Here is a 72089-nt window from a genome sequence, read left to right on the forward strand (position 1 = left end):
TCCCACTACTGCAGTGTTCATTTGGGAGGGTGATCACACATTTCTAGAAACCTAGCAAAGAGGTTTATCAATTGGGGAAAACATATTCTCAGGATAACACACAATTCTGTTGTCCTTTCAGGAACAATCTGCATCACATGAAGCTATTTCTCCACTAGTTATTTTCTTTCTGATACTCTCACTTATCCTATTGGGCAAACCCAGTTCTCAAGCTGAGGAAGCAATGACAAGCTTTATTAATTTACAATTACCCTTAACAGAATGCTTAAAAAAGTTTATCGTGGCAAGCAATTCTCAAGTTAGATGCTGCAAAGCCCCTGGACAATGCAGAAAAGCCTAATTATCTCTTCACTCAACAGGATTCTGCTTTGTCTGATCATTTCTCCACCTTTTCCTAAACAAAACAAAAAACATTTTATTCTTTAAAAATTTGTTTTATTTTTCAATTGATAAAATTTATTTTTCTCCTTCCCACCGCCATATATTTAAAAGAAAACAAAAAGAATAATTCTGTAACAAATATGCATAGTCAAGCAAAACAAAATCCCACATTATACATGTCCAAAAATGTCTGTCTCATTCTGCATCTTGAATTCATCATCAATCAGTGATGAGGTGGGTAGCATTACTGAAAAATCCTCTGGATTCTCAGTCTCTTCTTACTGCAAAGCATGACTCACAGCAAAATTCCTCAGGTTGGCTCTCTGAGCAGTAGAGACAAGCCAGCCAAATCTTCACTCAACAGATTTCTGTGTTATCCACCAGTTTCAAGCCTTTTCTTGTGACAAAACAGATGCAAAGGCTCTCTTTCCCTATTTATTTCTCCCTTTCAAAGCAGAAAGGGCAGTAGAAAGTAAGGAGACACCTCTATAACATTATTTGGAGCTATTTGGAGGGATCATGGGGAGAGATCAGGAAAGTCACTGTCTTTCCTCTGCCATCTAGGGACACCTCCTCTAAAAGGTTTCCCCTCTTTCAAGTTGGAGATGGCACTGAAGTACAACAGCCTCAAATGGCCAGAGGAATTAGATCTCTTCCAATGAGCTTCCCAGCAACTGTTGGAGCTTTTTATTCAGTTAGTAATGCTTCTCTTCAAATCACCAAGCTCCAGAACAACACCTGAAGACTTCCTGCTCAGCTTACTCTACCAATGCCTCCCTTTATACTCAGCTTCTTTAAAGTTGGATTTTTCACTGCTCTGAATACCTCGATCAGAACCTCCTGGTGATTAGAGATTTTTCTCTTGTGAGGGAAAACTTATGAAATCCCTCTTTTCAAGAGGTGCAAAACCAAAAACACTCACCCATTATATAGTTTCAAAGCTGTTATTTAATTTATAATAGTGTCATTTATAACCTTTAGAACTCTAAAAAACAGCTACGTGCAAATAAGCTGAGAGGCCAAAATGCCCTGAATCCTAAATAATTTCTCTACTTTAAAACAAATTTTCTTAGTACATTAAGCTGTGGTGCAGCTCTCTATCTGGCCTTCCCAACAATCTATTACAATTTTATCTTAGACACTGTTTTCACATGGACTTCATCAGTTCTTTCACACATAAAGTTTTTTCTCTGCCATTTTCAGCAACCAAATTAGTCACGTACAAAAGGATCAGTACTTTATATCATTACAAGTTGATTTCATACTTGTTCTTTATACAAAATTATATTTCTGCCTCTTCAAGCGACTAATTTCGTATCTTAAATGGACAGCATCTTACAGAGTACATACTTGTATATGTACTTGGTATTCCTACCCCTCTCATTAAAAAGTAATAAATTGAAATATGGATTGTCTTATTTTTTTATATCTGAATTTTCAGCATCCTTAAAATACTCTCATTTGACCCTATCATCCTGTGAAGGTCTCTCTCCTCTTCATAGTCAAACTCCTAGAAAAAGCTTTCTACTTTTGTTACCTCAACTTTCTCTCATCTTACTCACTTCTCAGTCTCTTGTAAATGGCTTCTGACTTTATCACTCAATTAGAGCAGCTCTTTCTAAAGTTACTAATGTTGTGATGGAAATGAAGGTAGACTGAGGCACGATCCATTTATTAGCTAGGCAAGCAGTAGCCAATAAATGGGGTCAATGATTCCTCAGTAGTCAAAGACTACCTTAGTAAGGGAGGGCAGGGTCTTATATTGAGCAACTATGTTGCTCAAGAGGTTTTGCTCTATCATTTTGTTAATTAAAGTAAATTCCAATGAACAGAACCACAGAGCAAAATCTCTTGAGCAACATAAGTGACTATTTTTATTGGCCAGAAAATTTTTTTAAATCCTCTGACATCAGTTTGGTATTATGGTTGTTTGGACCTCCTCTTATGAAATCCCCTTGACGACAAACAAATTATGTGATTCAGGTCACAAGACAAAAGTCAAACCATTCTGATTGGTAGAAAGCTCAATGAGAAGGTGGGATAAGTGTCATTCCAGCTCCTCTCCACTACATCACTGGGAGATCAGATCAGTTCTCAGGTGATGGGATTAGTCTGCAGGTGATTAGAGTTGCTACTAGATTGATGAGACTAACCTTTAGGAAAGTTTATCCAGAATGGGGATGGTGGGTGAAGTTCCAAAGATGGAGATAGAAGTTTTAATACAAGGGCGAAGGTACTAGTTACAAGGTAAGAATTGTGAGACAGGTGACCTGAAGTTACCTGAGTAAAACTTACAGTGAAGGGGAATATTAAATCTTGGTTTCACTTCCATTCAGTGCTGACTGTGCCAAACATAGTCTAAGACAGTTAGGTGGCACAGTGGATAGAGCACTGGCCCTGGAGTCAGGAGGACCTGAGTTCAAATATGGCCTTAGACATTTATTAACTGTGCAACCTTGGACAGATCATTTAAACCCTGTTTGCCTCAGTTTCCTTGACTGTAAAATGAACTGGAGAAGGAAATGACAAACCACTCTAGTATCTGCCAAGAAATAAGTTCACAAAGAGTTGGAGATGACTAAATGACCCCCCCCAAAAAAATTCTAGACATTAGTTAAAAAATTAAAAACAGTTCTTTCCTCAAAGAACTTACATTCTATCTGGGGAGACACAATATAAATAAGCAATTAGATATATAAATATATACATTGTACATGAAGGCATTCTGTAAGGATAGGTATTAGCAACTGTGAAAGGCCTCATGAAAGTTAGGATTTGAGATGAGTCTCAAAGGAATTCAGGGAAACTAAAAGGTAAGAATGAGGAGACTTTCTAGCCATGCAAAGGCATGGAGATGGGAGATAAAGTGCTGTTTCTACAAGTAGGCCATTGTCACTGGATCATAGAATGCATGGAGTGCTATGAGGTATAAGAAAACTTGAAAGGTAGGAAGGGGGCAGGTGATGAAAGGACTGAAATGCCAAACAGAGGAATTAATATTTGATTTTGGAGTTCATAGGAAGCCCTTGGGGCTCCTTGAACAGGGGTTGTGGTAGAGTGGTGAATGTGATATGGTCAAACCTACACTTTAGAAAAATTACCTTAAAAACTAAAGTGTAAGATGGATTTGGAGTTGGGAGGAATTTCATGCAGAGAGACAAGTTCAAAAAGGCTATTTCAGTAGTTTAGTCAAGAGGGCCAGAACTAGGGTTGTGGCTGTATGAAAGAAGTGGATGCATATTGTATATGAGAGATTATCATGAAAGTAGAAATGACAAGATTTGGTATCATATAAATATGTTGGATGAGAATGAATAAGCTGGGTTACTGGAAAGATGATGGTGTCCTCATTAATAATAAGGAAGTTCAGAAGGAAGGAAAATTTGGGAGGAAAGATGAGTTTTGCCTCAGTTTCCCATCTGTAAAATGGGGACATTTAGGAGGAGGAAATGGCAAAGCACTTCAGTATCTTTGCCAAGAAAACTCCATAGACTTTATCCACAGGCTCACAAAGAGTCAGACATAACTGAATGACCGATGTCAGGAAAATTTCTAAGTCTGAAAGAGGAATAGAAACAACAAAGTCTCCAGGCTGAAGCAAATAGGTTTATTGAGAGAAGTCCACCTCATCTCACAATAAAGCCGGTCATCCAGGGGTTGGACCTGAAAGACCCAGAGTTACAAAATCCATGGGTTTATATACCCTTCCGAAAGTTACACTTATATAAAATAATATTAATCTTAATTAGTAATTTCTAAAATTAGAGCATATTCTTAGGAAATATGGGAAACTGAACAGCAACAATGATGGGGCATGGAGATCAAAATCTCCAAGACATAGTTAACAATGCCTGGTTGTTACTCAAGCAAAGATGCTAAGACTAGATATGGAGATAGAGATCTGGGAATCATCTAAGTAGGGGTGATAATTGCACTCATGGGAGCTAATGAGATCACCAAGTGAGTTAGCACAGAGGGAAAAGAGAAGAGACTCCAGGATGGAGACTTGGACAATACCCATAGTTAGTAGGAATAAAATGAATGAAGACTGTGCAAAGGAGACTTTCATGACTTTCTTTTTTCTTTTTCCTTTTTTTTTTTTTGGTGGGGCAATGAGGGTTAAGTGACTTGCCCAGGGTTACATAGCTATTAAGTGTCAAGTGTCTGAGGTCGGATTTGAACTCAGGTCCTCCTGAATCCAGAGCTGGTGCTCTATACACAGTGCCACCTAGTTGCCCCCATGACTTTCTTTTTCAAAAATAGTTACTAGATATAGCCAACATTGAATACTACCATAAAAATGAACCAAAAAGAAAATGACTAGTTGCTAAAGTGGGAGTTGTCAAATCAGCAGACTACATATAACCTAACCATAATTTTTTTTAGAATAAAATAAAAAGCAATAAAAAATAAAAATAAAAAAGGAGGCAGCTAGGTAGTGCAGTGGATAAAGCACCAGCCCTAGATTCAGGAGGACCTGAGTTCAAATCTGACCTCAGACACTTGACACTGACCAACTGTGTGACCCTGGGCAAGTCACTTAACCCCAATTGCTTCACCAAAAATAAATAAATAAAAATTTAAATATAATAAAAATAAAAATAAATATCATATTAGAAGAAAGAATAAAAATGAAATGAAAATATAATATAGACCAGAAAACAACTATAGCTTGATACATTGAATAAGTTATTAAACTCTTAAGGCTGAAAGATGACAGTGGTTAAAAGAAGATATAGTAACATAGATTATGTCCTTTTCCTAAGCAATTTTGATACTTATAAATCAATTGCTACAACAAGAAAACCAAAAGAACTTAGAAACTGCTTTATTCAGAAAACATTTGATATGTATGCCAAACAGAAAGTTATGTCATTTAGAGAGTACTGATTTACTAAGCATTTTAAGAAAATATGGAGGATGATAGATGGTTCTGAGCAGCAGTATCATCATAGAAAACAGTGACATGTAAGTAGTATAAGAAAAAAATAAGTTTATAGAAAGCTTGGCAAAAACTTTCAAGAGCCTTTAGGGATAACATTAGAAGAAAGAAAGGAGACATAAATGGGTGGGGAGAAAACTGTCAAGATTACAATAATAAACTATTTTCTCCATCAGTGATTGAATTCACCATATTTGAACTTAGTATCACATTTCCCAATGTGCTTTCTAAAGTATGGAAGTTTACTTGGTCCTTCTTGATATTAAGTTGGAGTAAATTTCTTCCAAATCCCACTAAATCCTGAGCAGCTAGTACTAGAGCCATGCAAATTACCCTGTAGCTTCTAAAAGTTACAAGGAGACACTTAGTAACACTAAAGGAGGAATGGCAGGGGACAAACTGGTGGCTTCTATATTCCTATATATTCCTGTAGCTACATGCTGTACAATGTGCTTTCCTGTAAACAACAGATTGCTGAATTATTAATTCAATTTTAATCTAAGATCAATGTTGGATTTTTTTTTTTTGGTGAGGCAATTGGGGTTAAGTGACTTGCCCAGGGTCACACAGCTAGTACATTGAGGTCGGATTTGAACTCAGGTCCTCCTGACTCCAGGGCCAGTGATCTATCCACTGCGCCACCTAGCTGCCCCACAATGTTGGATTTTTAATCCATTCTCTAATCTTCTTTTTTTGGGTGAGTTCCTCCCATTTGCATTCAGTTGAGATTATTGATTGTGTACTTCCTTCCATTCTATCCTATTATACTTCTTTCTTTCTTTGCCCCATCCCTCACTTTACAAAGGAAGTGTTAAAAAGAGGCGTGAGCTCAATGCTAGTGATCTGTGCTTATCACAATTTATTTCTATTTCCCTTCTTCTCTTCCTTTCCCCTTACTCAGACCCCAAACACAAATCCTTATCCTTTTTTTCTTTTCAACCCTTTTTCATGATACACTAGCCAAAGTAAGATTTTTTTTTATGATTAATCAGGTCTTTTTGAATCTATCCTCCCTATTTACCCCATCTCCTAGTTTGCTTCTATTTCTCTGTTGAGTTGAATCTTATTCAACAACAGATGTTATGTATACATGTGTATGTATGTGTGTATGTTCTACTCTTTTTGACCAGTTTGGATGAAAGTGAAGTTTAAGTGCTGTTCTCCTCCCTCAATGTCTTCCTTTTTTTTTTTTTTTGGTTACAAGCTTCTTCTACACACCAAATATGTGAGAATGAGTCCTCTCCCTCATTTCTCCCCTTTTCTGCTATAGTGTTCTTTTTTCTTTCTCCTTTCTTATTTTTAGATCATCACAGCATAACAAAACCATTGGTCTCTCTGTTTTAACTAACTCCCTCTATAATCCTTAATGATATTAGGGTTTGGGGGACACTTATTTCTCTGATCCCATTAGAAGTTAAACACTTCATTCTTCTACAATCCGTTCAAGTTTCTTGTATAAATTTACCTTTTTATGTTTTTGTGGGGGGGGGGGTTGTGAGTATTGCATTTGCATTTCAAAGTTTCTACTCAGCTGATGGTAAAGTCTGAAAACATGAAATGTGCATGATTGTTGGTCCTTCCACCTCCACAGAGGGGTGAATTAAGGATGTTTTCTCATATCTCTTCATACCAGTCTTGCTTGATCTTTATAATTTTGTTACAGTCACTTTAGATTTTTTGTATGTCATTATTCTTTCCATTTACATTGTTGAAGTTACTGGGTATATTTTCTTGCTCTTCTTATAATAGTACCATTAATATAGTACATATAGATATTTCCATGCTTTGCTGCAGTTGTCACATATTTGATTTCTTATAACACAGTAATATTCCATCACATTCTTGTACCACAATTTGTTTAGCCACTCCTCATTTAATGGACATCTAGTTTGTTTCTAATACTTAGCCATCACAAAAAGTGCTGCTATAAATATTTTGGAGTATACAGGGATTTTCTTTTTTTTTGTTGTTAATTAATGGTTCCCTTGGGGGTTTAAGCCTAGGAATGGAATCTCTGGTTCAAAGGGTATGGATATTTTAGTAACTTTACTTGCATAATTCCAAATTGCTCCCCAAAATGGTTATACTGTTTCACAGCTTCACCAATAATATATGAGTGCCTATCATTCCACAACCCCTCTAACACTGATGATTGACATTTTTTTTTATTTTCACAAGTTTTCAGAGTGTTGTAAGGAATTAATGGTGATTTGGGGTTTTCATAACCCCATCTTTGCTTCATCATGGTCAGACTGAAAAGATGCAAGTTTTAAAAGCCTAAGAGAATATGGGTGTGTACTTTAAGAGAGTATAGAACAAACAACACAAAGAATATTTATTGAGTCAAAGTATCAAACTAAGTACCTAAGTAACTAAGTTCCCCCATGCCCACATGTGGCTGGCCAAATTATAATGGGGACAGCCCAGGGGGTATGTTGAACCAATTGGTGACCCAGCATGGCTATAGAACCACCCTTCCTGTGAGAGAGGCAGGAAGGGGGAGATAGTACTCAGAGAGGGATGGGGAAGGAAGGTAGAAAGAGAGAGAGGAGCTGGGTGTGTTTGATCTTCGGACCTAACCAGGAGAGACTGCAAAGCTGATTCTCCTTAGAACTATAGATTCCAGGTGGTGGTGAGTTTGTGTTGTTGAAGCAAGGCTGGTTCATTAAGCCAGCTGAGCTGGAAACAAGTTTAGGGTTTGAATTAGTTTTTGTCAGACCCAAGCTGTTCTGAGTAGCTGAAGAAGTAGAGCTTATTCGAGGTACCTGGGGACCTTTTTACCCCAGAGATTTAGATTCTAACCATCTGGGAAGTGGGTCATATTCTTCCCTTTCTCTATGCCCTTTCTCATTGTCCCTACATCTATTAACTTCACTTGTGTTGTAACTTTTGTTCTCATTAATAAAACCTGATTTGTTTGTGGAAAAGAGACTGTTAATCTCCTTTCTTATTAGCCTGAGAGAAATAACTAAAAAAGAGAGGTAGTTTGGAGAAGGGGAAACTCTGGACCTAGAGGTCCCCCATTATTTTCTGAACCCCAGTATTATGGCGAGCCACCCAATTAACTCTCCCCATACTGAATTTGGCCCGAACAGTGTGAGGTGAAAGTTCAGGACTATTTTGATTTGCATTTATTATTTTGTAATTAGTTTGGAGCATTCTTTCATGGTGGTTGCTTTCCTTATTTCATATGGTTTCGCAATTCTTTTGAGATCTGTTTGTTTATATCCTTTGATTATTTATCTACTATGGAAATAGATATTAATCATATATGTTTATGTGGATATTAGTCCACAGACTAATATCCATTAATTTAAATTACTTTTCCAAGATCCTATAGCTAGAGAGTCAGAGGCAGAATTAGAACTTAATGGTCTGTCTTCAAGTTCAGTATTTCCTCCTCTGTGGCCTCATTGCTTTCAGTCTGCTATGTTTCCTTTGAACTTTTGTCTCCTAGTTTATGTCTCTTAAACATAGGGATGCAACTCATAAAAGTCATGAAGAACTAAAGACAAGGAGAACAAAGAGTAGGAACCAAGTGAAATAGGAGTTGGGGAGATGGGAGCTGTGTAAAAGGAGAGAGAAAAAGGAAATAGGGAAAAGAGTATTTTCATGAAAAGAATACAACTTTTTGGAGTCAGAGAAACTAGGATAATTATCTAACTCTGTAAGTTACTACCTGTATGACCATAGGCCTCAGTTTCTTTACCTCTTTTTTGGGGGGGGAGGGGCAGTGAGGGTTAAGTGACTTGTCCAGGGTAACACAGCTAGTAAGGGTCAAGTGTCTGAGGCTGGATTTGAACTCAGGTCCTCCTGAATCCAGGGCCGGTGCTTTATCCGCTGCATTACCTAGCTGCCCCCAGTTTCTTCACCTCTAAAATGAAATTGTTGGACCAAAATACTTCTAAGTTCTCTTCAAAATTTTGTGATCTTAAGAGGCTAAAAAAAGTGGATGCCTACAATACCAGAACATGGAGGAAGATGGAGATCTCAGATTAAACTCAACAATGTGTCACCTGGAGTTATAATCAACTCACACATTGAGTTTTCAAAAGAAGGCTACTTTAGTTCAAGGCACTATAACCACCAATGTGTTTTTCTTAATTAATTAATTAATCAGAAGGCTAAATTAGTTCAAAGCAAAGGCACTTATAGAAATAGCATGAGATGTAAAGAAGCAATAGAATATTTTCTTTATAAACTAGGGGCACGCTTTCTTATGAGCATGCACAGTAAGAAGAATGAACACTTAGAAAGAATGCTTTGGGGAGAAGGCAGGGAGGGGTCAATGCCCCAGTGTTACCAAAGCCATGAATGTTGTCTGGTAATGTCATGGTGCTGATCCCACAAATCTGCTTCCAGCTCCTCTCTGTCAGATATCTAGTTGTCTGTCAGATAAACTGTTTTTGCCAGATGTGGAGTTACTACAGGATGTATAGTCTCTGCTAGACTTGTGGTCTCTGCCAAATTATTGCAGTAGACAGTATTGCTATTAGATTTTGACCTGCTAGATACATTATCTCTGACAATTCCTTCTGGGCATGGATCCGCTGGACATGGACTGTGGACCTTCTTTCTACTTCTTCATTCTGACTTCAGTTAAAGCCCCTAGCTATGGTTCTGTCTCTTCCTCATAAGAAGAGTAGATTCTGCCTTTTTCTTTTAATTTAAAGTAACATAACTTTCTACAGCTCTCTCAGAAAACCAGCAGACCTTATACTTAAATAGCTGACAAGCCATAGGGGGCAGGGACCTTACTAGTTTTTCTTTTTTTTTTAAACTCCAGAATTACCTCATCAAGTCCTTCTAGAGATTTGGCTAGAATAAATTTCTCATCCCCAGACAGAGATTCGTTGTCCCAGGTCCCAAGCGATTTAGATCATATAGCACTCACTCCAAATAAGATAGTTATTGCCCTGAAGCTTAATTTATTTTATATTTTAAACTTGACTTCATGGTCATTGGAGTTCAGGGTATCTACTAGAAACTGCATTAGCTAGGTGGAATGGTGGATAAAGCACTGGCCCTGGAGTCAGGAGGATCTGAGTTCAAATCTCACCTCTGACACTTACTAGCTGTGTGACCCTGGGCAAGTCACTTAACCCCAATTGCCTTAAACATCTGGGGCCATCTCCAGTCATCCTGATGTATATCATGCCTCTGGACCCAGATGGCTCTGGAGGAGGGAGTGAGGTTGGTGAATTTGCACAGCCCTCCCTTGCTTAAATCCAATTCAGTGCAAGTCATGACATGATGTCATGGTCCTCTTCAAGAACAAAGGACAAATAACAAGTTGTTTCAGTCATGTCCTATTCTTCATGCTCCTATTTGGAGTTTTATTGGAAAAAATACTGGAGTGGTTCGCCATTTCCTTCTCCAGCCCATTTTACAGATGACGAAAGTGAGGCAAACAGGGTTAAGTGATTTGCCCAGGGTCACACGGCTAGTAAGTGTCTGAGGCCAGATTTGAACTCAGGTCTTCCTGACTTCAAGCCCAGCATTCTATATACTGTGCCACCTAGTGCAAACATTCCTTATGATTCCCTGTTAAATCCCAATTAGGGATCTAATGCCTCCAAATAGATTTCAGGGGAACTCTGTGACAGAACTCACATAGAGTTGTATGGGTTTGATTACTTGCAAACTCTTTCAGGAGATCCAACAGGCTTTTCATTTGCTATATAAATGAGTCAAAACCAGAGCAGAAGCTAAGCTAGGAAGGGAGGTCTCTTCCTTCAGAGGTCCTTTGTAGTTGATTTGAATATTTATAATACTTAGAATAACTTAGTCATTCACAATTACTCTTTGAACAATGTTGCTTTTACTGCGTACGACGTTCCCTTGGTTCTGCTCATTTCACTATTCATTATTTCTGTTTTCCTAAAGTCACTCACTCAGTATTTCTTACAGTACAGAAGTATTCCATCACAATCATATACCACAACTTGTTTAGCCATACCCCAATTGATGAGCATTCCTCCAGTTTTTAATTCTTTGCCACCACAAAGAGAACTGCTATAAATATTTTAGAACATGTGGATTCTTTCCTTTTTTTTCATGATCACCTTGGGAAACAGACCTATTAGTGGTATTGCTGGGTCTGGCTTCTAACTATATCATCCAACTGAAACTTTTCTCTCCAGGGTTAACAATAATTTCTTTTCTGAAAATTCAATTTATTTTATTTTCAATTCCAAATTGAGGAGGCAAGAAAAACAAGGCCAATTGCAAACATTTAGTCATGAAAGCCAAATCCCTTTATTAGTCATGCTCGAAAACACAAAAGCAAACAAATAGAAAGAAGAAAGAGAAAAAATAAGAGAAAAGAACAGAAAATGTGCTTCAATTTATGCTTTGCATTCATCAACTCTATAGAGGTGGATAGCACTTTTCCTCCTCCTACATCCTATTTATGAGATAATTTTCTGAATTCTTTCTCTCCTTTTCTCTCACAGTGAACTTCTCTTTCCAGCCTTTCCATTCTTTCTTTCTTTTTTTTTTTTCGAGATTATCCAAACAATATAATCACACCCAGACCTTCTGTTGAATTAGGCTCCCTATAAGCCTCCTGGTCATGATAAAGTTCTGAGGAGTTTCATGTCTCATCTCTCAAACAGGAATTTAAACAATTCAACCTTGTTTAGTTATTTAAGATTTCCTGTTCATTTACTTTTTATGCCTCCCTTGATTCTTGGGTTTGTATGCCAATTTATCTACTCATGGCTGGTCTTTTGATCAGGAATACTTTGAAATCATCTATTTCACTAAAAGTATATTTTTTCCCCTTTGAGAATTTCTGTAGATTGCTGTTGGACTCAGTCACTGTTAGCCTACTGGGAGGCTCTAAAAGTTTGGAGTGACTGAACTGCTAGTTCACTTTGGTCTAGGAATCCTGATGTGATTATTCAACAGCAGGTTTAGACTAAAGATTAGAAATGAGTTACCACTCTGTTCCTGACATAAGAGTCACACAGCTGCTGTTTCCTTCCCTAACTTGTTCCTTACTCAGTTTACAGCTTGCGCCCATGTTCATAATTGCTCTTTTCCACTACAGATAAGTGATTTGGAACTGGGTCATTTGCAAAAGAGCTGTGAGATGGCATCTGAACCTGCAGCCAGTGCTAGCTCAGGGATCCCCTGAGATATCTTCCTTCCTGTTTTCATTCCTTCCTCCACCCCTCCCTCCCTCTTTCCATTTTCTTTTTCTTTTCCTTCCTTCTTTGGTTCCTTCCTTCCTCTTCCAGAGCCCCCTCACCTCCTAGACCTCATACCTCAAGTCCTAGACCCATCCTCTTCTCATTTTCCTCAGTTTCTGGGGAAGAGATGGCTCTTTTCCTTTCCAAGGTCAACCCGTTACTTGTGCCCTCCATCTTATCCCCTCTCATCTCTCCAGCAGCTGGCCCTGGAGACCATGCTCTGACCCTCTCCCTCCAAATCATCAGTCTTTTCTTATCCATTAGCTGTTTTCTGTTGCCAACAAACACCCAGATCTTGTCCATCCTTAGAAATCCCTCTCTTGATCACCATTCTATATATATATTTCCCTTTTACTGAAAACAATTGTCTGTGCTTGTATGGCAGCAGGAATTTTCCAGATAGAATTCAGAGATGAAGTTGGATACTGTCCTTGAACCCATCCCCTTCCATTACCTTACTGGTCTTCTCTTCTCTATTTTTTTTCCTTTTTCAATCAACAAGCATTTCTTTCCTTTTCCTCCCACTCCCCTCCCCTTGGAAAAGAAAAAGAAAGCCCCTGTAACAAATAGCATTTTCTGGTTTGATAAAACAAATGCCCATTAGCCATGTGCAAACATGTATGTTTCATTTTTTTTTCTTTTCTCTTGTTGCAGATGTTGATGAATGTGCACCGCCTTTGAACGTTGATTGTGGTCCCAATGCAGCCTGTATTAATACATATGGAAGTTACCATTGTATTTGTATCCAGGGATATGAACTTCCTTCTGGGAAGAAGATATTCCCAAATCCCTCTTGGAATGAGTGTAAACCTAAAAAACCCTCTGGAACTCCCTTGGAACCAAGTATGAGCTATTTCAGCTGAGGCTGAGAGCAGAGAAGTCCCTCCCTGCATGGGCCCCCTCTGCCCAGTGTCCTTTACCTCCTCATATGGGCACTTCCGACCTTCCCCATGCCCCTCCCTGACTCTGGCTCTCTCTGTTCTGTGCCCTTGAGCTGCTCACTACATAGGCCATCTCTAAACCCTAGGAACTCTGCCCTTTCCCTATTCTGTCCCTCCTAGCTCAGGCTCCGTCAGGAAACTTCATCCAAGGGCTTTGGCCAGACCTTGGCTCAAGCCTGGGAGTTTCAAGTCTCTTTCCAAGCTCTTACCCAGAAGAAGGAAGTGAGGTCACAGGGGTCTGACCTGCCTGGCAATGCTGCTTCATGGGACCCAATATTTAAGAGACAGAGGGAGGAAGAGGGATATTCTGGAGGAGCCTAGACAGTGATTTCTCTCTACCCATGCCCTGCTCTCTGTACTCTTAGAGACAGGGGCCTGAGGGACTGAGAGGCTGGGAGTCTTGGAGACTCATTAAGTCAGTGTGAGTCTGAGGGGAAACTTGAACCCAGATCTTCTTAACTCTGAGCCTGACCCTCTCTCAACTCCGCCATATTCCCTCTCTTACTCAATTGCCTTTATCTTCCCACCCTGCTCCCTATTACATTCTCTATTCCCTTAATTTTTTTCTGTGTCCTTCTCTCCCCCACTCCATCTGCCCCATCCTGGAGAGGGACACCCTCTTGGCTCAGCCTGGCAGAGACCAACAGGGCTGCTCCAGCCTGATGGAGGAAGGGATTACCAGAATTAAGAGCTCTATTTCCCATAGCATGTCACATATACAAAGCCCTCCCTTTCCCCTCTGATTTTACCCTGCATTTTCACTGCATGTATCATGTCTGTACACAGGTTGTTGGCATGCTGTCTCCCCCATTAGACTGTGAGCATGTCTTCAAGTACAGAGATAGAGTTTTTGCCTTCTTTGTACCACCACCAGTGTGCCTAGCACAGGTCTGATAAGTAGGAAGTGCTGGAAAAATACTTGTGGACTGACTGACCTGAGGGAGATACTGTAGGGATTTTTGGTCCTCTGATGAAGAAAGTGAGTTCCAGGAGGTCCAGAGGCCTGCCCTTCTTGGCCCTCTCCCTCCCTATGTGCAGGTCCCCACCCACACTGAAACCTTCATTCTCCAGCAGCTGCTGAGCAGACCAGCCCCTCTCTCTCTGGTTTCCATCTGCCATTATTCTTCTTTCTAACAATATAGACATTTAGGGGTAGGAGATGAACTTAGTCCATTTCTTGGAGGAAGTGTACTGGAAACTTAACCTCTGGAAAGGAGCAGTGATGGTTTTATGTAGGACTTTCCCCTGACAACAACCTTTGTAGGAGACACCAAAGAAATTAGAAATTCAAGGTCTGACAAAAGCCCAGGCCTTGGCCATCATCATCGAATCCAATTCCTGTCCTTGTATGGATCAGGAAAGTGATGGCCTGCTATTATTAACAGATGCTTTGGGAGACCAACCTAAGGACCAGGTGGCTTATTGGGGGCCTGCAGGAATCTCTAGGCCACATTTTGATGCAGCATCACAGGGAGATGGATGCTTACAGGAGCCACTCCCCCAGGGAGGGTTGGGAGCTGAGAAGATCCATGAAGGGCCCTGTCCTTCCTGCTCCCAGCATGCCACTCCCTGCCCCTCACACCAAGCCAGTAGCTGCCTTCTCTGAAAGGCAGACCTTCCTTCTCTCTCCTAGGCCTGGAAGCTCTGGGATCTCCTAGTTTGTTTGGATAATTAGAATCTGTCCAAGGCAAAGGGCATGGTCTCAACCTGTGGGGCAGAGACTGGGGGGAATGGCCAGATACAAGATGGGGCTTCCCCCTCCCCAGATGGATGAGCACATTTAAGACCACACAGAGCCGTGCCTCACCACATCAAGAGGGCAGAACATCTGGGTCACTAGGGAGAAGGCTATGGGACTCCTCAGCCAATGGGAAAGAGAAGGCATTTATGAAGCAGTTACTATGCACTCAGAAATTCACTATATGTTGGAGATATGAATTTAAAAAAGGATAGAGATAGTCCCCTGGCCTCAAGAAACTTCTGTTTTAAACATGAGAGGGAATAGAAGTCTGCTCTTTTAGGTGGTGGTGGTGTGTTGTTATGGTACCTATCACAGTCCACTTTGTTGTATTCTACTTATTTGCCTCACAGTCTTTCTACTCAACTGTAGGGGCAGCCAGGTGGCACAGTGGATAGAGCACAGGCCTTAAAGTCAGCAGTCTATGAGTTCAAATCTCACCTCAGACACTTACCACCTGTGTGACCCTTGGCAAGTCACTTAACCCCAATTGCCTCAAACATCTGATGTCTATCTTGCCACTGGTCCCAGAAGGTTTGGGAGGAGAGAGTGAGGTTGGTGACCTTGCACAGCCCTCCCTCACTTAAATCCAATTCACTGCAAGTCATGGCATCACCCCAGTGTCATGGTCCTCTTCTAGAATGAAGGACAAACAACAGTTAAGTGTAAGCTTCTTGATGGAAGGGTCTGTAGTATTCTTCCTTTTGAATCTCCCCAATGTATAATCATACAAAAGAATATGGCCTGACCATCTACATAGGGAACACCAAGTGGATGAAGAGTATCTGTTGCTCAGATTATGACCTGCAGTTGGATGGAAAACCCAAAGAGGAACCTGGGTCTTTTGACTCCAAGGCCAGACCTCTCTGTGCTAAAATACCCTTGTCTCTCTAAGAGTACTAGCACAACACTTAAAATCCAAAGAAAGTGAAGCTCAAAGAGCTTATGATTTGAGGTAGCTGGTGGGGCCCAGTGGATAGAGTACTGGACCTGGAGTCAGAAAGACCCGAGTTCCAGTCCAACCTCATGCTGTGTGACTCTGGGCAATCAATTGACTCTGCCTGCCTCAATTTCACAAGCTGTAAAATGGGGAAATAACATCACCAACCTCCCAGGTTATTTTGAGGATCAACTAAAATGATACTTGAAACATGCTTTGTAAACCCTACAGCACAATTGTACTTATTGTCCACAGGCAGGTTGTAAGTTGCTGCTGAAGAAGGTCATATTATCACTGGGAGGTCTGGTGCTACAATGGAAAGAGCATTAGTTCAGGAGTCAGAGGAGGGAGAATCAAATCCCATCTTTGATACTTACTGGCTGTGTGACCCTAGACAAGTCACTTCCCCACTTAGGAATTCCCATTCTTTATCTGTAAAAGGGACAGGTCAAGATGTTCCCTCTATATCTAAACAGGTGATTCCACATCCAGGATCTGCCCCAAATTCCTGTTTTCTGATTTTAATGAGGCCTCCCCTGCTAGACTAAAAGCCTCTTATTCTTTTCATTTCATTTGATTTCATTTCTTTCTTTCTTTCCTTCCTTCCTTCTTTTTTCTTTCTTCCTATTTTTAATTTTTAAAAAAATTTTTGCATGGGGCAATGAGAGTTGTGATTTGCCCAGGGTCACACAGCTTGTAAGTGTCAAGTGTCTGAGCTTGGATTTGAACTCAGGTCCTCCTGAATCCAGGGTTGGTGTTTTATCCATTGTGCCACCTAGCCACCACTTTCTTTCCTATTTTCATTCCTTCTTTCCTCCCTCCATCTTTTCCTTTCCTCTTTCTTTTCCTTCCTTCTTTCTTTCCTTGCTTCCTTTGTTCCTTCCTTATTTTTCTTCCTTCCTTCCTATTTTCATTCCTTCATTTTTTCCTCCATCCCTTTTATTTCTTTTTCTCCTGCCTGCCTGCCTGACTGCCTTCCTCAATCTCCTAATCTTACCAGGCTAGAAGTACAGCAGCCACACACGCATGGTCCCAATCCCACTGTTGATTTATTGCCAGGGGAGTTTTGTCCTGGTTCATTTCCAGCCTGGCCCAGTTTCCCTATCCTGAGGCAGCCTGCTCACCCTCTGCTCCCAGGAACTCCCTATGTTGGGATCAGACTTGATGTAAACACTTCACTGACTTTAACCCTCCTGCAGCTCAGATCTCCAGAGCTCAAGAGATCCCCCTCAGCCTTCCTCTCACAAAGCAGGCATTACAGGGCATCCTCCCTGCCTGATCCTTTCCTTTTCCCATAATTTAATCTCTGTAACACTACTAAGGCTTCTAACCCTCTAATGTGGCCATTCAAAACCTTGCCCTGTCCCCTTAACACCCTCCTGGCCATGACCCTGGATCCTTTGGCTCTCATCAGAGAATCTGGTCTCCTACTCTACTGACAAGATCAAGGCTGTCCTTCCAGAGTCCCCTCATCTCCTAGACCTCATACCTCAGCAACCAGACCCATCCTTTTCTCCTTTTCCTCAGTTTCTGGGGAAGAGATGGCTCTTTTCCTTTCCAAGGCCAGCCCCTTTACTTGTGCCCTCCATCCTTTGCCCTCTCATCTGTCCAGGAGCTGTCCCTGGAGGCCATGCACTGACCCTCCCTCTCCAAATCACCACCCTCTCCTTAGCCATTAGGGGCTTTTCTGCTGCCAATAAACACCCAGATCTCCCCCATCCTTAGAAATCCTTCTCTTGCCTTCCTCAAATCACTGCTCTATATCTTTTCTCCCCTTTACCATTAGGGTCCTGAAGAGTTGTCTGTACTTTAAGGTCAGCAGGAATCTCCCAAATAGAATTCAGAGATGAGGCTGGACACTGTCCCTGATCCCACCTCCTTCCATTATCTTACTGGTCTTTCCTTTTTTTCTCTCTACCATTTTCTTTTCTTTTTCAATCAACAAGGATTTCCTTCCTCTTTCTCCCATCCCCACTGTGGAAAAGAGAAAAAGAAAGCCCCTGTAACAAAGCATACTGTAGTTGAATGAAAGAAATCCCCACACTGACCATGTGCAAGTATATATGTTTCATTTCTTTTTTTCTTTTCTTCTTATTTTGCAGATATTAATAAATGTGTACAGCCCATTAGTACCTCTTGTGGTCCTAATGCAGACTGTGTTTATATAAATGGAGGTTACCGCTGTTCCTGTATCCCTGGCTATGCACTTCCTTCTGGGAAGAAGACATTCCCAGATGCCACTCTGAATGAATGTCAAGGTAAAAAGCTCTCTGGCATCCTTTGGCTAGCTGGGGAATCAATGAAGACCTCTTTCTGCTGAGGCTGAAAGCAGAGAAGTCCCTCCCTGCTTGGGTCCCCTCTGCCAAGTGTCCTTTTCCTCCTCATATGGACACCTCTGACCTTCCCCATGCCCCTCCCTGACTCTGGCTCTCTCTGTTCTGTGCCCTTGAGCTGCTCACTACACAGACCATCTCTAAACCCTGGGAACTCTTGTCTTTCACTCCCATTCTGTCCCTCCCAGCTCTGGCCCCCTCAGGAAATCTCATCCAAGGGCTTTGGCCAGACCTTGGCTCAAGCCTGGGAGGTTCAAATCTCTTTCCAAGCTATTACCCAGAAGAAGGAAGTGAGGCCACAGGGCTCTGACCTGTCTGGCAATGCTGCCTCATGGGACCCAATATTTAGGAGACAGAGGGAGGAGGAGGGATGTTCTGTAGGGGCCTAGAAAGTGATTTCTCTCTACCTATGCCCTATTCTCTGTGTTCATAGAGAGAGGGGCCTGAGGTACTGAGAGGCTGGGGGCCTTGGAAACTCATTAGGCCAGTGTGGGTCTGAAGGGAAACTTGAATCCAGATCGTCTTCTCTTTTTTTCCTTTCTCTCTCTCTCTCTCTCTCTCTCTCTCTCTCTCTCTCTCTCTCTCTCTCTCTCTCTTTCTTTTTTTGTGGGGCAATGAGGATTAAGTGACTTGCCCAGGGTCACACAGCTAGTAAGTGTCAGGTGTCTGAGGCCAGATTTGAACTCAGGTCCTCCTGAATCCAGGGCCAGTGATTTATCCACTGCACCACCTAGCTGTCCCCCCACCCCCACATCTTCTTAACTCTGAGCCTGGCCCTCTCTCCACTCTGCCACATTCCCTCTCTTATCCAATAGCCTTTACCTTCCCCTCCCTTCCTCCTATTACATGGGCTATTAAATTAATTTTTTTGTGTGTATTCTCCCTCCCTCCCTCCCTTCATCCCTCCTTCTCTTTCTTCCTTCCTTCCTGGATCTTCCAATCTCACCAGGCTAGAAGTGCAGCAGCCACTCATTATCCCAATCCCATTGTTTATTTCTTGTCAGGGGAGTTTGGTCCTGTCCTTTTCCTGCCTGAGCCACTTTTTCCATTCCGAGGGAGCCTGGTCAACCTCCCCTTCCAGGAACTCACTATATTGGGATCAGGCTTGATGTAGACACTTCACTGACTTTGACACTCTTGTAGCTCAGATCTCTGGAGGTTAAGGGATCCCCCTTAGCCCTCCTCTCAGAGAGCAGGGATTACAGGGCATCCTCCCTGCCTAGTTTCCCTTTTCCATGATTTAATCTCTGTAACACTTCAAAGGCTTCTAACCTTCTAAAGTAGCCTTTCAAAACCTTACCCTGTCTCCTTAAAACCATCATGGCCATGACCCCTGCCCCCTTGGGTCTCAGCATAGGATCTGGCCTCCTACTCTACTGACAAGGTCAAGGCTGCCCTTCAAGAGCCCTGTCACCTCCTGGACCTCATACCTCAACAACCAGACCCATCCTCTTCTCCTTTTCCTAAGTTTCTGGGGGAGGAAATGGCTCCTTTCCTTTCCAAGATGAGCCCCTTGCTTGTGCCCTCCATCTTAGCTGCTTTCCTCCTGCCAACAAACACCCAGAAATCCCTCTCTGGACTTCCTCAAATCGCCATCCTATATCTTACTGTGAGAGTCCTGAAGAGTTGTCTGTTCTTGAAAGTTAGCAGGAATCTCACAAATAGAATTCAGAGATGAGGCTGGACATTGTCCCTGATCCCACCTCCTTCCATTATCTTACCGGTCTTTCCTTTTATTTTCTCTACCATTTTCTTTTCTTTTTCAATCAACAAGCATTTCTTTCCTCTTTCTCCTACCCCCTTGGAAAAGAAAGAGAAAAAGAAAGCCCCTGTAACAAAGAGCATACTGCATTTGGATGAAAGAAATCCCCACACTGACTATGTGCAAGTATGTATGTTTCATTTCTTTTTTCTTATGTTGCAGATATTAATGAATGTGTACAGCCCATTAGTACCTCTTGTGGTCCTAATGCCAACTGTGTTAATACAGAGGGAGGTTACCACTGTACCTGCATCCCTGGCTTTGCTCTTCCTTCTGGGGAGAAGACATTCCCAGATGCCACTATGAATGAATGTCAAGGTAAAAAGCTCTCTGGCATCCTGTGGCTAGCTCAGAATCAATGAAGACTTATTTCTGCTGAGGCTGAAACCAGAGAAGTCCTTTCCCGCTTGGGCCACCTCTAGCCAGTGCCCTTTGTCTCCTCATATGAGCACCTCAGACCTTCCCCATGCCTCTCCTTGACTCTGGCTCTCTCTGTTCTGTGCCCTTTAGTTGCTCACTACACGGGCCACCTCTAAACCCTGGGAACTCTGCCCTTTCCCCATATTCTCCCAGCTCAGACCCCCTCAGGAAACCTCATCCAAAGGCTTTGGTCAGACCTTGACTCAGGCCTGAGAGGTTCAAGTCTCTTTCCAAGCTCTTACCCAGAAGAAAGAAGTGAGGCCACAGGGGTCTGACATGCCTGGCAATGCTGTCTCATGGCACCTAATATTTAGGAGACAGAGGGAGGAGAAGGGATATTCTGGAGGGGCTTAGAAAGTGATTTCTCTCTACCAATTGCCTGCTCTCTGCACTCTTAGACAGAGGGTCCCAGGGCACTGAGAGGCTGGAAGCCTCAGAAATTCACTGAGTCATTGTGAGTCTGAGGGGAAACTTGAAACCAGATTTTCTTACCTCAGAGCCTGGCCCCCTCTCCACTATGCCACATTCCCTCTCTTATCCAATAGCCTTTACCTTCCCCTCCCTTCCCCCTATTACATGGGCTATTAAATTTATTTTTTAATTTATTAAATTTATTTTTACCTTCCCTTGGGCCCTATTACTTGGGCCATTTAATTTATTTTCTTGTGTCCTTTCTTTCTTTCCTCTACTCCCATCTGACCCATCCTGGAGAGGACACCCTCTTGGCTCAGCCTGGCAGAGACCAACAGGGCTGCTCCAGCCTGATGGAGGAGGGATTACCAGAATTAAGAGCTCTATTTCCATAGCATGTCACATATACAAAGCCCTCCTTTCCCTCTGATTTTACCTGCCATTTTCACTGCATATATCTTGTTTGTAACACAGGTGTTGGCATGCTGTCTTCCCCATTAGACTGTGAGCATGTTTTCAAGTGCAGAGACAGAGTTTTTGCCTTTCTTTTTCCCCCCAGTGTGCCTAGCACAGGGTCTGATAAATAGGAAGTGCTGGATAAATACTTATGGACTAACTGACTAAGGGAGCTACTATTGGCATTTTTGGTCCTCTGATGAAGAAAGTGAGATTCCAGGAGGTTCAGAAGCTTGCTCCTGTCGTCCTCCCCCACTCCCTGTGTGCCAGGGGCCCACCCACACCCAAGCTTCCATTTTCCAGCAGCTGCTGAGCAGACCAGCCCCCTCTCTCTCTGGTTTCCATCTGCCATATTTCTCTTTCCTAACAATATAGACATTTAGGGGTAGGAGATGAACTTAGTCCATTTCTTAGAGGAAGTGTACTGGAACTTACCTCTGGAAAGAAGCAGTGATGGTTTTATGTAGGACTTTCCCCTGACAACAACCTTTGTAGGAGACACCAAAGAAATTAGAAATTCAAGGTCTGACAAAAGCCCAGGCCTTGGCCATCATCATCGAATCCAATTCCTGTCCTTGTATGGATCAGGAAAGTGATGGCCTGCTATTATTAACAGATGCTTTGGGAGACCAACCTAAGGACCAGGTGGCTTATTGGGGGCCTGCAGGAATCTCTGGGCCACATTTTGATGCAGCATCACAGGGAGATGGATGCTTACAGGAGCCACTCCCCCAGGGAGGGTTGGGAGCTGAGAAGATCCATGAAGGGCCCTGTCCTTCCTGCTCCCAGCATGCCACTCCCTGCCCCTCACACCAAGCCAGTAGCTGCCTTCTCTGAAAGGCAGACCTTCCTTCTCTCTCCTAGGCCTGGAAGCTCTGGGATCTCCTAGTTTGTTTGGATAATTAGAATCTGTCCAAGGCAAAGGGCATGGTCTCAACCTGTGGGGCAGAGACTGGGGGGAATGGCCAGATACAAGATGGGGCCTCCCCCTCCCCAGATGGATGAGCACATTTAAGACCACACAGAGCCGTGCCTCACCACATCAAGAGGGCAGAACATCTGGGTCACTAGGGAGAAGGCTATGGGACTCCTCAGCCAATGGGAAAGAGAAGGCATTTATGAAGCAGTTACTATGCACTCAGAAATTCACTATATGTTGGAGATATGAATTAAAAAAAAGATAGAGATAGTCCCCTGGCCTCAAGAAACTTCTGTTTTAAACATGAGAGGGAATAGAAGTCTGCTCTTTTAGGTGGTGGTGGTGTGTTGTTATGGTACCTATCACAGTCCACTTTGTTGTATTCTACTTATTTGCCTCACAGTCTTTCTACTCAACTGTAGGGGCAGCCAGGTGGCACAGTGGATAGAGCACAGGCCTTAAAGTCAGCAGTCTATGAGTTCAAATCTCACCTCAGACACTTACCACCTGTGTGACCCTTGGCAAGTCACTTAACCCCAATTGCCTCAAACATCTGATGTCTATCTTGCCACTGGTCCCAGAAGGTTTGGGAGGAGAGAGTGAGGTTGGTGACCTTGCACAGCCCTCCCTCACTTAAATCCAATTCACTGCAAGTCATGGCATCACCCCAGTGTCATGGTCCTCTTCTAGAATGAAGGACAAACAACAGTCAAATGTAAGCTCCTTGATGGAAGGGTCTGTAGTATTCTTCCTTTTGAATCTCCCCAATGTATCATCATATAAAAGAATATGGCCTGACCATCTACATAGGGAACACCAAGTGAATGAAGAGTGTCTATTGCCCATATTATGACCTGCAGTTGGATGGACAACCCGAAGAGGAACCTGGGTCTTCTGGCTCCAAGGCCAGACCTCTGTGCCTTAAAGTACCCTTGCCTCTTGTGATGTTTAAAATCTAAATTGTGTGGTCGCCTTAAATTAGTAGCTTTAGCATCAGACTTTGGGCATTAAGCATACCAGGTATTCACATGGTGTTCAGAAAGTTAAGAAAAGGCCTATCTAGCCTAGATCTATCCAGTCTGGTCGGGTTCTTCCTTAAGTCCTATGCCACAAGTCTGCTTCCGCCATGAACTCCCAGCAAACTGAGGGTAGAAGCTTTTTATAGGTCCAAAGCATAGGAGGTCCTTACACACTGCTTCAAGCTGATTGGTTAGAGTCTTCTAAATCCATTGGTTCACTGGACTTGAAGGTGGTCTTGAATTACATTCAAGGTCCTTAGCTTCTGAGGACAATACCTTCTTAAGGGCTAGCCAAGTGTGCTTACAATTTATTTAATTTGAAGTAGGCTAATCACCAGTCAATCACTCTCACTTTATTCAATCAGTTTATATTAATCTCCAGGTGGACCTTTGAGTATCTGCTAAATCCCATTATTTTATCACACTCTCTAAGAGCACTAGCACAACACTTAAAATCCAAAGAAAGTGAAGCTCAAAGACCTTATGATTTGAGGTAGCTGGTGGGCCCAGTGGATAGAGTACTGGACCTGGAGTCAGAAAGACCCGAGTTCCAGTCCAACCTCATGCTGTGTGACTCTGGGCAATCAATTGACTCTGCCTGCCTCAATTTCACAAGCTGTAAAATGGGGAAATAACATCACCAACCTCCTAGGTTATTTTGAGGATCAACTAAAATAATACTTGAAACATGCTTTGTAAACCCTACAGCACAATTGTACTTATTGTCCACAGGCAGGTTGTAAGTCGCTGCTGGAAAAAAGTCATGTTATCACTGGGAGCTACATGTCATGTTTCATCTGGTGCTACAATGGAAAGAGCATTAGCTCAGGAGTCAGAGGAGGGAGAATCAAATCCCATCTTTGATACTTACTGGCTGTGTGACCCTAGACAAGTCACTTCTCCACTTAGGAATTCCCATTCTTTATCTGTAAAAGGGACAGGTCAAGATGTTCCCTCTATATCTAAACAGGTGATTCCACATCCTGGATCTGCCCCAAATTCCTGTTTTCTGATTTTAATGGGGCCTCCCCTGCTAGACTAAAAGCCTTTTATTCTTTCTTTTCATTTCATTTGATTTAAGTTCTTTCCTTCCTCCCTTCCTTCTCTTTTCTTCCTTCCTTCCTGTTTTCATTCCTTCCTCCCTCCTTAACTCTTCCCTTTTCTTTTTCTTTTCCTTCCTTCTTTGGTTCCTTCCTTATTCTTCCTTCCTTCCTTCCTATTTTATTCCTTCATTCCTTTCTCCCTCTTTCCATTTTCATTCTTTTTCTCCCTTCTTTTCTTCCTTCCTTCCCTTTTTCCTTCCTTCCTCCCTCCTTTCCTCCCTCCCTCAATTCCCTCCTTTCCTCCCTTCTTTCCTTGCTTCTTTCCTTGCTTCCTAACTTACTTACTTCCTGACTCTCCCAATCTCAGCAGTCTAGAAGTGCAGCAGCCACTCATGATCCCAATCCCACTGCTGATTTATTGTCAGGGGAGTTTTTTCCTGGTCCATTTCTAGCCTGGTCCAGTTTCCCCATCCTGAAGCAGCCTGGTCACCCTCCCCTCCCAGGAACTCACTATATTGGGACAAGACTTGATGTAGTGACTTCACTGACTTTAACCTTCCTGCAACTCAGATTTCCAGAGCTCAAGGGATCCCCCTCAGCCTCCCTCTCACAGAGCAGGGATTACAGGGCATCCTCCCTGCCTGGTCCTTTCCTTTTTTCATGATTTAATCTCTGTAACACTACTTAGGCTTCTAACCTTCTAATGTGACCATTCAAAACCTTGCCCTGTTTCCTTAAAACCCTCATGGTCATGGCCATGCCCATTACCCCCTGGGGTCTCAGCAGAGGACCTGGACTCCTACATGACCGACAAGATCAAGGCTTCCCTTCCAGAGCCCACTCACCTCCTGGACCTCATACCTCAACTCTCAGACCCTTCCTCTTCTCCTTTTCCTTAGTTTCTGAGGAGGAGATGGATCTTTTCCTTTCCAAGGCCAACTCTTTACTTGGACCCTCCATCTTATCCCCTCTCATCTCTCAAGCAGCAGGCCCTGGAGACCGTGCTCTGACCCTCTTCCTCCAAATCATCAGTCTCTTCTTATCCATTGGTTCCTTCCCTGCTGTCAACAAACACCCAGATCTAGCCCATCCTTAGAAATCCCTCCCCTCACCTACTGAAATCACCATCCTATATATTTTCTCCCATTAGCATCAGGGTCCTGAAGAGTTGTCTATACTTGTAGGTCAGCAGGATTCTCTCAGATAAAATTTAGAGATGAGGCTGGACACTGTCCCAGATCCCACCTTTTTCCATTATCTTACTGGTCTTTCTTTTTTCTCTCTACCATTTCCACCCAGGGGTCATTTGGGCCGCTGTCCTCTGAATTGGGAGAGGAAGTTTGGCCCCAAGCACAGTAGGGAACAGAATGTGGGCAGCACCAACCAGACACCCTGGAGCCTGCAAACACTGACGTGGCATCAGGGGGCTTAGGGACAAGACTCTTGGGTCTGACCCACTGGCACTCCCTGCTATGGGACCACAGGCAAGGAACTCACTCCTTCAAAGTCTCAAGTTGTTACTTTATAGAACAACCAGCCCACTGCTCAGTGGTTTGGAGGGAAGGTAGAAGGAAGAGAATAGAGATTTTTATAGGCATGCTTCTAAGTGCTTTCTAAAATCTAATCTCTTAGCACAACCCAGTGGATAGAGTTCTGGGCTTGGAGTCATTAAGATTCATCTTCCTGAGTTCAAATCTGTCCTCAGACACTTACTAGCTATGTGACCCTGGGCAAGTCACTTAACCCTATTTGCCTCAGTTTTCTCATCTGTAAAAATGAGTGGGAGAAGGAAATACTAAACCACTCCAGTATCTCTGCCAAAATATCCCTACCCAAATGTGGTCACAAAGGGTGTGTCATGAGTGAAATAAATGCATAGAGGCAGGGGATGACAGGATGAAATGGAGAAGCAAACTTTCTCAACCATGGCTCATGGCAGAATGATTTTCCTGCTCTATATAACTTTTATTCCTAAATCCTATGAATAAAAAAATCTTCCTGCTTCTTTCTGCTCTTCCCAGTCCCATCTACCTGGCTTCATTTACTCCCCTATTCCAAGCTAGCCATAGAGGCTGAGTAGGGTGGAGGAGTTCATTTAGAATGGATGTAATACTGGTCTGGGAGTCAGGAAGACCAGAGTTCCAGTCCAACCTCAGACACTTACTAGCTAAGTGACCTTGGAGAATTCACTTAATCTCAGTTTCCTCGATGTGAAATAATGATAATAATAACAAATGAGATGATGTTTGTTAAGTACATAGCACAATGCCTGGCACATAGTTGGTGCAATGGAAATGTTAGATTTTGTTAGGAATCACTGAGCCTAATGACATCTGAAATGGAGACTCATCTTCCAAAGATGAGGAGCTGGGGCAGCTAGATGGCACAGTGGTTAAAGCACCGGCCCTGAATTCAGGAGTACCTGAGTTCAAATCCGGCCTCAGACACTTGACACTTACTAGCTGTGTGACCCTGGGCAAGTCACTTAACCCCCATTGCCTGCAAAAACAAAAAAAAAACAAAAACAAACAAAGATGAGGAGCCCAGGTCTAGCATAGCTTAGTTCTCTGCCAATGCAGAATGTAGAGAAAATATGTGTTTGAGTGTGTGTGTGTGGGGGTATTTTCTCTCCCTATCTCCTCTCATTACTGAGAAATATCTGCTTATGGCCCTTAAGATAAAAAGGAAGACCTGGTTAAGAACACGGTCATAGATCCAGCTCTGGAAGGGACCTCGAGGGCATCTAATCCAGCCCATGCATTTGACATAAGAGGAAACTGAAACCCACAATACATCACTTTCCTTTTCTTGGCTGTGTATACTTGTCACAAAGTGAGGTTGTGGGGTGGGGAGTAGTGGAGGGGAGGGGATGCCTCCTTGGCCAGTGGAAGTGATGTTCTGTTTTGTTTTTTAAAATAAAAGAGCAAAAAAAGAAGTAAAAAAAAAAACCCCAAAGAGGCTGAATCCCCAAGAGTTTGTGACTTAGCCAAGGTACGACTATAGTAAGTAGCTGCTAGAGAATATTGCATGGTGACTGAGAGCCTGTGTATTAACTCTGTTGTCAGGGGACTGGTGTTTATCCCCCACCTCTGATGCTTAATACCTTAAACAAGTCTATATACCTCTCTGGGTCTCAGTGTCCTCACCTGCAACATACATGACCTCAAGATTTACTTCCAGCTCTCAGATTTTATAATAAAAAGAAGCAGGGGGAAAGTGGGGGAGGGAAGCATGCTGCTTGAGTCAATCTCACCCAAAGAGGGGAATAGAAGCAAATTAGTTTCACTGGGATCAATTGTCCCAGGAAGCCCAGGGAGTGATATGGAGCCTGAAGGAAGAGATCTGGAGGCTCCAAGGCTTGGTATATTTCTTTCCAGCTATTCCCATCCTCCCCAGCAGTCAGACAGGAGCAAAAGATGTCAGGGTGGTTTTTTGTTTGTTTGATTTTTTTTGCAGGGCAATGGGGGTTAAGTGAGTTGCCCAGGGTCACACAGCTAGTAAGTGTCAAGTGTCTGAGGTCGGATTTGAACTCAGGTCCTCCTGAATCCAGGGCCGGTGCTCTATTGACTGTGCTTCCTACCTGGCCCCGAGATTCCAGGTTGTTGAGAAGCTCCACCCAGGTCTCTGTTGTGTCCAAGCTAGGGTTGCTAATTACTCCTTCTCTCTTTCTTTTGGAGATAAAAATGAATGTCAGGACAAATCACTCTGTGAACCAAATGGAATCTGTGAGAATACTGTTGGAAGTTATACATGCACATGCAAACCAGGCTTTACCAAAAGATATGAGAAGCAGCCTCAGTGCATAGGTATGTATGCCTCTAGGCAATAGGACAACCCACAATCCTTCGCCAAAAACAGCAAGAACCAGTTTTAGAACCACAATGATGAGCCCCAGAAGGAGGCAACCCAGGGACTCCCAGAGATGAACTGAATTATGCATTGAGTCCATAAGAGGACCTCTAGGTGAGCCAGCCGGGGATCAGAACCAGGGAAAGAATTACCTTGTATGGGAAAGAGGTGATGCTTCTCCCAGAAGTCAGAACCCAGGAAACCAGGGCAGGCCCATCTGAGGGGGAAGTTAGGCTGCTCTCTAGAACCTATAGCAGGCTTAGAACCAAGGCAGTCTGAGCTAGAAGAAATTTAGAACCAAGTGCTCCCTGGGACAGAAGCTGGGCAGCACCAGATGCCCTGAAGCCTTAGAGTCCTTTTGAGCACTGAGGCAGTCCAGTGTCCATATGGTGGGATGAACAGTTACCTTCAGAATAAGACCTCTGGGTCTGATCTACTGGCACTGCCTCCTTTGGGACCATGGACTTACCCCCTCTGAGGCTCAGGGTGCTCATCCATAGACCTGCCAGCCCACCTCCCAAGGGTGTGCTAAAGAAAGGCTTTGTGAGACTTAAAGTACCACACAAATGGGACTGTTGTTATTGCCCTTCCTGTCTGATTTCCCTTTGCCACAGGAAGTCCCTGAAATGGACCTTCCTCCATGATTCTTCTGTAACCCTGATAGAGCACTTGGACCCTGACTTCACTCACCCTCTTCCTATCCCTGGACCATCTCTTTTCTATCATGCATTTCCTTCATGGCAGTTTTCCTCCTCTTCTGTGGAGCTTCTCATTGGGTCTAGGATACAGGGGGCTCCCACCACCATGGGCCTCTCTAGCACCCTCTGTGGGGACCTCCATGATATTCTATGTCTCACAGTCACACTGGAACCCCAAATGGAATATTGGTATAGAAAATATAGACCTTTATTTTCCAGGGGAAGATAGGGGTCATCAGGGGAGATTGGCAGTTTCTTGAATTCTAATCTGCTAGCCTCCTTAGCTTAATTTTGAGCCCAATTGACTACTTTTCTTTCCTGTCTGTCCCAAATATACATAATGATGAACATGCTCTATAGGACTTCCATCCAACTGCAGGTCATAATTTGATTAATGGACATTATTCATCCACTTAGTATTTCCTGTGTGGATGCTCAGGCTAAACTCTTTTGAGTGGTTATGGATTGGGGAGATTCAAAGAAGAATAATGTGGTAAAATAATGGCAGACACCCAGGGGTCCGACCTGATTGATTTAGTAGTGTTTGAATTGGGTGTGAATGAGAAACTACTAAGTACCCACAACTGGCCGGCCCTGTTAAACCTAGTTTAAACTTGGCCAACCCTGAGAAGGAGTGTCCTCAGAGGCTGTGGATGGCGTCATCAACAGAGGACCAGTCTCAGCCACACAACTTGAAGGACCTCCCCTTTGGGGGAGGGAGAAAAAAGTAGAAAAGTAGAAAAAAGTATCAAAACTACGGACCCCTGGTGGTGAGTTAATAAAATCCAGCTCTTTGAATTAGCTGAGCTGAAAGCGAGTTTGGGTTTTGAGACAGTCTTTGTTAAGAGCCAGGAAGATTATCCATTTTCCTCTTTCCCTATTCCCTTGCCATTGGCCTAATTAATTTCACTTTTGCTGTGTATTTTATTCCCATTAACAAAACCTGATTTGTTTGTGGAAAAGAGACTGTCGATCCCCTTTCTTATTGGCCTGGGAGAAATAACTAAAAAAGGCAGTTTGAAGAGGAGGAAAATTTGGAACTAGAGGTCCCTCATTATTTTCTAAACCCCAATATTATGGTGAACCACCCAATTAACTCTCTCCATATTAAATTTGGCCCAAACAATACTATAGATCCTTCCTTCGGGGAGCTTACAGTCAACTAGAAAGGCTAAGGCACAAATAAGTAGAATACAAAGTAGACTGTGATGAATACCCCCAGTCCCCCCCCCCAAAAAAAGGCCAAAAACTGTGTATGAGCAAATGTAAACACACACACACACACACACAGATTCCTTTGAACTGAGGTAAGGGGGAGAGAATCAGGGAGGATTCCAGTGGAATGTAAGCTCTTTGGGGACAGGGGGACTGTTTTGGTTTTGTCCTTGTAACCTCAGTGCCTGGCATATGGTAGGCACTCAATTGGTGTTTGTTGAATTGAACTGAATAGAAGAGGATTCTAACAGGAAGGGATGAGGAGGCAGTGTACTCCAGTCAGGAGGTGCAACCTGGGCAAATGCATAGAGGCAGGGGATGACAAGATAAGAATGAAAAACAAGGCTTCTCAACTATGACTCATGGTAGAATGCTTTTTCTTCTCTACAAAACATTTAATCTCATAATTTTTTGGTGAATGGCCACTTATAGTCTTAAAATTGCTTAGTTCACTGAGAAGTTAAGTAATTTTCGCATGATCACACAATTAAAATGTATCAGGGGCAGGACTTGAACCCAGGTGTTCTGGCTCCAAGGCCAGCTCTCTGTCCTCTAACATATCCTTACCTAAGAACACTAGCAAAACATTTAAAATCCAAAGAAAATGAAGTCCAAATGTTTTGTGCTTGAGGTAGCTCATGGGCACAATGGATAAAGTATTGGACCTAGAGTTAGAAAGACCTGAGTTCCAATCCAACTTCAGATGCTGTGTGACTCTGGGCAATCCCTTGAACCTCTTCCTGGCTCTGTTTCATAAATATAAAATGGGGATCATAACAGCTTCTGCCTCCCACGTTGTTGTGAGGATCAAATGAGGTATTTGTAAACTACTTTACCTTGAAGGACCATATAAGTGCCAGCTATGATTATAATTATTATCCATAGACAGGTTGGAAGTTGCTGCTGAAGAAAGTCATGTTTTCAGTAGGAGGTCAATGGAGAGACCATTGGTTCTGGAGTCAGAGGAGGGAAAATCTGATCCCATCTTTGATACTTACTGCCTGTGTGAATGAGGATGAGTTACTTCCTCATGAAGTTCTTTCCTTTTTTATCTGTAAAAGGAGGAGCTTATCTCATTTCAACTGGAACTTACCTACTAAACAATACTCCTTTTATTCTCTGTCTCTCTGTCTCCTTCCTTCCTTCCTTCCTTCCTTCCTTCCTTCCTTCCTTCCTTCCTTCCTTCCTTCCTTCCTTCCTTCCTTCCTTCCTTCCTTCCTTCCTTCCTTCCTCCCTTCCTTCTTTCCTTCCTTCCTACCTCAGTTTCCCAATCTCACAAGGCTGGAAGCCACTCATGATCTCAATCCCACTACTTATTTGTTGGCAGGGAAGTTTTGTTCTCTTCCATTTTCAGCCTGGCCCAATTTCCCCATCCTGAGGCAGCCTGGTCACCCTCCCCTCCCAGGAACTCGCTATATTCAAGCTAAAATTGATGTAGACACTCCACTGACCTTAACCCTCCTGTAGCTCAGAACTCCAGAGCTCAAGGGATCCACCTCAGCCTCCCTCTCAGAGAGCAGTGATTACAGGGCATCCTCCCTACCTAATCCTTTCTTTTCCATGATTTAATCTCTGTAACATTTCTAATGTTTCCAATAATCTAATGTGGCCATTCAAAATTTTGTCCTGTCCCCTTAAAACTCTCATAGCCATGACCCCTGCCCCCCTGGATCTCAGCAAAGAATCTGGCCTCCTACTCTACTAACAAGGTCAGGGCTGCCCTTCCAGAGCTCCCTCACCTCCTGGACTTCATGCCTCAACTCCCAGACCCATCCTTTTCTCCCTTTCTTCAGTTTCTGGGAGGAGATGTCTCTTTTCCTTTCTAAGGCCAGCCCTTTACTTGTGCCCTCCATCTTATCCATGTTGTCCTGGAAATTTTTTCTTAGGGAGCTCATCTATGGCTTGTTCAATTTCTTTTTTTCTAAGATAGGATTATTTAAGTATTCTATTTCTTCTTCTGTTAATTTGGGCAGTTTATATTTTTCAATTGAATAATACCTCTTCCTCAAGTATGTCTTTCTTGTTTCCATTCCTAGAAAACAACTCCTGGTGTTCTGATCTCAGCAAAGATACATTTTCAACAAACTGTGGCGCACAAGTGAGTGTCACATCATTATAAATGTATTTCTTATGTATGGGGGAAATATATAGAAATAAATAGCCTTCAAATGTATGTGAATAATTATTTTTAAAGTTTTATTAAAAACTTATTACTGAGGGGGCAGCTAGGTGGCACAGTGGATAAAGCACTGGCCCTGGATTCAGGAGGACCTGAATTAAAATCTGGCCTAAGACACTTGATACTTACTAGTTGTGTGACCCTGGGCAAGTCACTTAACCCTCATTGGCCTGCAAAAACAAAACAAAAAAAACCTTATTACTGAACATCAATACAACCAGGTAAATGGTTATATATTATATATATTAATATGTAACATCATAATATGTGGGCTATAATAATATTATATATAATATAAATGTGCTTATTGATTATGTCCATTTAAATTGATTCATTTAGATACATAAACATAACAACTTTTCAGTCATTCCTTCTAAGTTTCAGTCTGGATTCTTTGTTTATTCATTTTCCTATATTGTCATTGTGTGTGCTCTGTCCTCATTCTGTGTGTATATGTGTGTGTTCATGCATGTGCAGTTTGTCACCTTGACATTTCTGTATGCTATCCATCTCTTAACATACACTAAATTTCATTCAGTTTATTGGCTTCCATATCACATAAAGCAAATAAGTGGTCAACTGGCTGTTTTCAGTTTCCAGGTTGAATGCCTCATTGTGGGCAATGAGGATTAAGTGACTTGCCCAGGGTCACACAGCTATTAAGTGTCAAGTGTCTGAGGCCAGGTTTGAACTCAGGTCCTCTTGAATCCAGGGCCGGTGCTTTATTCACTGCACCACTTAGCTGCACCCTGAATGCCTGTAATTTTTTAAAACACAATTGAATTTAAAGTAATGAAAATAATTGTTGTCATGTTCTTTTTTAGCTGAATGCCACCACCTCTTCGGATGGCTACGGAGAGATTTGCTCTAGTTTAATGAAGTTGTCCCGTGCATGTGGAAATGGCAAAGCTTCACCTTCTTTAAAGGTCTGAAATCCTTTTATGGCATATAAAATTCTGAGAGACAAAATCCTGGGTATGAAAAATCAATTTCTTAATTAGGGCAGGAAATAGTTAATAAATTGAGGCCAATGGCCTCTCTTGGTGACCAAAAATGCCAAGGAACCTGTCAACGCCACCTTAAATTCTAGTCTGTCTTCCTGACAGCACATTATTGGGACTTCCCATGACAAGCAAGAAGAAACCCTGACTGGTAGACATTTGATTGGGGGGGGGTACTAAGAGCTCTCAGCTCCTCCCAATTCCTTCATCATTTGGGTTGGGAGGCTGGTGGAGGGAAGAGATCAATTGAAGAACAAGGCCTGCTCATGAGATTCAACAGCCTCTAACCATTTGGGCAAGAGGAGTCTCCCTGATCAGGATCTGAGTATTAAGTCATCCCAAACTTTTGAGCCAGACCATCCCAAACTTTTTTTTAATTTAAATTTTTAAAAAAATTTTTCACCCTAAACTTTTAGTTGAAAAATCCAGGACCAAGGATAAACTTTGGTAGTAGGAATGTGTTAAATTTATGGGATAAATAGAGGCCAGACCAGGCCTTAGGAGGTGTTGGAATGTGATAACATTCCTCAGCAAGTTCCTAGAAACAGATAGTTGTCCTGTTGTTGTTTTTAATGTGAGCGAAACTAAAAAGTGGGGATTTTAAACAGAGAAAGGAATATTCTACATTAATATTAAAAATGAAATGAGACAGCATTAAAATTAATTTTCCTTACTTTTCCTTCTCACCCTTCACCTCCAATATCATGGCATGTACTTGAACTGCAATTAGACCATAAGTCCTTTTCAGACACAGAGCTTGATGGTCCAATTATGAGTTTAAGTTTGGGTAAAAAGTGTGGGTGAAGGTAAATGGCAATTTTCCTGAAGCTTCATTCTTGGGGCACCTTCCTTTTCTTAGGACATCTGACCATGTTGAGAGATGGCACAGCTCAGTGATCTTGGAGTTAGGGGATGTAGGTTCAAGTTCTGGTTCTTCTCTATATTCACTATGTGACCATAAGCAGATCACTTGACATCTCCAAACATCAGCTTCTCATGTATAAAATGGCCTATATAACCACCTAAGGCTATTATGAAGAAAAGGTTTTTTTTTTTAATTTGAAAGCTCTAAAAAGTGAATTATTATTACTGTTTTTTCAGAGAAGCCCCCCAAATACATTGGACTTAGTAATTCCATTCATTGCCTTTGGGAGAGAATAAGAAGGATAGATGAACCTCAATTACTTTCCATGTTCAGGGGACATGCTTCTTATGGGATGGGACAATAACACATTATGAATAAGAATAAAGCAAGAGTATCACTCTCTTGTGGTTAATGTATATAATTATGAATGAGGAAACCAAGGCATCACAAGGCATCATGAGTTTATATGAAATGGTCTAGGTCCAGCTCATAGTAAGCAACTGAGCTATAACTGGAAACAAGGGACCTCTTACTCTAAATTGAGAATTCTTTCCCCTGGGCCATATATACTTCACTGATCTACCATTTTCTTGATCCAGCTACCAACCTAATCTTTCTCACCTTTACCTTTCTCCTTATCTAGTCATATACTCTCCACATCCACTAAGCAAGGGGACATGCCTTTCCAAAGAGCAGTGGCTCCTGGTGGCATAGAAGGACCAGCCAAAACCCTATTGCTACCTATACACTCTATCAAGAGGCCAGAGCATATGTCTCTCAGAAGTGGACAGGGCATGTGTCTAGAGGACTCAGTCCTCTGTACAGAATGCATATCACATTGGAAACAGCCTGGGCACAAGCCTAGTTCTAGCCTGCCCTACCTATGGCATGGCCACTGTTATCATCCTTAAATTATACCCCTTCCTGTGATTTTCAGGAAATGAGAACAATTTAAAAGAAAATTCTCAGAGATGCCACGATAGAGCAGAAAATGTGTTGTTCATGGCATTTATGAAAGAACTGAGTTTAGCTTACTACCTCTAACATATACTATTTGTGTGACCATGAGCAAATCATTTTGCCTCTCAGGGCTTGTTTCCTCATATATAAATGGGGATGAAAATACCTATAGCCTTTAAATCAATAGAACTGGTATGGGCATCATGTGAGATAATATATGCAAGGTGCCCAGAAAGCCTTGAATAGCTATAATAAGATCAAGATTCATTATTTCTCAGACATGTTTTTTGTCGACAGACTGGGAATTGATATTTCTCAGATTCCCACTGTATTAGTTCATTGTGAAAATACAACCACGAGCCAGAAAGTGCAATCAAACTCACTAACAGAACATGCATTTTTTTTTCTTTTACTGCAGGATGTTGCCAACATTTTTCATATTCTTCCACCCCAGGTGAATGGAAATCAAGCAAAAACAACTCAGATAGTGACCTACTATCTGGAGATTGTGCAGAAAAGTGCATATGAGGCTGCTCTCCGTCTCCCTCCTGGAGACCCCAAATCAGTAAAGAACAAATTAATGGGTAAGACTGGCCACTGACATCTTACATTGGGTTGGCTATTTGGGTATTATTTGGTTGTGTATGCTTTTAAAAAAACTCATCTATGACCCATGTGAAAATGTGTCTCATTTTATATCTTGAGTCTATTATATCTCTGTCAGGAGGTGGGTAGCAATTCTCAACACCAGTCCTCTGGTGTTGAGTCTTTTGAGTTATTTGTCTTTACAATGTTGGTGGTTTTGGATAAATTATTCTCCTAGTTCTGCTCACTTCATTTTGTATCAGTTCCTACAAGTCCTCCAGTTTTCTCTGAAAGCATCTCTTTCATTATTCCTTATGTCATAATAATATTCCATTACATTTATATGTCATATTTTTTCAGCCATTCCCCAAATTAGTTTTCACATCTTTGCTACCACAAAAAAGAGCTACCATAAATATTTTGGTACAGATGAGTCTTTTTCCTCTTCCTTTGATTTCTTCGGGGGAATAAGTTTGGTAATGGTACTTCTAGGTCAAAACGTATGCAGTTAGGGGCAGATAGGTGGTGCAGTGGATAAAGCACCAATCCTGGATTCAGGAGGACCTGAGTTCAAATGCAGCCTCAGACACTTGACACTTACCAGCTGTTGTGACCCTGGGCAAGTCACTTAACCCTCATTGCCCTCCCAAATAAACCAAAACCAAAACCAAAAAAGCCCCAAAGGTATGCAGTTTTGTAGATTTTTGGATATGGTTGAGAGAGATCTTTGAATATATTTGCTCATAATATGGACAAAGCAGCTAAGATTTCAACATTGTGGAAAATCCTGAAATGCCTGCTACTCAAAATGTGACATTACTAGAACACCCTTGGAATCAATTTACAGGAATTTAAAACTCTGTTGCCTATTCCAAAAGGCAAAATTACCAAGAGGTAACATTGGGAAGAAAGGAAAACTTCAAGTTTCTATCTGTGTAGAAAACTAGAATCATCTCCTTGAATATTACTGTTAAGTTTCCCAGTATAGAAATGGTTTCTAATAATTGGCTTTCTCCAATTTCTCTTCTTGGGGACTAACCAGTGAATAAAGTTCTGAGCCCAGAATTGACAAAAAGGTCATAGGATTTAGAGGCAGAAGAAGCCTCGGGGGTCATGTAGGATAAACACCTCACTTTTCAAATGAAGAAACTGAGGCTCAGAAAAGTTTCACAATTTTTCCAGACTCACAGAGGTAGTAAATAGTAGAATTTGTTTTTGAACTTAGGTCTTCTGACTACAAATGTGGCATTATTTCCACTGTACCACAATTCTGAGTTCTAGTCCCTACTTCTCCTCTGGGTTTTCTGTGTAACTCTAGGCCACTCACCTGCTTTTAGATTTTCTTTTTTCATATTCAAAATAGAGATAATAATGACAGTGGTGGTGATAAATCCATGTGTATTTCTTTTCTTTTCTTTTTTTCGGGATAATGAGGGTTAAGTGACTTACCCAGGGTCACACAGCTAGTAAGTGTCAAGTGTCTGAAGCCAGATTTGAACTCAGGTCCTCCTGAATCCAGGGCAAGTGCTTTAACCACTGTGTCACCTAAAAGCCCCCAATCCATATGTATGTTAAAGGAGCTGATGTATCCTCAGTACTTAACATAGTGTCTGGAATACAGTAGACACCCAATAAATGTTTTCTGATTGACTGAACAACTTTCTAAAATTTCTATTTCTCCACCACACAGGACTTGTTAAGTGTCCATTTTATGCCACAAGCAAGTTTGGAGGAATAAGTGGGTGTGGACATTCATTTTAAATTTCCCATTTTTTTATTATAGTTATTCAAACATTGACCTTTGAAGGTGGCTGTGACAAAAATAATTCAATATTCAAAATGAAGGCTGGAAACGAAATGATGGATTTTGACTGCACCATAATTACTGAAAAAGACTCAAGAGGTACAGAAAACAAAAGTGCCATAGTTAAGGCAGGATTTCCTATAGCATTTCTCATCTATATTAAGAAGTTAGTTTCTAAGTCAGCCTAATGAGGTTGTCTCACTAATGTTTGAAAGCTTGTTTACTGGGAGATGGGACAGGGGGAGGTAAGTTATAGAGGCATAGCTTTATCATTTTGGGGAAAATCCCAGTGTTTAAACTGCCTTCACCAATGCAGATTAACAACTCAATTGTAACTTCTTGTCTTTGAAAACTGCCTGGGCATTTCATGGTTAAGTGACTGGCTCATGTTTATATAGCCAGGTCTTGACTCAAAGGCTGAGCCTCGATCCACTATGCCATGCTTGACATTTGTATAGATTCCCCATATCATTGTATATATAATTAAGGATTACATGAAGGAAACATGCGACCAAAGTTATGTGTTCACCAAGAATGGATCCTGAATATATGAATTTATCAAGCACATTTATTAAGCACTTACTGGCAACAAAATTCAAACATCTTTCTTTTCCAATTTCTATTATGTTTTTTTATGTGTGTGACTTACCACCATTGTGAACCTACTAAAATATTGAATTTTATTCAATAGAAAGGAATACTAACTAATGATAAGAGCTGTTCTGAAATGGAATGTGCTGATATTGCAGGGCTGGCATTGAATTCCCCATCACTGAAGGACATTAAGCAGAAGCTAAATGATGACTTGCTGGGGATATTGCTGAAGGGATCCATGCTTTCAAGGGGTTTTGGGGAGGTCAGACTACACCTTTCTGAAATGTCTTCCAATTCTAAGACTCAGTCCCATTACTGGATCAGTTCAATGACCACTTAAATTTGGCCTCTTTTTATTACTTATTTTGTTTGGTTGGTTTTTTGTTTTGTTTTGGTTTTTTGGTTTATTTTTGCCGGGCAATGAGGGTTAAATGACTTGGCCCGGGTAAGTGTCAAGTGTCTGAAGCCAAATTTGAACTCAGGTCCTCCTGAATCCAGGGCCAGTGCTTTATCCACTGTGCCAACTAGTTGCCCCAAATTTGGCCTCTTTTTAAAAGATCTTTTTTTTTTTAAAGTTAATCTTAAACAGGTTGCCTTTTTTCTCTTTAACAGGTGCCGCTGTTCTTATTTCTTACACTTCCATCGGATCCATCATAAACGAGAAGTTTATCTCCAAGGAAAACCTTATCACTGATGAAGAACTAGTAAATATTCATCTGAACTCTAAGGTAGTGAGTGGGACAACTGGATACAGGAACGTTAGTTCCCTGTCCACACCTGTCAACTTTACTTTTCATCACCTCCAGGTAAGTAGAAAGTCAATGACTTCATTCCTGTTTCTGAAATTCCTGCTCTTGAACTCTGATATGCCACTGATCATGTCCTTCTCCTTCCAGATGAGGAGTGAGAATGAAAAGCCTCTTTGTGTTTACTGGAACAACACAGTCTGGTCCAAGGACGGCTGTGTAACCATCTGGTATAATGACAGCCAAACTGTATGCAGTTGTAGTCACCTCTCTAGCTTTGCTGTACTCATGGCATCCACTAAACTGAAAGTAAGTTGAGTCAAATTAATTTCATTTAAAGTCCTTCACAACCCAGCTCCTACTAGCCCTCCAACCATATTATACACTGCTCACCTCCATGCACTCTGTGGTCCAGTCAAACTGATCTTGCTATTGTTTGCACATAACATTCTACTTCCCATTTCCATGCCTTTGCAGGCTGCCCCCACACACCCGAGATGTTCTTTCCCTTTATCTCTCCTTCCTAGAATCATTAGTTCAGCTCCAGCTCTATGAGGCCTTTGCTGATTCCTTGCCCCCTCCATCTGCTAGTGACTTCCCCTAAATAATCTCATTTATTTTATATATACATCTATGTGTACATATTGTCTATGTGGTCTCCCAATAAAGAATATGGCCTTCTTGAGGACAGGGATGGTTTCGTTTTTGTCTCTGTACCCTCTGGAGCCTGCCATATATACTTCCTGGCGCATACTGGGTCCTCAATAAATGCCTGCTGTTTGGTTGTTTAATTACAGTACTACATGTAAGAGCCCATCAGGCACAGAGACTAATGTGCACTAGTTTTGGAATCATTAAAGACTCTGGCTTGTGTTATAACCCCATTTGCTACATGGGTATACTTTTTCTCTTTAAATTCCAGGGGCAGCTAGATGGCAGTGGGTAAAGCACTGGCCCTGGATTCAGAAGGACCTGAGTTCAAATCCAGCCTCGGACACTTGACACTTACTAGCTGTTGTGACCCTGGGCAAGTCACTTAACCCTCATTGCCCCGCAAAAAAAAAAAATCCTGGAGAGCAGGAATTGTCTTTGTATTTCCAGGACCTATCACAATGCCTGGCACAAAGGAGGTGCTTAATAAATAAATGCTTGTTGACTGAGGTGACATCTTTTTTGTTTTGTTTTATTTTTATTTTGTTTTGGTTTTTGCTGGGCAATGTGGGTTAAGTGACTTGCCCAAGGTCACACAGGTAGTAAGTGTCAAGTGTCTGAGGCTGGATTTGAACTCAGGTCCTCCTGAATCCAGGGCCAGTGCTTTATCCACTGCGCCACCTAGCTGCCCTGGTGATACCTTTTTTGAACCTGTTTCTCTATTTGTAAAATGGGGATGGAGATCTTAAATTCAGCATTTTCCAAACTGAGCTCATCTTTCCTCCAAATCTTCCTCTCTTCCCAGCTTTGTAACACCACCCTTCCAGTCACCAAGACCCATGGCCAAGGTGTCAGTCACAAGTAGATTGAAATCTTGGTCTCTGAAAGCTTCTGCCAAATGGGGAATGTAGTTTGGGGTGTTACAAGTCTGTCAGCATATGGCAAAGAAATGCTATTGCAGTGTCTATATTCCACTGGAGCATCTGTTAAAACCAACCTAACCACATGTATCTCAAGGTCTTCTGGCAGGCAGTAACAAGACTCAACATGGTAACCACTGTTCTTCTTTTTCTGGGCCAAAGGAAGATTGTGTGCTGACAGTGATCACTTATGTGGGGCTGGGCCTCTCCCTGCTGTGTCTCTTTCTGGCTGCCCTCACCTTCCTCCTGTGCCGCACCATCCAGGGCATCAGCACCTTCCTCCACCTGCAGCTCTCCCTGTGCCTCTTCCTGGCCAACCTCCTCTTCCTCACTGGAATCAAACAAACTCAGCCTCAGGTAGAAGGAGCCCTTGAAATTCTTTCCTATGGAAATCAAATGCAGCTATTTTGCTGATAAGGTACAAGGGTGACAGGGAAGACAGATGTGACAATAAGTAATTAATTGTATGGCAAACAATGGGACTGTTATGTTTAGGAAGAATTTTTTTTTTGGTGAGGCAATTGGGGTTAAGTGACTTGCCCAGGGTCACACAGCCAGTAAGTGTTAAGTGTCTGAGACTGGATTTGAACTCAGGTCCTCCTGACTCCAGGGCCAGTGCTTTATCCACTGTGCCATCTAGCTGCCCCTAGGAAGAATTTTTAAAAATTTATTTTTGTGGGGCAATGAAGGTTAAGTGACTTGCCCAAGGTCACACAGCTAGTGTCAAGTGTCTGAGGCTGGATTTGAACCCAGGTCCTCCTGAATCTAGGGTTGGTGCTTTATCCACTGTACCGCCTACCTGCCCCCAGTGGAAGAATTTTTTTTTGGATAAATAATAAATCTTTTGGTAAGCATTTCTGCATGTGGAGGCGAAGCAGCATGGAGAGGCAGATAGAGTGCAGAAGTTGGAGGCAGTGGCCTCCTGGGTTCAAATCCTATTTCTGACACTTACTGTGTGATGATGAGTAAGTCACTTAACCTTTCTGAGGCTCAGTTTCTTCATTTGCAAAAGGAACATAATAAAACTAACCCCCCAAAAACAAAACAAAACAACCCCCCCCAAACTAACCCAACTCCAGGGTTGTTGTGAGGATCCAATGCGTTAATGGAAGTAAAGCAATTTACAGCCCCTAAATGCTTCCATATTACAAAGAGACCTTAGTCTAGAGCATGTGCCCAGTGATGCTCTCCTCCTCCTCTTGTGCCCTCCATATGCTTTGGTAAAATCCTCTACCCATGTACTGGCACTTAAAGGATCACCAGACATCTCTAGTTATCCCTGACTTGCTCGGACCCATCTCCTGATTCTAAGTCCAGTGCTCTATACACTGGACCACCTCAGAGCTATCTAAGAGTGGAATGAGGTAGTAGAATCCTTCTTATTGGAAGTCATTAGGCAGAGAACAGTTGATCAGTTATGAACTGTATATCATGGTGAAAATTTTTTTCTGGTGTGGGTTGAACTCGATGGTTCCTGATTTCTCTTCTATTGCCAAAATTATTTGATTCTGTGATCAAAATGGAGTACATTTTCATCTTTCTTGGATGATTTAGAAATGTAAACATATAAAGGCAGGGGAATAATAATAGCTGAAATTTTTATAACACTTTAAGGTGTGGGAAAATTTCTTTCTCAAGAGGACTGGGAGTCCAGGACAGGGTCAAAGACAGGAGGTCAAACCAGAAGGAAAGAAAGGTATTGGTGTGCTAAGGAAACTGCACATAGCTTCCTAGGGTACAGATTTAGTTTTGATAACTTTTAGGCCCCCTTAGAGTTCATAGCCAATTAGCAGCATTCTGTGGCAACTTAGAATAAATAACGCCTTTCACAGGAGAAGGAAGGGTAGGAGAGAGGGGAATTATTAAAAGGAAGAAGGAGAAGGGGTTTCTGGGGGAATATTTGCTCTGCAGCTGGCAGGGTTTGTTATCAGGAGAGGACATTCCCTGTTCAGGAGCAGGAGACAAGGGGGAGGGGGTTACTGATATTTTTGCAATTGTGAAAGCCGTCCTTTTAGACAAAAGTGTGGGGGTGAGGTAACTATTTAGATCAGACTGCATATGTCCCTTATCCAAGGACAAGTAGTTGCTACTTCAGGGGTTTGGATCATCTTTTTTACTGAACATTTGCATAGTTTATTATATCATGTTTCTTCTTCAATAACAGATGGGAACTTTTGATAATTAGGTCATCAGATAGTTGGGGTAGTCAATGAAAATATTGTAGTTCCTATGTTTCCCCCACCAAGGTCTGCAAAGTACTTTACACAGTTTATCGTTTGAGTCCTGAAATAAATATCCTCATAAGATAGAGATGACAAACATCCTCATTATATAGATGAGGAAAGTGGGACTCATAGGAAAGATATCAGGGGGCATCTAGTCCAGTGATTTCATTTTGCAGATGAGGAAACTGAGGCCCATAGAGTTTAAGTGATTTGCCCAAGGTCAAATAAATAGCCCAGGTCAGAGGTAGAATTCAAACCCAGGTTTTCCTGGTACCAGGTCTAAATCTCACTCAGAAAAGGTAATAATAAGGGTCACTTTGGATTCTATAGCTTTATAACAAATGAACTAGAAAGGAAGTAGAGCATTATCTTCCTCACTATCCCCCTCCCCTTGGTAAATTGTGGACATTCCCTTTCATCTACACACCAACCAACCGTCTCTGTCTTGTCTTTCTCTTAGATCCTGTGCTCCATCATTGCTGGGGGGTTGCACTACCTATACCTGGCTGCCTTCACCTGGATGTTCTTGGAAGGGATGCACCTTTTCCTCACTGTCAGGAACCTCAAGGTTGCCAATTACACCAGCATAAGACAGTTCAAGAAGAAATTCATGTACCCCTTCGGCTATGGAATCCCAGCTGTGATCTTGGCTGTGTCGGCAGTGATTGGCCCCCGGGGCTATGGGACAGATAACTAGTGAGTGGGATGCAACATTAACCTACACACAGAGATGGTGTTCTGGATTTAAATTCTTTTTCATTTGTTTCCTAATTTATTTTATATAATTCAAGTTACCTCTCCCATGAGGCTGGATTCCAATAACTCCAAACTCACCGCCCAGACATTCCAACCCCATGCCTGCTCCCATCAAAGTCTATGTTAAGTGACTCTGCTAACCCGTGGAGCCCGTACACAGGTTTCTGGGAGGTGTGTTTGGGCAAATCTTCCCTGATTTTCCCTGAAGTTTTCCCCTTAGTATTAAACATTGTAACAACATCACCTTTCTACTTAGAAATATCTTTAAATCAGAGAAGTAAGGGTTAGCAACAGAAGAGCAAGCAGGTATCCATTCAAATTATCCATTTCCTTTGGAAAAGTTAAGGCCAAGCTTCCTCTAAATGGAGAAGAGAAGAAGAGTGTTGTTTCCTTGTTAAGCCACTCAGTGCAATCCAAGAAAACCTTACAGCCTGAGAACACAAGGCTAGGGCAATGTAATTTACATGTTTAGCTGGTTCCCCAGGGTCTTAGGCTCTCGGGCTTAGACCATCCTTCAGGGATCGGGTCTCTTTTTAGCTTTCTGTTCGCTAACCTTTATCTTTGTTAAATGTCTCTTGACTCTAGCCTCCAGATGATATGCCCAGGTGGCATTGAAAATAATGTTTATCAGGTGTGGTTATCAGCATGTCCAAATGGCATCTTGACCACAACGGGGAAATGTTGCCCTGAATCCAACTTAACCTGTCTTCTTGAGTTCCCAAATTTTCCAGAAACACTGGACCCAGAGTGTGCAGGAGGCCCTAAACGTGTCAAGGATGAAACAACCCCTCTTCCCCCACATGACATAATTGCTGTTTTCACCCCAAGCTGGACTCCCTGCGTGTCCTTGGCAGGCAAGACAGGCACCAGTCCATCTACACCTGACAGAAACTGCTTGTACAGCCAGGACTCTTATAGATAAGCAGACTGTCCTATCTTCATGGTCTATCAGTCCCCAAGGGAAAAGAATGCTGCTTTTGCCATTGTCTTGCTCCTGCCCTTCTGGAGAGCTTTAGTCCTTTCCCCGTGCCTACTGTTTCTTTCCTCCTCCCATGCCATTTTCATTTAGGAGATTTCTGCTTCCTCCTCCTTCCTTTGTAGCACTATCATAAATATACAAGCTTCGGTTTAGATCGTGAACTCTTTGCACTTGCTTAGGGTTCCACCTGCATGTTCATTTCTCTTCTAATATACCTAGTTTTTAAAGCATGTTTCATGAAGTTCTGATTGTCTTGTTGGCAATCTCCAGCATTCAGTACAGTGCTTGGTACTTAGTAGAGGTTCAATAAATGCCACTGATTGATGACTAGGGCTAAGCACAGTTGTTCCCACTTTGCTGGAGGAAGATAAGGGCTGTCAGTGCCCTTGGGCAGCCCAATGCCTGACTCTAACTAGAGCCATTTTTCTTTTCATTAAAACCAACACCTTCACACTAGAGCTCTTAATTGTTCTCTAATTGCTTAATGTGTTTTGGTGTTGTCTCTCCAATCAGATTGTAAATTTCTGGGAAACTTGTGTAATAATTGGAGAAGTGGACTTTGGAGCCTAGTGACCTGAATTGGAAACCTAGTTTATGACATCCTACTTGTGTGAACCAGTGCAAGTCGAGTCATCACTGTGGGCTCCAGATTCCTTATTTATGAAAGGAGGAAGTTAGACTAGACTGCTTCTGGGGTTCCTTCCAGCTCTAAATCTATGGGCCCTATGACTGCTCAGTGCCTCAGTTTCCTCATCTGCAAAACAAGAATAATCACTTCTACTGTCTAACTCATAGGGTTATTGGGAGGAAAGGACTTGGCAAATATTAAAAGGCCATAAGAATGTGAGTTATTATTATTATTTACATATTAGGTATTTTATTTTTTCCATTACATGTAAAGATAGTTCTCAACTTTTGTTTATACAAGCTTTACAATTTCAGATTTTTCTCCCTCCCTTCCCTCCCTCCCCCCTCCCCTAGACAGCAGGTAATCTGATATAGGTTATATCTATATATCTATATACATATACACACATATATATACACACATATATATACACATAATAACATTAATCCTATTTCTGCATTAATCCTGTTACAAGAGAAAAAATCAGAGCAGTGATGCAAAACCTCAAAATAGAAAAAAAAACAACAGCACCCAAAACAAAAGAAATAGTATGGTTCAATCAGCATCTATACTCCACAGTTCTTTTTTTTTTTTCTTGGATTTGGAGATCCTCTTCTATCATGAGTTCCCTGGAACTCTTCTGTACCATTGCATTGGTGAGAAGAATACAGTCCATCACAGTAGGTCAACACTCAATGTTGATGTTACTGTATACAATGTTCTTCTGGTTCTGCTCATCTCACTCATCATCAGCTCACGTAAGACCCTCCAGGTTTCTCTGAACTCCTCCTGCTCATCATTTCTTACAGCACAATAGTATTCCATTGTATTCATATACCACAACTTGTCCAGCCATTCCCCAATTGATGGGCAAGAATGTGAGTTATTATTGATTCAGTTTAATTTAATTAAACAAGGTGTATAAAGCATCTCCTATGTGTCAAGCCCTAGGCGAGTCTCTGGGGATACAAAGAATCTATTTGGGAGCAGTTACTTTCCCTGATCCTAATTTGGATGCCCAAATCCCCAAAGACAGGCTGGATACTCCAATACAAAGATGCATATTTATTGGTGCTGCTATTTCTTCTTTCCAGTTGTTGGTTGAAACTAGATGAAGGATTTATCTGGAGTTTCATGGGTCCAGTGTTTATCATCACTTTGGTGAGTCAAAAATTAACCCTGTATTTTCTGCTTTTGGAGAAGTTGGAGTTGGTTTGCCATTTCCTTCTCCAACTCATTTTACAGATGAGGAAACTGAGGCAAATAGGATTAAATGACTTGCCCAGGGACTTAACACAGCTGTTAAGTATCTGAGGCCAGATTTGAACTCAGGAAGATGAGTCTCCCGACTTCAGGTCCAGCACTCTATTCATTGTGCTAACTAGCTGCTCTTAAAAATAATAATAAGGGGCACAGTGGATAGAGCACCCGTCCTGGAGTCAGGAATACCTGAGTTCAAATCCGGCCTCAGACACTTGACACTTACTAGCTGTGTGACCCTGGGCAAGTCACTTAACCCCAATTGCCTCACTAAAAAATTAATAAGATGCTATTTGCCTATTAAAATAATCATTCCTTTTCCAACTAAATATCAGTAGGACTTGATTTTCTTCATATATTTCAACTGAAAAAAAATCACAACATATTGAATGAAAAAGCCTTTTATTAAGTAAGACATCAAAGCATTAGAGATGTGCAAAAATATGTATGTGTATATATATATATCTATATGAACATATCTATATATATCTATATATACATATATGTAAAGCATTAGTGCTCACTAAATTTTTGTTTTGGAAAAAATAAGATTTTTACTATAAAAACATAGTATTTATGTTAACATATAGTGGGTTTATTATTATTGTTAAGTGGATAAATATGTGTTTAAAAATTTCTCAATTTTTATTTCTAAAATGGTAAAAATCAACAAGGAAGCCAGGTAAGTCAGAAGATTGAGATGAAGAAAAAGAGCATTGCAGGCACAAACGACAGCCAGTTAAAAGGTAGAAATTCAGGAGATGTAATGTTGTGTGTGAGGAACAACAAGAAGACTAGTATCACTGGATTGTAGAATACCTGGAGGGTAATGAAGTATCAGAATGCAGGTAAGGTAGAAAGTGGCCAGGTTTTGTAAGGCATTAAAAGAGAGCATTTTATATTTGAATGTGAAGATAATAGGAAGTGACAAGTTATTGAGTAGTGAGGTGAAATAGTCAGATCTAAGCTTTCAGAAGATTGCTTTGGCAGTTGAGTGGATGATGGATTGGAGTGGGGAGAAATGAGGCATGGAGACCAACCAGGAGGTTATTGTAATAGTCTAGATAAGAAGTAATGAGACTTTGGACCAGGGTGGTGGCAGCGTTGGGGAGAAGGCTATGCATATATGGTTGGTTGTTGTCCTTCCTTCTCAAAGAGGATCAAAATAAAATTGCTTGGGGCAGCTAAATGCCGCAGTGGATAGAGCACTGGTCCTGGATTCAGGAGTACCTGAGTTCAAATCCGGCCTCAAACACTTAACACTTACTAGCTGTGTGACCTTGGGCAAGTCACTTAACTCTAATTGCCTCACTAAAAAAAATTGCTTTATTGGGGTCAAGGTGCAACTACACATATATAAGAGGTGTTGTGAAGGTAGAATCAGTGCTTGGCAACAGACTGGATATTTGGGGTGATTCTGAATGAGGCTTCTAGGATGACACTGAGATTGTAAGCCTAGGTGACTAGGAAGATTCTGGTTCCTTAAACAGGAACAGGGAGGTTCAGAAGAAAAGTTTTGGGACAACACCACCAAATTATGTTTCTGATGCATTCAGTTGGAAATGCCCATGAAGTATCCAATTTGCAGTTGCTTACATGAGACTTGGGGTCAGGAGAGAGTTTAGGGCTGGATAAAAAAAGCACAACAATTTGTGATTATCTACACAGAGATAACGATCAAACTTATTACACTTATCTTCATTTATAAAATAAGGGTATTGAATTAGAGGATGTCTATGATTTCTTATAGCTAGAAATCTATGATTCTGTATTAAAATTTTAACAGAATCAATCACTGAACATAAGGATGAAGTTGTTATGTCCATTTTGGCAAGTATCTTAATCTAAAGGTCTAACTATGTAAAGAAAGAGGCAGCCTGGACTAGTCAATAAATTCCTGAACTTGAAATCAGAAAGGCCTGATTTCAAATCTGTCTTCCAACATTTACTAGTTGTGCAACCATGAATAAGTCACTTAATATATGTTTGCCTCAGTTTCTTCCTTTGTAAAAAGGAGATATCAATACATGTAAAACCTACCCCACAGAGTTGTCATGAAGATTCAGTGAGATACCATTTATAAAGCTCTTTACAAACACAGAAACACTCAGTAAATATCAACATATAATTCATTTCATTGGAAGCTGAAGCTTGCTCAAATATTTCCTTCCTGCATCCTGGGAGTCTATGACTTGTTCTGTTCTGATACAATCTTGTCATCTACCTGTAGTTCTCTCATACCTCAGTAGAGCACTCTTGAACATTTTCATCAAATTTGTGTGTCCTATCCCTTTCTGAACAGATATTTACTAGCTATTTGGTCCTGGGCAAACCACTTAACCATTTGCCTCAGTTTTCTCCTCTGTCAAATGATATGGAGAAGGAAATGGCAAAACACTTCAGTATCTTTGCCAAGAAAACCCCAAATGGGGTCATGAAGAGAAGTAGTACACAACTGATACAACTAACCAACAACAAAAATGCTGGGAAACCATTTCCTAGGTCCATTGGTTGGATGGTTGCAACCATGTTGGTTGTAAATATTGGCCCCAGGATTTGGTTCGAGGTCACCATTTCTTACTGTTCCTACAGATCAACTTGTCCTTTTATTTGACAACCCTGTGGATTTTGAGAGACAGACTTGCATCACTCAACAAAGAAGTGTCCACCATCCAAAACACAAGGTAAGCTGGTAAGCCCCTTCCTTGCCAGAAAAAGTCCAGGGAAGTGGGGGAATTTTGAAGCAAAAAATGAGGGGGCCATTGGCTGAGTAACTTGCAGAGGACAATATTGCTGTAGTCTGGCCTCTGAGGTCCTTCCCAATGCTGAAGTTCTGTGAAATCTGTGCTGATTCAATACCTCTACAGTATATTTCTATTGGGTAATGGTAATGATTAATAATAACAATAATAATGAGGAGGAGGAAGAGGAGCAGGAGGAGGAGGAAGATAATAGCTCACACTTATAAGGTACTTTAGAGTTAATGAAGCATTTTCCTTACTATTGTCCTTCAAGGGATACCATAATAGACATTATTATCCCATTTTAAGAAGAATAAATGACTTCTCTAAGGTCACCTAGCTATATAAGTAGCAGGGATAGAACTTGTACTCAGGCCTCTTGACTCCAAGTCCAGTTGTCTGTCCACTAAACCAAGTGGCCTCTCCCTACAACTCCCCCTTTGCATTCTGATAGACCTAGAATTATTATTAAATTCTTGAAGGAAAGCCAATGCTGCCAAGTAGAAATCAATCAACATCGTATGTGAGACAATGGGAAAAGTGTAATGGACTGCATCAGAAAGTAATGAGTTTCCCATCATGGGAAATCTGTTTTACCCCTTGAGGGTAAAACTTGCACTACTTACATGAAGTAGTACTGATGACCACTGTGGTTTCTTCCACCTTGTAAATTTTGTGATTCATTTTAATATTTGTCTCATATGAATTTTTGAACGATCCTTTTAAATTTAAATGTTCTTTTTTATCATAAACTTTGCAATCACTAAAATTATGAACATTTCAATAGACGGAGAACAAGATATATTTCTTTTAAAAAATAACTGTATATACCAGAAGTATAGTTTCATTTACTACTTTTTAAGGAACTTATCTATTGTACAAGAATGGGTAGCTCTAGCTATAATACAATAACAATTTTAAATGCACATTTAATTTGCTCCTTTTTAATTAGCTGCCAGAACTTTCAACTCTGTATTATTAATTCATTTACCCAAATGTCTCTTCCATAGTGGTATTACTTGAACATGAGCAAAGCTTGGGTTATTTATGCCTGCAAAGGCAGCATTGAAGAAGAGTGGTTGAAAATGATCCCAAGAATGTGAGAAAGGGGAAAGAAGAGGGGAAACCCATTTATATAAGAACTACTATGTGCCAGGCACTGTGCTCAGTGCTTTTTATAAAAATTATCTCGTTTGATAATAGGATATGGACTATTTGTGCTGCACCTGTGGTAAGCCTTCCAAGCACACATAGGTTTGATCAAGCATACTTGAACACCTTGACCCCAACATAGTGATGTCATTGTGGTCCTCTATGAGAACAGAGGATAACAACCAAGTGAGAATAGGAGGTATTGAGTTGGCTATAAGATAAAACATAAAATATGAATCTCTACCTCTTGGTTTTTATAGGATGTTGGCAATTAAAGCCCTAGCTCAGCTCTTCATCCTGGGCTGCTCCTGGAGTCTTGGCTTCTTCCTGATTGAATCGATAGCTACACCAGTCCAATCAGTCATCGCCTATACCTTCACCATCATCAACTCCCTGCAGGGGGTCTACATCTTCCTGGTACACTGTGTCCTCAGCCACCAGGTGATACAAAGCTTTCATTCTCTCACACATGAAGAGTCCCATTTCCAAGCATAACAGATTCAATAGAATCTCAGAGTGGAAAGGACTTCAGTGACCATTTATTCCAATCCATACCTGAAAGGTCCCCTCTATACCTTGACCTACAAATGGTCACCTGGCCTTTGCATGAAAACATCCTGCTGCCCATTGAGATGGTCTCCTTCACATTGGGATAGTTCCAGTTCCTAGAAAGTGTTTCCTTATTTCAAGGCCAAATTTGACTCCTTATAACTGATATTCTTTGCCCCCATTTGATGGCTACACACTGTCTATTTCTTTCCTGATAGAATGTGTTCTCTAGAAAGTTTTCTTCAGGGGAGATGCTCCTTCTGACCAAAGAATTCCCTTATTTTCAATTTTCTAATTTCCTGTCACTTGATTCTACAGTCATGCCTTCCACATGGCAGGAGGTAGGCTCATGGCACTCCTATGATCTGGAAAATCCTGATAAAAATTTTTGATCCTCCCTTTGTACCAGAGAAGAAGTGCAATTTTTCTTTTTCTTTTATGGGGTTTTTACAGGACTTTATGGTATAATTTGGGTTGATATTATACAATACTATACATATCTTTTATATATTTCTGAGCTTCTAAAATTTTCCTGTGTCATCTGCAGCTTCCTCAAAACACCCCCAAAATCCCCATTTAATTTCTTATGGCAACCCATGATATACTGAAACCATGATGGGAAAAGTCATGATGTGGAAAGGATAGCTGTACAATGAAGATTCTGTTATGATTCCCTTAACTCATTCTTTTGATGGAGAGAGAGTCCTTGGTAGAACGTGCAGTAACCTTTTGGTCAAATTTTTCTTCATTTCCATGAAGTTTTCACTGTTTTCATCTTTTTCTTTTTTTATTTTTTTTTCCAGGGCAATGAGGGTTAACTGACTTGCCTAGGGTTAGACAGCTAGTAAGTGTCAAGTGTCTGAATCCAGATTTGAACTCAGGTCCTCCTGAATCCAGGGCTGGTGCTTTATGCACTGTGGCACCTAGCTGCCCCCTGTTTTCATCTTTTTAAAGCATTTTCCTGATTATAATATATTTTTTTCTCAGAAGGATTACAATACAAACACAGGAAGCATTTAATAAAAGATATATTTATCTAATCCTCTTTGCCAAACTGTCAATGGCAATAAGGAGAAGTCACCTGGCGATATAACATGCTCATAGCAAAACTCTGCCAGTTCATCTGGGAAGGGGATATTTCTTTGCATCTGCCTGTAGAGACCCAGTAAAAGATTGCCTGTAGAGTTTTGACCCTCCTTGGAGTCCAAATACCTAGCCACCTAATCCTGCCTCCCACCCCCAGACGCTCAGATGCCTAATTCATAGTTCCATCACTAAAAATAGTGCACAGGGGCAGCTAGGTGGTACAGTGGATAAAGCACAGGCCCTGGATTCAGGAGGACCTGAGTTCAAATCCAGCCTCAGACACTTGACACTTACTAGCTGTGTGACCCTGGGCAAGTCACTTAACCCACATTGCCTCGCAAAATATATATATATATATATATAGTGCACAGCAGAATTAACATCTGTACAAAATGTCTGGAACTGTCTCATCTGTTGTCCTACCTTATATAAACTCTTGTCTACTCCCCCACACAGCTCCTAATATAGGGACTTTCTTGTAGAAAAAGAAACAGGGACAAATGACACCTGGTCCTAGATCTCCCATCTAGTGTATCAATGTAATACTTTTTTTTTTTTTCAGAAAGGAGGTCCTTATCTGTGATTTCATAAGTATGAGGAACTCCTAGTATGGAAATTCTCTTCATCAGTGTAGATCAGCAACTTGTCTGTGACTCAGAGTCATACCTGCCAAGGACACTGAATAGTTAAGGGACTTATCTTCAGTCACATAACTAGATTTGTGAGAGGAAAAACCTGAAGCTTGATCTTCTTCACTCCAAAGCTGAGTTTTTATCCATTAAACTGTTTTTTTGTTATTTAGTAATTTTTTTCAGTCATATCTGTCTCTTTATGTGCCCTTTTGGGGTTTTCTTGGAAAAGACACTGGAGTAGTTTGTAATTTTATTCTCCAGCTCATTTTACAAATGGAGAAAATGAGGCAAACAGAGTTAAGTGACTTGGCCAGGGGCACATAGAACTCAATTTGAGAACTGACTTTATGTGAGTTTTAAGTAAAATGGTCTTTTAGGCAAGTGTACATTTGGCATTCAGACAATGTGGCCTAAACTCTAATAAACCTTGTCTAAGTCATACAGAATGTTAATGAAAAAGCAGATGCTAGTGCACACACACACACACACACACACACACACACACACACGCACACACACACACACGCACGCACACACACACACACACACACTCCTACCTCCATTTCAGTGATGTGGCTGCTAAAATTATCCTCCCTGACAAAACTTAATTCTCTGTCCTTCTGAATCTTCAGGTCCGAGAGGAATTTAAGAAATGCTTTAAGAGAATTAAGATAAAAACTGAAACAGATATTTATGTGCTATCTTCTTCAACTAACCACACCAAAATGGTAAGACTATTTCTTTATCACTCAATATTATTGTCCAAATCAAATACCTCAAGTTTGTTGGAGGTCCTTGTTCCCTGATTTGCCAAGAATAGTGTGACCTGGTCACTGTTCCATAATAGGCTAGGAATGGCAATTTCTCCTAATACCTTTCCAAGACCCAAAGTAAAATTGCTAGAAATATTGAAAGTAGTTTTTGTATTTCATATGGAAGCCATCTTAAGTTGTAGAAACCAATAGAAACCTGAATTAATTTTCAAATTTTACTTTAAAGTAAGTTTAGTTTAACCATAGAAAATTAAATCCTTTGCAACAGGAAGAGTAACTCCTGAAAGGAAGGGATGATAAAGGGTATACTTGACTTTGGCTCTACATACCCTGCCAGATTTGTCATCCCCATGAGTGGGGGAGTGTGTAAAATTTCATGCACCTCAGCACATATCTACATTGGACAGTACCACTTCACAAGATCTCACGTGGACTAGAAAATCTGTCACAGAACATTGTACAAACATGGCATATATTTTTCCAAGTCTTGCTCCAGGCTCCTGAATAGTTTTTAGGCCTTTCCTGTAAGAATTTTGCAACTGAAATGAAAACAATCTAGATTGAAGTTGGGTTTATTGATGTGTGTTAAAGTTCAGAAGTTACAAATATAAAACTAATAAACCATTTGCTTATTAACATGCTAGTCACATGTGGCTCTCTACCAAATAGGTCTAAACACAAACATTTAAAAGTGAAGCTCTGATTCATCACATCTGATTCAGATATATAAACTTGTTTGTATAAAGGTTCGAATTTTTATAGACCTCATTTTTCATCCTCTGGACAAAAGTTTTGTGCTTTCAAGTTACCTTCTTATTCATTTTCAATATCTTTTTGTCTCACTTATGTTACCCACCTCCTTTCTTTCACTTTATTGCTACTCTCCCTGTGCATCTTCCCTCATCACCACAGATGGAAAATAATTGAAGTGTGGAAGGAAAAAAAGATGCCATCTCTCCCGGAAAGGATCTCACTGCTCACTCCATCAGTAAACTCCAGCTCCTGGAGGATCAGAAGAAAGAAAATATATCAGTGGTATATTTAGGAAGTACCACCTCTTGCTGTGTGCTTAAAGAAATGGGAGCTTTGATGCTTTGGGTAGATCGTGTTGTTAGATTTACTTTATAATCGTAATGTCTATGTTATGTCTACAGTGACACACTCAACATCTTCATGCATCTGACCTGCAATTATCTATTATTAACCTTTTCCCCTGGTTGGTGATTTTTTTCCCGAATGAGATTGGGAAGTGGGGAGGTGAGCAAGGAGGAGGGTTTGGAGATGCAAAGGTACCTGCCACTCAGAGGATGCACACGATTAGGGAAAGGAAGGCTTGGGAGAGCATTACATAATATCTATTCTCCCACCCAATTAGCTCCTCAGAGGGATATGAAAGCTGGAGGCTCTTTAGACATTGACAAGCTAGGAACTAGAAAAGAAGCTGGGGATTATCAGTGGGCTATCTCCTCTATATAAATCACTCCATTGACCCCCCCTTTCCTTTCCTATATAAACAATTCCAACATCTTCTCACTTTCTCCTTTTCTGATTTTATAAGTTTTTACTTTCAATATTGGTATTGGAATAATATTGTCTGTTCTTTTATTGCAAATATATAGCATTTCAGCTATGCTATGGATCAAACAGGGTTTTGTGGGCTAGCCTGGGAATGACATGGTTTTCATGTTGTTATTTCCAAATAATCAGTTCACAAATAAAGTTTGGTAATTTAACCCATTCAGTTATTTATCAGTTCTTGTAGTTACTTTGTAAGTTTATAAACTGTAAGCAATACTGAAATAATTGCTATCAGTGAGTTATCTCTCAGTATTGTGTTTATCAATCTGTATACCATTTTGACTTAGTTACATGCATGAAAGTGAATAAAACTAAGTTTTTGCTGTCTTAATCTCATTGATCTGGCATCCAAGAGTCTATCATCTTCAAGAATCTCGCATTGCAGTAAACCTGGAAGGAGTCAGTGAATAAACCATAAAGATTTGATGCCAAACAAAGGAACATTAAAATTAGAATTTCCAGTTATGCTTACAGTTGTAAAATTAAAATATGGCTATAATAATCTTTAGTATCAATATCCTCACCATCCACAAGGTTGTGGCATTTGCCAACAAAAGAGGATAGTGGAATGTAAGCACTCTAAATGAGATCTAATACTCTTCTATTCCAGAATGTAAAAGTACATGCAAGCAAAAGAGAAAGCAGGTAGAAATTTGGTTGCCAATACTAAATGTTTGTTGAATTGAAATAGAAGTGTTTGGGAATACTACCAGAAAAATCAAAGGACCCTGCCAAAGATGGTAATTATGATGACTTAAGTGAAGGTGAAAAAAGTTAATGTGCTTTAATATTTAATTCAATAATTAAATTATGCAGAAAGTTACCCAGGTGATTACCTTGATACCTTCCTGAGTCACAGCTCAGCTATCAGTCACAGATCAGTAGAACTGCATGGGGGAGGTGGGACAGTTCATAAGTTATGGACTGATTGCTCCAGTTCTTAGCAAGACTTTGACTAGAGTCAAGGAAAAGCCAGTAGTGTTCTCAACTACTCACACATTTCTCCTAATTCAAATAAATAAATAAATAAATCTTTCTTCTGCTATGTCCCCAAGTACTTTACAGTTTTATCCAGCTAAACCACATCCCTAGTCAGTTATGAAACTGAAGTGGCCAGAGACAAAATCTAGAACTTTAAGGTTTACAGAACATGTTCCTCACAACAGACCTATAAGCAACCTGAGGTAGATGCCTTATCCCCATTTTACAGTTAAGAATTTAATGAGGCCAGAGAATCTAGGAGGAAGAGAAGAGAAAGGAGAGCATAGAGGTCAGTCAATGAAAAAACTTGGAGTAATCCAAATTCTTAAAGGAAAAACTAAATTAGTTACAGGAAGAAATGGACAGTAATATTATACTAGTGAGGGACCTCAACTTTCCCTTCTCAGAATTAGCTAAATCTAACCATAAAATAAATACAAAAGTAGTTAAAAGAGATGAATAGAATTTTAGAAAAGTTATAATGATAATTGTTATTGTAGAGTACTGTGATATTTAAAATCTAAATTGTGGTTGCCTTAAATTAGAAGCTTCAGCACCAGGCTTTGGGCATTAAACATTTATTAAAGCATAGAGGTATTCACAAGGAGTTCAGAAAGTTAAGAAAAAAGTCCTACCTAGCCTAGAGTTCCAGCCTGGTTGGGTTCTTCCTGAAGTCCTCCTCCATGAGCCTGTTTTAATCAGGAACTCTCTAGCAAGCTGATTGTGGCAGCTTTTTATAGGTCTGGAACAGAGGCAGTCCTTACACACTGCTTCAAGCTGATTGGTTGGCGTCATCCAAATCCATTGGCTTTGAAGGTGTTCTCAAGTTGAGTTCACAGTCTAGTTTCTGAGAACAATACCTTCGTAAGGGCTAGCCAGGTATGATTACAATCCAGTTAACTTGAAGTAGGCTTAATCAGCAGTCAATCACTGTCACTTGATTCAATCAGTATAGATTAATCTCCAGGTGGGTCTTTGAGTACTTTTTCAGTCATATCCAAATCTTTGTGATCCCATTTGGGTTTTTCTCAATAAAGATACTGGAGTAGTTTGCCATTTCCTTCTCCAGCTCATTTTACAAATGAGGAAATGAGGCATAAAGGGTTAAGTGGCTTTTCCCAGAATCACACGGTAAGTGTCTAAAGTGAGATTTGAACTCATGAAGAGAGGTCTTCCTGACTCTAGCCCTAGCACTCTATCCACTGTACCATGTAGCTGAATGGGAATAGAAAGGAATAACTTTGCTCAGCTGTATATGGCAATGTCACAAAATTGACCAAGTATTAGGGAATAAACATTTCACAGTGAAATGCAGAAAAGCAGAAATATTAAATACATCCTTTGCAGATGATAATGCAATACAAATTATACTCAATAAAGGGTAGTGGAAAGAGATTAAAATTAATTAGAAACTAAATAATCTAATCCTAAAGATTGAGTGAATCAAAGGAAAAAATCATAGAAACTGTAGTAATATTAAGTTTTAGAGAATGCTTCAATTTTTCATTTTTATTATAAATTTCAGGTGTAACAACTGGACAATAATTGTAAAATCTCTAAAGGATTATGAATTTCCTTATACATGTTTTTGAGAACTCTCATTGTTTGATTTGATTACTGGCAAAGCTATTTAAAGTTGTGTTAAGCTCAATTTTGTAGGAAATTTCCCAGCTGATTACCAGTATCTGAAACACCTGAAAGACTTTCCACAACTACATCCAGAGACATTCCAAGAATCATCTGAGAAAAGACTTCCAAAGAATTAAATGGACATTTTCCCGGTTTCCTTTTCCCCATAGTATACACTGTTTATAATGTCTGCTTACTAAAGGGGAGTTCCCCCTTTCGTTTTTCTCCATTTGTAATGTCCATCTGCTAAAAGGGGAGTGCCCCCTTTAGCCTTTGTTAATGTGTTGCTCAATTTCTTTTTCTCTCTTTTTATTCCCTTTACTTTGTTAGTCATAAGTATCTGTAATGTTATTGCTTCATGTAAGGAAGTACAGGGGGAAGTGTGAGAATCAGGGTGCCACCCCCTGCTGAGAAAGACATTGTGAGAACCAGGGCAGCTCCACCCTGAGGAGAAAGCATGTGACCAGCCTCCAGAAACTGCCTGGCATCCGGAAGTTAAGTCTATTCATAGACTGCCTGTAAGTCATATCAATCAATGGACCAGCCAATTAGTTTGGAGCTGTCTGTGGGAACCACCCTATTCTGGTCCTGCAGAGAGCTTCTGCTCTAGGAGACTGAGGATCTGGTTGTTGGCAGCAGGGGCAGGCAGAGTAGACAGATTTTCTTTCTCCACTTTTTCTCTTTGCTAAGCCCTAATATATTTTAATAAATACTTAATGTCCAAAGACTGGTGCTATGAGCTTCTAATTTAAAGTAAGCACTTATTAGATTTTTAGACATCACAGTTAGATTATTTTAAATTTAATTTAAAAATTTTTTTGGTGAGGCAATTGGGGTTAAGTAACTTGCCCATGATCACACAGCTAGTAAGTGTTAAGTGTCTGAAGCCAGATTTGAACTCAGGTCCTCTTGACTCCAGGGCCAGTGCTCTATCCACTGTGCCACCTAGCTGCCCCCACAGTTAGATTTTTTTAAACATCACAAAACAATAAATATTTTCATTAAATAGAATGACAACAATGAGACAACATGCCAAAATTTATGGGATGCAGCAGAAACAGTATTTAGGGGAACATTCAAATCTTTTTTAAAGTGTATAAATTTTATTTTAAATGGTCAAAGATGGTATCCATATATATATATAAATTATGTTTAATGTAATAAACATTTTTATTTGTAGCTTGGGGTTCCAATTTTTATCCCTCCTTTCCACCTTCCCCTCCCCTTCTCTGAGGCAACAAGGAATCAGATATTGGTTATACATGTATGATTATGTAAAACATTACCATATTTGTCAGTTTGTACAAGAAAACTTGATTAAAAGAAAAAATGAAAGAAAGTGAAATATAGAATGTTTCAGTCTGTTCCATCAATATCAGTTCCTTCTTTGGAGATGGATAGTATGTTTCATACTAAGTCCTTTGGTATTGTCTTGGATCATTGTATTGTTGAAAATAGTTAAGTCTTTCACAGTTCTTCATCAAACAATACTGCTGTCTCTGTGTACAATGTTCTCTTGGTTCTGCTCACTTCAGTATACATCATTTCATACATGTTTTTCCAGGCCTTTCTGAAGTCATCCTGCTTGTCATTTCTTATAGCACAATAATATTCCATCCCCATCATATACCAGTTTGTTTAGCTATTCCTCAATTGATGTGCATTCCTTTGATTTCCAAATCTTAGCCACCACAAAAGGAGCTGCTATAAATATTTTTGCATAAATGAGTCTTTTTTTCTTTTGGGTTATGTCTTTGGGATATAAACCCAGCAGTGGTATTGCTGGATTAAAGGATATGCACAGTTCTATAGTCCTTTGGGCATAGTTCCAAATTGCTTTCCAGAATGGTTGGATCTTTTCACAACTCCATCAACAGTGGATTAGCAAGCCAGCTTTCCCACATCCCCTCCAAAATCCAATATTTTCCATTTTTGTTATATTTGTCACTCTGATAGGTGTGAGGTGATACCTCAGAGTTGTTTATAGATAGCTTTGATTTCTTTGAAAACTGCCTGTTCATATCCTTTGACCATTTATTAGTTGGAGACTGACTTGTATTTTTATAAATTTGACTCAGTTCTCTATATACTTGAGAAATGAGGAATTTATTTGAGATATTTGTTTCAAAACCATATATATATATATTTTTTTGTGGGGCAATGGGGGTTAAGTGACTTGCCCAAGGTCACACAACGCCATATACAATTTTAAAAATAGTAAATATTTTTATTTAAAGTTTTGAATTCCAAATATTTCCCTACTTCCCATCCACACCTCCCCTTTCCCTGAGGTTGTACGCAATCAGATATAGGTTATACATGTGCAAATATGTAAAACGTTGCCATATTAGTTATTTTGTATAAGAAAACCTGAATAAAAGAAAAAATGAAAGTAAGTGAAAAATAGCATGCTTCAGTCTGTGTTCAATCAATTTCAGTTCTTTCTTTGAAGGTGGATAGTATGTTTCATCATCAGTCCTTAGATCATTGTAGTGCTGAGAATAGTTATTTACAATTCTTCATCAAACAATATTACTGCATGCAAAATGTTCTCTTGATTCTGCTCACTTCACTTCATCAGGAACATTTAAATCTTTAAATGCTTACATCAATAAAATAGAGAAAGAGAAGATCAATTAATTGGGTATGTGACTAAAAAAACTAGAAAAAGAACAAATTTTTAAATCCCCAACTAAACACCAAATTGGAAATCCTGAAAATCAAAGGAGAAATCAACAAAATTAAACGTAAGAAAACCATTGAACTAATAAATAAAATGAGAAGATGGTTTTCGGGGGAAAACAATAAAGTAGATAAATCATTGTTTAATTTGATTAAAAAAACAAGAAACAAAATAAAATAACCAAGAACCAAGTTAAAGTTTCAAAAATAAAAAGCATAAATTCATAGTAATGAACATGAAATTAAACAATACTTAGAAGCCATTTTGCTCAATTACATGCCAATAAATCTATCAATCTTAGTAAAATGAACAAATATTTACAAAGATATAAATTGCCCAGGTTAACAAAAGAGGAAATAGAATACTTTAACCTCACCTTAGAAAAGGTAATTGAATAAACCATCTATGAACTCCCTAAGTAAAAATCCTCAGGACCAGATGGATTCACAAGTGAATTCTATCTAACATTTAAATAACAATTAGTTCTAATACTATGTGAACTATTTGGAAAAATAGGCAAAGGAGTCCTACCAAATTCCTTTTATGACACAAATATTGTGGAAGAACTAAAACAGAGAAAGAAAACTCCAGACCAATTTCCCTAGTGAATATTGCTAAGAATTAGGATTGAACAAATGGAAGTTAGGGACTTTATGAGAAACCAAGACACAATAAAGCAAATGCAAATGAATAAAAAATAAAACCAATATCAAATATCTCCTTGGAAAAACAGCTTACCTGGGAAATAGATCCAGGAGAGATAATTTGAAAATCACTGGACTACCTGAAAACCATGATCAAAATATTAGTTTAGACATCACCTTCCAAGTAATTGTCAGGGAAAATTACCCTGCTATTCTAGAAGCAGAAGGTAAAATAGAAATTGAAAGAATCCACTCATCACCTCCTGAAAGAGATCCCAAAAGGAAAATGCCCAGGAATATTATAGGCAAACTCCAGAGCTCCAAGGTCAAGGAGAAAATATTACAAGCAGCTAGAAAAAAGGAATTCAAGTACTGGGGAGTCACAGTAAGGATAACACAAGATCTAGCAGCATCTACATTAAATTACTGGAGGGCAAGGAATATTATATTCCAGAGAGCAAAGGAACTGTGACTACTACCAAAATCTACCTACCTAGCAAAACAGCGTATAATATTTCAGAGGGGAAAATGGGACTTCAATGAAAAAGAGGACTTTCAGGCATTTGTGATGAAAAGATTTGAACTGAATAGAAAATTTGACTTTCAAATACAAGACCCTAGAGAAGCATAAAAAGGTAAACAGGACAAAAGAAATCATGAGGGATATTAAAAGGTTAAACTGTTTACATTCCTCCATGGGAAGATAATCCTTCTAACTCATAAGATCTTTCTCAGTATTAGGGCAGCTGTAAGGAATATACTTAGACAGAGGGCACAGGTGTGAATTGAATATAAAGGGATGATATCTGTAAAGCATTTATTTTTTGTTTATCCTTGTATTTTGTGGTGCAGGCAGGGTCGGGTGGTTTATGTTTGGGGCTGGATTTGGGCTCGGGTCCTCCTGGGTCCAGGGCTGGTGCTTTGTCCACTATATCACCTAGCTGACCCAAGATGGCATCTTTAAAATAAAGTTTAGGGGTAAGAGGAATGCATTGGAGGAAAGGGAAAGAGAGAGGTGGACTAGGGAAAAGTAGCTCACATAAAAGAAATAAGAAAAATCTTATGGAGTGGAGGAGAAGCTGGGGAAGGAAGGGGGAGTGAGTGAACCTTACTCTCATCAGAATTGGCTGAAAGAGGGAATAACATACACACTCAAGTGGGTATAGTAATATATTTTGCCCTGAGGGAAAGTGGGAGGGGAAGGGGATAAGGTGGGGGTGGGGGGAGAGGTGAAGGAAGGGAGGGCAGATTGGGGGAGGGGGCAGTAAAAAGCAAAACACTTTTGAGGAGGGATAGGGTGAAAGAAGACAGAAAGTAGAGTAAATATCAGGGGAAGGAATAGGATGGAAGGTAATACAGTTAGCAATAGTAACTGTGAAAGAAATGATGAGCAAGATGATATCAGAAGGATGTATGAAAGATGCAAACCATCAACAGAGGAAGAACTGATGGTATCTGAATACAGACTGAAGTATTTTATTTGTTAGCTCCTCTTTATAAAGTTATTTTGTCTATTTTCTTTCACAAACTGACTAATGTGAAGATGTTATGCATAACTGCATGTGTATGACATATTGAATTGCTTGATTTTATAAGGAGTGTTGAGGAGGGAGGAAGAAAATTTAGAACACAAAGTTTTAAAAAATCAATGTGAAAAAAATTTGTTTTTTAGGGTTTTTTTTTTACATGTAACTTGGGGAAAATTCTAAATAAAAAATTTTAAAACAAGAAAAGAAAAGAAAACACTGAGCCTGGAGTCCGGAAGACCTCAATTCAAATCCTGCCTCAGACACTAACTAGTTGTGTGACCATGGGCAAGTCACTTAACCACTGTTTGTCTCAGCTTCCTCAACTATAACAGCATCTCCTTCTCATGGTTGTGATAAGGCTCGAAAGAGACAATATTTATATAAATACATTTATCATAGTGCCTGACACATAGTAGGTGATATGTAAGTGCTAGTTTTTGTTGTTGTGGTGGTGGTTGTTATTTTCGACGTTACCGCCACCCCATGGGGCAATTGAATAACCACAAAACCCTTTTGCAATCATTAAAAAAAGAAGCTGTTGTTTTCTAGTCCAGGACCTTTGTCCTAAATAGTTGTGTACCTTATAGAATATCACTTAGCCTCACTAGGTCTCAGGTTCTTCCTCTGTAAAATAGGAGAATAGGTATCAGTCATTTCAATTGTCCCCTTCTAGCTCTTTGTTCATTCATTTTCAGTCACGTCTGATTCTTTTTGACCCCATTTGGGGTTTTCTTGGCAAAGATATTGTAGTGGTTTACCATTTCCTTTTCTTGTTCATTTTACAGATGAGGAAACTAAAGCAAACAGGGTTAAGTGACTTGTCCAGGGTCACATAGCTAGTCTGAGGACAGATTTGAACTCATGAAGATGAGTCTTCCTTACTCTAGAACCCAGGGCTCCATCCACTGTGCCACCAGGCTTTGAGCTCTAGCGTTCTATAATTCTGATAGAGTTCCTTCCCTGGGGTTATTTGCTATGCAGAGATTAAGGATCTCAAGAGGTAGCATAATTAACTAGCTTGAGCCTTGGATGAAAAGCCTTCTCTTCACCTCTCTGGACCTCATTTTCCCCATCCGTACAAAAGCCATATGGTGTGTCAACAAGACTTTGCTGCAATGCATTTGTGATGTCTAGTCCATGTAGTTCTATACTCTTGTTTATAAAGCATCTAAAGATATGCCTTTTATTTAGGATTTTTAAAATGAGAAATGCTATTCTAGTGGATGGATGAATTATATTTGCCACAAATGTGGCAAAGGAAAATTGTAACTCCTTCAAAAGAAAGCTCTATTGTTCTCCACAAAGGAGCAAGTCTCAAGGCCTTCCCTCTTGGCAATGGAAAAACTAATTAGAGACGAGAGAGAACTTTGAAGGACTCATTGTGCCCAACTATATAACTTGTTTTACAAGGCTGTTAAAAAAGTCTCTCCCCGTTTCCAAGATTGTGATATTGCTCAACTCAGTCTGAGTGAAGTAGTTTTCTTTGTAGCACACTGGTTCCCATAGATGAGTGGAGTGAAGACCCACAGATAAAGATAAGCTTTCTAATTCTACTCTCATCATCCCATTCAGCCAATCACTTCCCCAGAATCTCCAGATAGCTAGAAAATGGAAACATTTCAAATGTGCTTCTGAGATGAGATATTTTTGCATAAAAAAGTGAGCATGTGGCACCACTTGGTGGTAAGCTGCTACTTCCCACCAAATTATCAGTGGTTCTGAGACACAGATGATAACACCTTGGGGGTGGTATGAACACTTGGGAGGGAGTACTAGGATTGTGGTTTAACACGGGTACTAAGACCTTTTCTCTGACTTCTGCTGGGTGATCTGAGACCACAGGCCTCTCTCTGGATTACCCAGATGGCTAGTACAACAACCCAAAGAATTGCCTGCAGCAGATCTCATTAGGATTCCTCAATTCTAAATTCTAACACTAATTGTTGCTCTAATTTTGCATGCCTAGAGGCTTCTCTATAAACTTTTTTTTTTTTAGTGAGGCAATTGGGGTTAAGTGACTTGCCCAGGGTCACACAGCTAGTAAGTGTTAAGTGTCTGAGGCTGGATTTGAACTCAGGTACTCCTGACTCCAGGGCCGGTGCTCTATCCACTGCGTCACCTAGCTGCCCCCTCTATAAACTTTTAATCCCCTAGAAGTGGGGAAGGGGAACGCAGGCCTGAGTTTGATTCCCGGGCTGTACACCACGTGGGAGAGGTGGTCCCCTTCCCTTCTCTAGGGACCCCACCTCCTCCTCCTCTCCTTGATTCTCCTGCCCAGGAGGTCACGAGATCTAATCCACCTTTCTCAGGTCCTGATCTTGCACATGCACAGCTTTCCCTACCTGCATTTGCAGCTTCAGGCTCAGTCCTTCCCCAGCCTGGCTGTGCTTCTGACTGGACCTTAGAAAACCCTTTAAATTACAGTTATGCTCCTTTTGTTCGTAATTTTGCTAATCTGCTTTTGTCTTTAATTGGTAACCTTATAAAGCATTTGTATGGTGAAAAAACTGACAGACAATATAGAGGGGTTAAAGAAGAAAAACTTAAGCTGAATAAGAATGACAATCATCAACATAGTTCAAGACTCCGCTTCTTTTGCCATGGAAGGGTATATATTTTATAGAAATGTAGACGTCAGCAGCAAGGTATTGATATGAGTATTGGGGATTTTAGATACCAGAATCAAAAGTGTTCTAAATTCACTCAGAGTAATAGTATCAGTTCAGAGGTTACATAGGATTTCTATGCTATTACATCTACATTTTGAAATTAATGGTATGGGTCTATTGTCATGCTTTTGAGATTGTGTTTTATACTTGGCTTTTTTTTAAAAAAGAGAATATTTGTAAAAGCTTTTTATAGTCGTGATCAAGTTTATATTTTAATACTCATTAATATTAAGTTCATATTCATTTAGATTTCGTTAGTTTGAATTTCATTGTCTTTTATTCTTTCATGTGTATTTTCTTCTATTCATTCATCTATCTCTATTTTGAAACATTGCAAGATGGTTTTGATTTCATAATACAATGTTAATTCTGGGAGTATTGTGCTCTCATATTCTGAGTTGTTTGTTTTTGTTATTTTTTCTCAACTGATTATTTGATCAAACTCTTTAAAGCATTTCCCTGGCAAATTGGTTGCCATGGCAAGTGTAAATTGATTCTAGAAGTATCATTTTTAATAAGCATATTCCAGAAAAAAAAAAGAGGGGAACATTTGTAAAAGTTTTCTTTTTTCAAAAAAAAAAGTTTTCTCTGAGATTGTGTTGTGCTTAACTTGTATTTAAATATGTTCTGATTTTTCACAAAAGTAATTGTATAGTTAGTAAAAAAAGGGGGGTATTATTTGAAATTGTTGCATAATTATATATTATATTCTGAGTCAAGATGTATTCACATTTTTTGCGATCATTTATTATTCTCAATTTTAAAATCCATATGAGATTTGGATTATGGGAACTTATCATTTAACACATTAATTGCCTTTATTCTGAGTTATCAGATGCCAGTTGGCCAAGATGCCATCCAATCACAAGAGGAATACATGCAAGAGCAGACATTGAACTGTCACATGAGGGGAGACATGCATGAAGTCAAGGTTTGGCCAAGGGAATGGCTTTTGACAAATGTTGAGGTTGTATTCTATTGGTTTAATATTTTCTTTTCTTTTTCCCCACAATACTGTACAGATGGCTGGAAGTTTTGATCCCACCCATCTCATTCTTCACCTGGCTTCTATGCCCCCGCCTATATGCCTGATGCCATGGACATCTCAATCCCATGCATCTAATTAAGTTTGACTCAGTTTCCTCCAATATGTTCAGTGGCATGCACATATATTCCATCCACCTATTTTAAGCCTGGCAGTATGCGTGGGCAGTATGTATTGCTCAAGTGTGGGAATGCTTATATCCCATCATTTCTCTGTTCTTTTACGGTAACCCCCATAATTATCTCAGGTGTCATGATAAATATAGTGTTGACTTTGGCCTTGACATCTGTTACCAATTATATTATATTTTTAAATTTCTCATAATGACATGAGGATAATTAGGCAGATGATGCAAAAAGTGATGAAACAAAGATAAAAATTATTTCAAAAATTAATATTGCAGCAATTGTCTTCTCAATTTACCCTCCATAAGGGGGGACTATAGTAATATTAATTTTAAAGAAAATGTCAAGTTTTGTTTTATTATATGTTTCATGTGTAACAACTAAGATTCTGAATTCCCTTAGACATGTTTTTGAGAACTTTCATTGTTTGATTATTGGCAAAGGTATTTTAAAGTTGTGTTAAGCTCAATTTTGTAGGAAAATTTCCTGGCTTATTACCAGCATCCACACATCAACCCCTGAAAAGACTTCCATTCCATGACTACACCTAGAGGACATCTGAGAAAAGACTTTCAGAGACTTTAAATGAACATTTTTGTTTTGTTGTTGTTGTTGGGTTTTTTTCTTTTCTCTTTCTGTTATATAATATACACCATCTGTTACATGTACCCTCTGCAGAGGCCCTCCCTTTGCAAGACCAATGTCAAAGCGCCAGTTCATGAGGACAAAAATTGCCCCTCTGGACAAAACTTTCCTCTCTCCCTTTTCTATATTGATATTATCATATTATTAGTTAGCATAGGATATTATTTTTGACTGTTTCAATGAGCAAACTCATTTGTTTTTCAAATGAAACAAACCGGGGAATGTGGTAAAAAGCAGAAGTTTTAGCTGAATTATTTGAGAGTTGAGCACATGCTAATGAAGCTGCTTTTGAAGGACCGCCCTTTTGGGGAGGAGACTGCAACAATGGCAGTGTGCCTGCTGCTGCCCTGAGAGCTGCCCAAGCAAGCCATACTTCTGGGACGCCAACTTAAAACTGAGAGTGGAATGGAAGTTCGCTCTCTGACTCTGGCTTCTCAGCTTAGTGGTGGCAGCACACTTGTCTGGTGATCGGCTCTGGTTCTGGGCCTGGCAGGCAGTTTTGGGATTTGGTGACTTTTCTAATGGAATAGAGACTAAGCTTAGATCTAAGATTCTTCATTTGTATTTCTACTTTCCTATTTCCCTAATTGGTATCACCTTTTGTTGTCTAATTAATTCCCAAACAATAAAAGATAATCCCTCACTGATTAAAGCTCAGAAGCTTCTTTTTCTTAGTGGTCTGGGAGATATATAAGGGAAAAGTTAAAGGGGGAGTTTAATGCTCCTCTATTCCAATTTTAAATCTCACACTAAATACTAGGGCAGCTAGGTGGCACAGTAGACAGAGCACTAGGCTGGGAATCAGGAAGACTCATCTTCCTGAGTTCGTATCCTGCCTTAGATACTAATTGTGTGATCCTTAATCCTGTGTTCCTCGGTTTCCTCATCTATAAAATGAGCTGGAGAAGGAAATGGCAAACCATTCCTGTATCTTTACCAAGAAAACTGCCAGTGGGGTTCAGACACAACTGAAATGATTCAACAACAAAAAGTTAAATGGAATAGTTAATGAAGAGAGGACTACACTTGGAGCCAAGAAGACCTGATGTCTAATCATATCCTAAACACTAGTTGTATGACTCTGGATAAGTGACTTAACTCTTCTGTGCCTCAGTTTACTCATCTATAGAATGAAGTATTGGAAGCGATGGCCTTTAAGGTCCCTTCTATATCTAAAAGCAAGCAGGGGGCAGCTAGGTGGCACAGTGGATAAAGCACCAGCCCTGGATTCAGGAGGACCTGAGTTCAAAACTGGCCTCAGACACTAGACACTTACTAGCTTTGTGACCCTAAGCAAGTAACTTAACCCTCATTGCCCTGTCAAAAAAAAAAAAGGAAAAAAGGAAGGAATGACCTTTTTTTTGCAGCACTCCTACGTTTTCAAAAAGTGAGCCACTCCCATTTATACACCTCTCTGACCTGATTGTGACTTCAGGCAAAACAGATTATGAAGGACAAGGTGAGAATGAATGTGAAGCTGTTTCCTGTTTTCTATTTCAGTGAGTTGGCTGTCTAGGGTTAAAGACTAGGTGATTCTGAAATGCTAGTTTGCAATTTTTTAAAGAGCTGAACATCTTACTGTCTCTTTACCCAAGTATGCTGCTGACTAGGTAGCACCAATGCTAACTAGTGACTCTCTACTATAGGTCACTTCTAAGTGCCATAGATTTAGAGCTGAATGGTACTTTAAAACCCATCAAGTCCAACCACTCTCATTGTACAAATTGGGAAACCGATGCCTGGAGACCTCAAATGACTTGTAAGGGGTCACACAATTAGTGAATAACAAAGTCAGAATTTGTACTCCAAATCTGGAATTCATTTTATTACATCATGCTTCATTAGCAGAAGCAGAGTCCCATGTTAGGTATCACATTTTTAGGTTTGTAAAGGGAGAGGTTTCACCCATGTGAAACATAATCAACATAATCATTGTAAGGTCTTGTGATGTTTAAAATCTAAATGTGTGGTCACCTTAAACTAGAAGCTTTAGCACCAGTCTTTGGGCATTAAGCATTTATTAAAGCATACCAGGTATTCACTGGAATTCAAAAAGTTAAGAAAAGGCCTATCTAACCTAGAGTTCCAGCCTGGTCGGGTTCTTCCTTAAGTCCTCCACCATGAGCCTGCTTCAACCATGAACTGCTCTCAAACTGAGTGTGGAAGCTTTTTTTTTTTTTTTTTTGTGAGTCAATTGGGATTAAATGACTTGCCCAGGGTCACACAGCTAGTAAGTGTTATGTCTGAGGTCAGATTTGAACTCAGGTCCTCCTGAATCCAGGGCCAGTGCTCTATCCACTGTGCCACCTAGCTGCCCCTGAAGCTTTTTATAGGTCTGGAGCAGAGGCAGTCCTTACACACTGCTTCAGGCTGATTGGTAGCCATCATCCAAATCCATTGGTTCACTGGACTTGAAGGTGGTCTCAAGTTGAGTTCAAAGTCCTTGGCTTCTGAGAACAATACCTTCTTAAGGGCTAGCCAGGTGTGCTTACAATGTAATTAACTTGAAGTAGGCTATTCAGCAAAGTCCATCACTTTCACTTAATTCAGTCAGTTTAGATTAATCTCCAGGTGAGCCTTTGAGTATCTGCCAAATCCCATTATTTTCTCACAGTCTTATTAGGTTTTTTGTTTTTATTTTTGTTTTTTGTTTTTTGGTGAGGCAATTGGGGTTAAGTGACTTGCCCAGGGTCACACAGCTAGTAAGTGTTAAGTATCTGAGGCTGGATTTGAACCCAGGTACTCCTGACTCCAGGGCCGGTGCTCTATCCACTGCGCCACCTAGCTGACCCCCTTATTAATTTTTAATGTATGAACAAAATATTCCTAGAATCAATCCTTTTATCATGTTTGAGGCTGGGGAGTATAGTTTGACTCTAGGATTGAAGTTGTGATCTGGCTAAAGGCTTTGTGGTACACTAGAAAGAGTACTAGATTTTAAGCCTAAGGCCCTGGGTTTGAATATTATCTTGGATAATTACTTACTACCTATGAGATATTGGAAAATTCACTTGGTCACTCTGGGTCTTAGTTTCCCCATATGTAAAATAAGGAAATTTGATTCAGTGATCTCTAATGTTCCATGAAGCTCTAAGTTATTGACTCTCCAGGATTCTGTAAGCTCTTTGGGGCAGGACTATTTCACTTATGTAGTTCTAGCCCCCAAACCCAGCATAATGCACATCATTGTGGCTTTTGAGACCAACTATTTATTTTTTTTATTTTTTATTTTTTGGTGAGGTAATTGGGGTTAAGTGACTTTCCTAGGGTCACACAGCTAGTAAGTGTTAAGTGTCTGAGGCTGTATTTGAACTCAGGTCCTCCTGACTCCAGGGCTGGTGCTCTATCCACTGCACCACCTAGCTGCCCCAAGACCAACTATTTAAACATCATCATTTTACAGATGGGGATACTGAGTTCTAGAAGGGGAAAGTGATTTTCCCAAGGTAAAACAGCTAAGTACCATAGCTAAAGAGTATATAAATCATGTAATTATAAGGGTGGGTTTTTTTGTTTGTTTGTTTAGAATTTTAGGATTTTATTTTCCCAAATACATATAAAACCAAATTTTGACATCAGTTTTTTAAAACTTTGTGTTCCAACTTCTCTTCCTCCCTCCTTCCCCACCAAGAACTCAAGCAATTCAATATAGGTTATACATGAGTAGTTATGCAAAACATCTCCACATTAACCAGGTTGTGAGAGAAAAGAGACAAAAACAAAACTTCAGATTAAGGAGCTATGAAAAAAATTATGCCTCAATCTGTTTTCAGATACCATCAGTTCTTTCTCTGTAGATGGATCACAATTTTAAAAAGTCCTTTGGAGTTATATTGGATCACTGCATTGCTGAAAATAATCAAGTCTTTCCCAGCAGATCATCTTACACTATTGCTGTTATTTTGTAGACAGTACATTTCACTCTGCTTCAGTTCATGTAGGTCTTTCCAGGTTTTTCTGATATCATCCTGTTCATCTTTTTTTGTTTGTTTTTGTTTCCTATTAAGTAACTAACAAAAAAGAATTATCTTTCAATCTGTATTCAAATACCAACAGTTGTCTCTCTGTAGATGGATTGAATTTTTCATAAGACTTTCAGAGTTGTCTTGGATCGTTGCATTGCTGAAAATAACCGAGTCATTCACAGTAGATCATCTCACAATATTACTGTTCTTTTTTGTATACAGTAGATTTCACTTTGCATCAACTCATGCAGGTCTCTCCAGGTCTTTCTGATAGTATCCTGCTCACCATTTTTTTATAGTAAGCCACAATTATATAGTACTTTAAAGAGATCTCCTTACAGTAAACCCATGGGGTTGATTATTGCAACAGTAATAGATGACTTTTATGTAGTACCTTAAACTCAGCAAAGAATTATCAACTGTTTCCCTCAATCCTATTCCCTTCCCATGATATTTACTCTATTTTCTATCTTCTTTTATCCTATTCCTCTTCAAAAGTGTTTTGCTTCTAAGTGCCCCCTGCCCCAATCTGCCCTCCCTTCTTTCACCCTTCCCTTTTTATCCCCTTCCCCTCCTACTTTCCTACAGGGTTAGATAGATTACTCCACCCAATTGGGAGTGTATGTTATTCCCAATTTGAGCCAACTATGATGAGATTAAGGTCTTTGAGCTAATTCTGATGTGTGTAAGGCTCCTTCACTTCCCCACTCCTCCCCATCTCTCCCTCCACTCCATACTCCCTTTTCTGCTTCTTTCATGTGATATTTCACCCCATTTTACCACTTCCCTATCCCCTCACCCAGTGTATTCCTCTCCCCCCTCAATTTTACCCCAAAGATGTCATTATGGGGCGGCTAGGTGACAGTGGACAAAGCACCTGCCCTGGTCCCAGGAAGACCCGAGCCCAAATCTGGCCTCAGACACAAGACACTCATCAATCCTGACCACTGCCCCTCCCCAAAAGAGAAACAAAAAATAAATGCTTTATAGGTATCATCCCTTCATAATCAATTCCCACCTGTGCCCTCTGTCCAAATTTATTCTTATCATTTGCCCTAATACTCAGAAATCTCTTATGATTTAGACATATCATCTTCCCATGAAGGAATGTAAACAGTTTAACCATTTGACATCTCTCATGATTTCTTTTTCCTGTTTATCTTTTTATGCTTCTCTAGGGTCTTGCATTTGGAAGTCAAATTTTCTATTCAATTCAAATCTTTTCATCACAAATGCCTGAAAGTCCT

At 40.4% G+C, this 72089-nt stretch overlaps 1 protein-coding gene across 1 annotated transcript; it reads left to right on the forward strand.

Annotated features, from left to right (window-relative positions):
* The first annotated feature begins 9548 nt into the window (after positions 1 to 9548).
* On the forward strand, positions 9549 to 55233 carry LOC122745454 (adhesion G protein-coupled receptor E3-like). The gene is made up of 18 exons (XM_043990780.1): positions 9549 to 9555; positions 13174 to 13362; positions 18241 to 18396; positions 20396 to 20551; positions 28179 to 28307; positions 32300 to 32361; positions 33267 to 33368; positions 35687 to 35852; positions 37637 to 37756; positions 38864 to 39057; positions 39148 to 39306; positions 40731 to 40925; positions 43254 to 43489; positions 46251 to 46317; positions 49009 to 49100; positions 50570 to 50750; positions 53209 to 53304; positions 54262 to 55233. The coding sequence occupies exons 1-18, from the start codon at positions 9549 to 9551 to the stop codon at positions 54274 to 54276; spliced, it is 2322 nt and encodes a 773-aa protein (XP_043846715.1). The 3' UTR covers positions 54277 to 55233.
* The last annotated feature ends 16856 nt before the right edge of the window (positions 55234 to 72089 follow it).

The sequence above is a fragment of the Dromiciops gliroides genome, chromosome 1 (genome assembly GCF_019393635.1).
Source record: "Dromiciops gliroides isolate mDroGli1 chromosome 1, mDroGli1.pri, whole genome shotgun sequence".
Taxonomy (NCBI): domain Eukaryota; kingdom Metazoa; phylum Chordata; class Mammalia; order Microbiotheria; family Microbiotheriidae; genus Dromiciops; species Dromiciops gliroides.

Bases quoted from the DNA above. Each gene is read 5' to 3' on its own strand.
- LOC122745454 (XM_043990780.1), top strand. The intron at 13,363-18,240 runs GTATGAGCTATT...CTTATTTTGCAG, and splicing joins TGGAACTCCCTTGGAACCAA to ATATTAATAAATGTGTACAG. The intron at 39,307-40,730 runs GTAAGTTGAGTC...TCTGGGCCAAAG, and splicing joins TGGCATCCACTAAACTGAAA to GAAGATTGTGTGCTGACAGT.